We start from the raw sequence: 60,948 nt of genomic DNA, 5'->3' as shown, positions 1-60,948 counted from the left end.
AATGTTAGCTCAGAAATGCTTCATACAAGAACAGCTAGTGGTCGTGTTGTTAATAGACCTAAAAGGCTAGTTGAGGAGTAGCACATTGTGCCATTTATGTGTTAAACAGTTAAAAAAAAAAAAAAAAAAAAAAAAAAAAAAGGTTTAACTAACTGTATGCAACTCAAGCAATGCCAGACAGGAAATAATGCATGTTTATTCAAGCATAAAAAAAAAAAAAAAAAGAAAAAAAGGGAGATGTCATGATATGTTTATGATGATGATGTTGATGCTGTTATATGCACTGACCACCAGGCGGCACTGAAAAATAAATAAGCAAGATGGCTGAATTGACTCCGTGCGTGCTGTGACTGACTCTAACAAATACATAACAAAACAGACCACATGATGTAATATGAGGGCATGTTTGCATTCGGAATTTGGTCGATATGGTGGAAATGTAATTAAATCAAGCAGTCTCGTTCCTGCGCTGTCCGATTATAATCCATTTAGGCCTATACTCTCCTACAACAGCTGCGGCCCGTCTGGTGGAGAGCTGGACTAGACTGACCTCTGGCGGTCATTGCATGCATTGTACACCTGCTGTTTCCCTACGTGTACGTTCTGTACAAATAAATGGTTGCAATTAGGACTGCACGCTATATCGCAAAAAAAAAAGATCGTATCGCGATATTAGGTGATGCAATCTCCGTATCGCACAATATATCACCGAAGCCTTCATCTGACTGAGATCGGCACGTTTTTGTGTGTGTGTTTTTTTTAGCAAACTCAGCCAAAACAAACAACGCATTGAACTTATAAATGTATAAATTCAGTTTAAAAACATTTACTAATTTAGTTTGTCTTGTTTTGGGCCTGATTTTCTTGAAGTCTTTTGACACAGTTTGTGTTTAATGAGAATGAACCATATCGTAAAATGGTTCAGTGAAATATTGCAATATATCACTATCACAATATTGCACAGCTGCATCGCAATTTGAATGGCAGCAAAAAAAACAGATGGCTGCAATTATTTAGGAAGTACAACGGGCTATCTTTCCCCTGTCTTCATACAGTCTTGTTATTCATTTAAAAAAATCCAGAGACCTCCACATACATTATGATGAAATGCATTTTATTCTTATTTTTAGCGGCCCTGCTTACAATGTCCACTGCAGTGCACTGAATCTTGAGTTTAAAATAAACACACACCAAAAAACCTCATTCATTATCACACAGGCGAGGTGTGTGAAGTGTCTTGCCCAAAGACACAACAACAGCCTGTACCATTGGAGGAGGCATCTGTGTATTGTGTATTCAAGTTTAGTCACTCACCACCATAGAAAACGAATACAATAAAGATGGTCCACTTACCTCACCATATGCAAGAGGCGGGCCACACACAGGGGAGACCATGAGCGACTGGGCCCCTGGATATAACAATTTGAAAATATCCTCAAACATGATAATAATGATAATTTCCTTCGGGACAGTAATAAAGTTGAACCTTGAACCTTGAAGCAGTAGCCGATTACAGGCTTATTCATTCTATATAAGTATACTTCAGTAATTTCTTTCATTTTTGAATTAGTCCATGTCAATTACCCACTAGCCTAGTTTTATAGGGTTATGGCTACATTTTCTTAGCCATTCTCATCTTTTTGCCAATTATTGTGGCAAAAAGATGTGAAGATGATTAATGCCAACACCAATACCGCTTATTTTACGATATGGCAGTGGGCCTCTGATCACATCACTAGGTTTACACATCGTCAGAAATAGTCCACCATTTTTCAGGGGTGACGGCGAACTTTGCTTCCAATTATTTCCACCAGTGACGCTCCGTTGAAGCTGACCACTCCCTACCAGGATTTCATCTCCTGGGAAATAATAAAACAAGCTGTGCACGTATTTACCGGTAGATGGCGCTGTTGTGTTTATGTGGTTTATGCTTCCGTTGGTTTATGTGGAAAATATGTGAGTCTGTTCCCACTCTTAAGCGTCAGCAGTCAAGCTTCTAACCTATATGATAACCTATTATCACAGTAGAAACATTTGAAATGATAATAAACAGTAATAAATATCTTTGCGTCTCTTAAGATTAAACACACAGCAAGGTTTTACTGTAACTGTGCACACAGGAATTTATTTATTTTACATTTCTGTAACATTGCCTTTTTACAGTATCAAATCTTGCTTCTTTTAATGTGTGATTTGATGGTTTTATTAGTAGCCTATAAAACTGATGATGATCACAACAACCAGTGTACAGTTTGGTCCAGCACATATTCAAATAAAAGTTCACTTCACATGCACCACATTGTTTAGTGACACCAGGTACCACAAAATGTTCCAGACAATAAAGTCAATCTTTTTCTTGGAACTGTATGATTTTTATGGAATACATTATATGGAGAACATAACATTCATTCTACATTGCCTCAAAAATCAACTTAATTCCACTATTATACAGTATCGTGTGAGAGTCATTAGCAGCTATCACCCTGAGGTTTATCTTTTTCTTCTGTTACAATAAAGTCACATAGGTCTTAGGTATTTGTGAATGAGCGTTTCACTTGGTGCATATGTGAACAACTGTGATGTGAATCAATGGCAATAGCACATGTGACAGTGCGCCGCTGTGTGAGTGTCTCACACACAGTCAGTGATGCAACTGCAACAGCAGACATGGCTAAATCTGCGCAATTTTACAATAACATTCTGGTATTTTAGATTCAACCTTATTAGAAGTGTCCGAATGGACCGACCTTATACAGTCACATGGACATACGTGAAATTGCTTTCTATTATTTTAGTCACTATACAGTTTGTGTAGTGCTGCTTATAATATTATAATATATTATAATATTGTCTTTGATGATGCCACATGGTGCAGCAAACTACATTTGATATATGTCAGAATTTTATTGATGTAACAGAAAAAGGCACAATACTACATACAATTAATCAGAAAATGAAACCCCTAAATAAACAGGTTGTGTCATGATGAGTCCAAAATAACTGACTCGCCTCTCAGGCTTTTCAGACATTACCATTTGTAGAAGATAAAAGTGGCTTCACTTCCGTGTTTTTTAGTATGATAGCTATGAGCACAACATGACTGCTTTACTAAACTAACAATAGCCTAAAGTGGTGGCTCTTCAGTGCGGTAATGATTTAAGTGGTGAAACTATATTCCTTCGCTGTTCCCACAAAGTCCATTTTCACTGAGAGTGATGCTCTCACACTTATGTCTTAAGGCCTCTCTGTCAAGTCTGTCTGTCTGATAGGATTCTGCATTAAGCCACTTCTTTCTTTTACTGAACGATAATGAATGAATAACTGAAACTACTGCATATTATAGTGTTATCAGGTTATATAGCACAGCTTTAAAAGTGCAGTTCTAACTGTATAAATTATTGTTATATATTGTATTCTAAGTGCATATATTAATATTTTAGATATAATTAGTTTAGTGATTCTTTTCTTATATAAAACAAGTTGATTGTTATGCTATAGTTATGCTATAAAAATGAGTAAAAGACAACAGGTTGTGTGTTAAATGGACACAGACAGGACAGACAGAAGACAGAGGGATGAAACTGTGGACAGTCATTAGTTCACTCAAACAAAACAGCGACACTATTCGCAAGTGTAAACAAGTAAAAATCACAATCATCAGTCTGAAGTCCAACAAATTACACATAGATTCTCACAAAAACATAGTCTTTTTAAACTTCTTTATATTATTGATTTAAATCTGGATCTATTTCCGATATTTTCTACACCTAGTAAAACCGAAAAATCTTCACAAAGTGCAAGACGAAGGGAAAGTGCATGGGTCCTGCCACATGAAATCAAACGATAACCATGCAACCACACAACACACGTTCCATAGAAGACTCACACGACAGTACAGTGTTTACAGCTAAATGTTTGGCAACGCAAACCTCAAAGCCCTCGTAAAGCTACAGACAGCAGTGTGGACGTTATCCTTAATAAAGTAGGGCTGTGTTAGGAAAAACTAATAATAATAATAAATCACAATTTCTATAATCACACCTCTTTGGCTGACCAACAGAAAGTCTAAATTTGGTCCTTGGCAATTATATGTTGTTGCTTGTAATATCTGGACGACAAATTGTATCAAGATTGGCAGAAAACATATGCTGCACATTCATCCGGCAGCGTTCATCTGATATATGTAGATTCAGTTACTGCTACAGCTGAGATCATCACTCTGCTGTGTTTCGCATAGTGATCTTTAGCAACAGTACAGTACAGTTCTATAAAGATCAACATTTTTAGCAAGTGTGTAGTCTGAACAGTCTGCAGTGAGTGTAAAGCTGAGCCAGGAGCTACTGTATACTGCTGCCTGTGGCTTGAAGTCACATAACTCCTTCTTCCAGCGAAGGTGCAGCAACGCAAACCCCACCCAAAGTGGCACAAGCTGTAATTTACATCCCCAGCTTTCATGATTGCACGACATATGGCAGTTCCACTTATAAAAGACACAAGCGCACACACCAACTCAAATGTTACAAAACCACCAGGAGTAGAAATCATTGTCACACCAAACAGGAGCACAGCACAATCAGTTGCTTTCTGCATGCAGCGTGTCGATACACTTAAAAAGTCCGGGTTTACTAAGCTCTTGCAGGACGGCCACAGGTCATGTTTTTTGCCTGACAGTGTAATGTCACCAGAGTTAGCGCTGAGAGTTGACATCATTAGAGTGTTTCAGATCTTCTGGCATTGACTGACAGTGAAATCCTGTGGTAAAAGTCCCATGGCTCATGGAATGGTCTGCACAGTAGTGAGTTGGTGGATATTTACAGTAGCCTACCACAAAAGAGAACATAGAGCAAAAAAAAAAAGAAAGAAAAAAAAAAGAAAAAGGGACGGAGAGACACTATCTATGCTTGTCTTTTGACACACCAGCTTGACACAGCTTCACCACCATCACACAGTCTGTACAGTCAGAAAGGATGTGATTGTGTGGTGCCCTCCTGCTGTCCTCTCCGCCTCCTCTTCCTCCGCCTCCCCTTCCTCCGCCCCCTCACTGCGTGGGGGAGCAGTCGTCTAAATCCAGCAGCTCGCGGACCAGTCTCTCTCCGAACTGCGCTCGGCTGTAGCGCTTGGCGGCGTAGGCGTCGGACATCTTGTAGAGGATGTATGCGTTATTGATGGCGATGCTGATGCTCAGCCAGAACACCTGCTGCCATGTTTTATTTGGCTTATGGAAGATAAAGTATCTGAGGGGAGAGAGTCTATTAGTTTTTCACACGGAAAGGTGCACAGTGTAAAACTTTGCATAGAACAAATGTGCATGGTCTAACACTGCAAGCTAATGTGTAATTACTATAAAAAATAAAAAAGATCTGTTTTGCAATAATGGACAATAAAGCCAGATAGCATTCTTGCATGACACAACTGACAGAGCTACCATTCTTGACAGCGTTGTTAGAAGTGCCACTTTCTTAAAGAGATATTTCAGGATTTTTGACATAGGGCCTCATTTCCTAGTTGTCCAGACTGTTGTTGATTTCTGGAGATTTAAAAAAAAAAAATCATGCAATCCTTTTATTTGAAGAGTTTAACAGTGCTAGGCTAGTGCTAGGCTAGTGCTAGGCTAGTGCTAGGCTAGTGCTAGGCTAGTGCATATCTATGGTAACTAGTAGCCTGCATTAAAAACCTCTTCAAACTCATGGAGTAGTCCTCTAAGCGTTGCCATATCTGATTTGTAGAAAGCTCCTGTGTGAATTCCACATGTTGTAATGGCGACCGCAGGTAAACAAACTACTGTAGTTCCGGTAACCTTGCAGATCACTCCTCCGCTGCGTAGCTTACAACCAGGAAGCTGATGCTGCTCAAATATAAGTTCTCTTAAATGCAAAATGGTTACATTAAAAAAATTATTCAGTCAACATGTATATCGGTCGTCTGATGTTAAAAGTGATTTGCCTCAGGTGCACTGTGCTTGGGTCAGACTGTTTTTAATGCAGGCTACTAGTTACCATAGACATGCACTAGCCTAGCACCACTAAACTCTTCAAATATAAGGACTGCACGAATTAAAAAATATATATATATCTCCAGAAATCAACAACACTCTGGATAACTAGGAAATGAGGCTCTATGTCAAAAATCCTGAAATATCCCTTTAAGTAGGTTTGTCATTTCGGATGAGTTCCAGATCTTTTAATGGACTTGTTTAACATCTAACCTGCAGATTTTTTTTTTTGATGCTGCACATACTTGCTGTACTTGTCGTCATATTTGCAGATGTAGCTGAGGTGAGCAGCAAAAGCCTCCACGGCGAGCGGACAAGGGACTTCTCCACTTTTCCTCTTGATAATCATTCCTTACATGGCCACATAAAAATAAGTGCACACTGTAAGTTCTAAGTTCAAAGGCAGGAAACAGGAACAGTCAATTAACATTTTTGCCGCCAAAACATATCAGAAAGAAAATTACATTTAATAAAAGAAAACTCCTTTATTATAACAATTGCAGCAAGTTTTAGCTGTCACTCTACTGATTCCACTTGAAAGTTGATGCCACTAGAGTTTACTTTCCCCGTAGATTTGAGTCATTGCTCGAAGAACAAGATCCTCAAGCAGCACAAAGGTTGTTTACTGTAGTGGTGAATTAAAAGTGAGAGAAAGGTCTGACAATATTAAGACAACTATTTTTATCCCCGCTGTTTAGAAAGACAGATCACTTCTCTCCTTGACTCATGAAGAAGACAGAAAATCAATATGAGATAATGATGTCTGTAAGCCTCCTCTGTGACTGGCTCTCCCAGCTTCAAACAGCTGCAGAGTTAAACTGAACAAATGTGTAGTGGATTATGGCAAAAACAACATTTTGTCTCTTGGGAACATTTGTTAGGGACCCTCTATTGATTTTTGAGTCTGTTCAAATGACTTATCAGGTTGTTTTTTTATCCTAATTTCAGCTTCTTTGGCTTATTTAATGCTTATTCAACAGCAATATTTGAGGAAAATATCTAATATAAATCCAGGTGTGTGCAGAGACATCATCATGTACGCAGGTGATGCTGTCATCTACATACATGGATATGGAGCAATTGTCCTCAGCCAAGGACAGAATAAGTAACTGGCTTAAATCTACTTGCTTAACATTAAATATTAAAAATACAGATGGAATGTATTTCACTGAGTCAAATAAAACTAGATATGCCTAACATCTATATCAATTGTCAAAAAATTAACATAGTGACAGAGATTAAATATCTAGGTTTACATTTGGATCAAACTCTGAGCTTATAATTGCACATTTAAAGGTACACTGCGTAACATTTTGGACTGTACTGTTGCAGCAAAACAAAACATGTTCCTAATGACACAGAAAATGCTGTTACTGCAGGGTGTAATAAAAGAATGGACTTGGATGAGAAGTGAACCTGTTTAAAGCAGTACTAAGTAACTCTTCCTCCAAGAGGCCATAAGCGCAACTGCAGGTGTAGTAGCAAGTTACGATTTTTTAATGTATTAATTGTCTTGGAGAGTAAATACTACGCTGACAGGAAAGGCGAAGGGAGAGAGGGTTACTGTGCATCCAATTATACAACGGAAATATTTTTTTTCACTCAAACTTGGCTGTAAATACTGTTTAAAGTGACGTTAGCCCGCAGCTAGCTTTGCCCGTTAGCATGTTAGCTTCTTCTTCGTGATTACATTAGTGTGTATTGGCTTTCTCCGGACCGGTGGCAGTCAAGTTGCAAACATGGTTTTCTGGCCAGAGACACCAGGGAGAGATGAAAGACCCTCCAATCATCCCATAAACACTTGTATTACCCCCACAGGGACTACGAAACGGATTTATTAAGGTAAATAAGTTACTTAGTACTGCTTTAAATCTCAAATTCTGATGCCTTTCGTCACATCTCCATGCAGACGAGCTGGAGACGTACCCACTCCCAGTAAAGTTTACAGCCATATCTTAGGAGGGGTGAGCCTCATAAATGTTTGTTTGTACATTTATGAGGTATTTTTCAATGATGGAAATATCTGTCATAAAATAAATGCTTGTATTTCAATTTTATTTATTGGGTAAAATTCTACACGGTGTGGCTTTAATGGAATTGCACATAAATTGCACAAATATCTAATTCCATTAAGTATAATATCTCCAGCTTTACACATATCAGGAATAGTAGCAACTGAAGCATCTTTCATGTATTTCGACAAACATCACCTACTGTTTGTCCTGTTGGCCTCAGGTCAATGAGGCCACACTCAAACCACTCAGATCAGTCTATAATCATCACTGCAATAGTCTCAGTAAATATAAAATATTACGTTTTGACTATTTAATTCGATATACAAATGTAAGAACCCTCTCAGAATTATTCATAATACTGCTCTCCCCTCAATGAAAAAAATCATTAAACTTCACTCAGAACAAACAACTCAAATATCCCACTCCACCGCTCACAGAATCTCTGCCTTTGCACAGCCTTTTCATATAAAACCATGAAACAATGGAATCAAGTCCCTGACAGTCTGTCTGAAGATCTGAATCATTTCTCTCGAAACTCAAAGAAATACATCCTCAATAACCAGCTGTGTCAGCATCAGCCCATTTAAATTTTCTAAATGCAATATTGTAGCAAACTATTATGTTTACATTTTAGGTTTTATGATCTCAGCGTTGGACTGTTTGTCTCTCCAAATCCTGCCAATGACAGTTCAAACAGTGGCACAAGTTTGAATGTTCTAGTAAAACTGCTGATACATTCTGGGTGTACCTTGTTTGGTGGGCGAGTAGGCATTAGTGAGGAACCGAAAGTGGCCTTTGTTGTACCAGCTGATCAGAGATATGCTGCCCTTCATCATGACCCGGGACTGGCCGCGCTGCGCAGGTGTGGAGGAGCAGACCAGCATGTTCTGAGGCAGGCCCGTGCAGTCGCTCTTCCTGGTGCTCAGCAGACCACAGCAAAAGATATCTACAAAGGAAATAACATCCACAACAAATGCGGTCATGGCAGGCAACTTGACATTGTGGGGGCTTTTGGGGTGACAGTAGGTGGTGGAGAGGAGGATTGTGTACGCTGACGTTGTGTCCTTGGGCAAGACATTTCATCCTTTCATCAGTGTGTGACTGAGAGTGTGAATGGGTGAGTGGTTCCTTAATGTAAAGCGTTTTGAGTGTCTAATGTAGGTGGATAAGCGCTGTATATTCAGACCATTTACCATTTTGCATCATATGAGACACTTTCAGTTAGTTCTACAGCACTGATTCATTTCAGGGCCACTGACAGAGCGCTGTGTTCAGAAAGACAGAAATATTTTCTGAGCATTTCTGAATTCAACCTTTAAAACCTTTTGGAGATTTCAAGGTAAATTTCCTTTTTACAAAACACTAGTTTTGATTTGCTGCATTCATGAAAAATGCAGAAAGTGCTCCTTTGTGCTATCTTAATTTCATCATTTTATGGGCATATTGCCTTCAAAAGAAAGCATATCTTGCGGATAGTTAGTGATTTCTTATTACACAGTTTTTTCTTGAGCTGAAGCTAACGCCACTTGCAACAATTGCTAACTTTTTAATACCACTTCCAAGCACCACCACGCCCAGATCAAGGATTTTAAACCCTGGTCACAAACGGGTCAAAAATACACCTAAATAAGACAAAACAATGTCTAAACCATCCAGTTTGCAAAGTGAGGAGAGATAGAGTGAAATTTGAAGGTAAAAAATCAGAGCCCTCCCCTCTTGGACCGCCTAGCAACTCCTAGATTGCAAAATGAGGAGAGCAGGAACTAAATTTTCAAAAGTAAATGATTAGTGTCTGAGATCAGTAAAGAGAGGGACTTTAAAAAAAAAAAGATTATTTAATAATACTTATTTTATGTCAAAGTTCAGGCCCAGGCTGTCAATTATACACAATCTATTACATTTGTAAAACTTTTCAACTTACAGACTATCACTTTAATTGCATTGCTGAAGCATGTATTAAATTTTCCCATAATAAACTGCAAAAAGTCTGTATGACTTGACTGAGGAAGGCCAAGTACCAGAGTTTGAGAATCACTGTAAGCTTTTTGCTGACTGGAGGCGAAATAACCGTGCCAATGTCTGATTCTCAATTTTGGTAGGGATTTCTATCTACAGTTTACACCAAGCTGGAAGCGTGCAGCGCAAGGCAATTAACTTCCGTAATTAATCTGACTGACAAATCTGAAACAACAGAGGTTTTTTTTTTTTTTAATTGTCTGAAAGCCTTGAGGAGATGACTAAGAGATTAAACATTTACTCCAAACTTTCTTATTGCACAGCGTTTGTTTTTCCAAAGCTAAACTGAAAGAATGACATCTATTCACCGAGCGCTTCGAGCCACTGCTATAAAACATGACTTACGTAAATGAGACGAAAAAAACTGTTTTACTGTGCGGAAAAAGAGACGACCGTTTGGCTCGGCATCGATTTACTCTTCTGTTTCACTCGCGTACCTTGTTTGCTGAACTCGGAGAAGAGGCTGAGGTTGGTGATGGAGGGTCCGGTGAAGATGATGGTGTTCTTCCCGGAGATGTTTTGGCAGAGCTGCTTCGCCACCAGGCTGTGGAGCTGCGGCTTGTTTTTGAGAGCGGACAAAGCATCTGTGCCCTGGCCCTCCTTCAGATGCACAGAGATCTGCAGAAACACATTCAGCGGTGACATTTGACTTTACAGCACAGTAATGGAGTGGACTCAGGCAGTCTACATAGTGTGCAGTTTTCTTTGCAATTAAAAACGTAAGCACTTATGTATTTTCACGTAGACTAAGGGAGAAAATTAATATCCTTTTGTTTTACTGCAGAACCACTTAACAGACAAGCCATTTGAAACGTGAAAACACAATCAGCGGAAGTATGTCCCTGGTGCACGGTCTCTCCATAGCCTGATTAGCCCGGCTCTACGTCAGACTTGTGGTTATTACACTAAGAGGCGAGTCCACGCATGACGCCTCTGTGTGACTGCAATGCTTTAATGGAATCCCATTGATTCGCTCCATTAACCGCCTTTATTTCATGTTTTTTTTTCTTTCTTTTTTCCCTCGACACAATTAATTTGACATGATGAGACGGGAGAGCAGAGACAGACAGGCTGGTAAAGAGAAAGTGCTTGGCTAATGCTTGAATGGAAGCTTTTAGCTCAGGAGTTGCCATGGTTCAGTGGTTGGCTGAAATCTTTCTAATTAGTGCTGCACGGTATGAAAAAATGCCAACAAAATTATTTCAATATTTTACAAGCAATTTGTTTTTTCAGCTAATTGTGTCTAAACAAGTGCAGTGGGAGGAATAAGTGAGTACACCGTTTGGAATTTGTCACACTTCTGCCTAATTTGGTTATAAAATTATCTTTATTGTTTGAAGGGGCTAGAGGCAAGTTGGCCATTTTATACACTACTGCCACCTCAGGTCAGACGTGTAACTGCACCTTCTATATTAAGCTCGTGCATGTCGGCAATTCGGACCGAAGTAACCACTTTTTGAGTGACAGTGCAGGTTTTCAGAGGCAGTTGTGAATAGGTGTGGGTTCATACTACACCTTGGGACATGGCTGGAACATTTTTTGCTGTTAACAAACATGTACATTTTCACAGAAGAGCGTGGAATAAGTAAGTACACCGCCTGAATCTTGCTGAACTGCAGCAGTTTTGTAAAGAGAAATGATTCAAGATTCATCCTGATCGTTGTGAGCGTCTATTCTGCAGCTACAGAAAAGCAGTTATTGCTGCAAAAGAAGGGTCAGCCAGCTATTTAATACAAGGGTTCACTTACTTATTTCATGCTGTTGTGAATGTCTTAGGTTTTTCTGAAAATATCTAATTAAACTTGTGAATTCATTTTTGATAGCATGTTGTCCAGACCCTGAGGCATCAAAACAGCCCCACACTATGATTCTCCTGCACCATACTTCACAGTGTGGATAGGGTTTTGATGTTGATGTGCTGTTCCATTTGTCCTCCACACATGATGTTGTGTGTTCCTCCCAAACTATTCAACTTTGGTTTGCAAAAGAACACTTTGATGTTCCACAGCACTACTGGGAAAATATTCTGTGGACTGATTAACCCAAAGTTGAATTGTTTGACTTGTGAGGAATTCCAAATGGTGTACTCACTGTAAATCAGAAAAATGACTATAAATTAACTTTTGCACATTCCTATGGTTTCACACATTATTGTTTTAGACAAAAAAGTGTCAGTCTCAGTCAGATGGAATGCTCCAATGATTTTGTGAGATATCTTGGCTACTTACGTTATGGCTATTGCAATAATATCTCTAATTTGTTTGCTCTTACAAATAATATTTTTTTGTTGGCGTAAGTGTATTACAAAGCATGGCAAGGCAACTTTGTTGCCTTGCCACATTTCGTACACAAGACAACTCAATGCTCCTTACAAAAGAAGATATGCGAAATGACGATCAGGTTAAAGTTAAGTTAAGGCAAACACATCAAGACATGGGAAATACACAGTACACAAGGTCACATGGGGGAGCGGAGAAAAGGTCATGAAAGCAGACACAGAAGGATTTGGGCGTGGTTAGGGAGGGTTATTTATAATTAATTAGCTTTTACTGGTCTCAGCATTAGTTCAGCATTTCAGTCTTTATTATTACCAATGTGTGAATACTGTTATGTTCTGCCATCTAGTTTTCTGCATCTCGCTTGTATGTTTACTTAAGAGACACAAGTGTTTCCATGATCTAATTCATTGCAGCATGCGTGTAGGCGGTGTGCTGGAAGACCTGCCTAAATGTGTTCTTTGGTAATACATTTTTCCTACAATTTTTTCTCTTAGGTTTTTTTTTTTTTTTTATATGCTGTGCTCAGGAGAGGTGGCTGCTAATATTTGCCAATACAGCAGCTCCAGCTCTAGAAGGACAAAGCCTCGAGGACATGTCATTGGCAGAGCCTATGAATTAAGAAGTGCAGTGGATGTAGTCTAGTGCAAGAGTTATGGAGTTACGCTGTGTCTTCCCTCGCTAATGACCTCCATTACAGTACGTGCTGGACAGGTCGGGCGGTCCTGCAGCGCTGGCCTTAAGTTAAATGGCTACATTACATAAAGGACGTGGGAGTGCTGGGCTGTTTTAAGGGCAAGGTTATTGGTGAGAATCCCTGAGGAACTAATGCGTTTGATTTAAGTCTGTAAAATGGAGTAACGCTTTTTGCAGACTGGTAGAGCCTCAAACACATGTTTTTATTTCACCTGCACTTCACATATTGACATAGTGACGTGTACTTTTATGATTGTGCTAGTGAGTTTATACCTGGCAGATAAAGCCAGTAGAAGTACACTGTCGAACCCACAGGCTGAACTTCCTCTTCTTTCTTTTCCGCAGCTCTCGCTCTGTGCATGTAGTGATGAACACCGGGTCCTCGTCTATCAGGGGCTCATGGAGGACCTGCAAAAACCGGCAAACATAGCGAACAATGGAATCTCGCAGCAAGTATGAGCATGATGTAACATGGAGGCGCGAGAAGAAAGTCAACACTTATGCGAGTTGGAAAAGGCTGTGTCATCTGCGAAAACCACAAAATCATTTGTGTGTGTACAAAAGTAGAGAAAAGCAATTTCTTCTTTATTATTAGATGTTATAAGCTGGATGCTTGAACACACTATCCAGAGACTTTCCCATTTAACAATACTGCGCATTGCTGAGGCACCTGTATGCAAACAATAATTCATTAAAGCCCTCGTGCATTCATTATTTATGTGCTTTTCATTTCAAGTGAATGTCATCAAATACATTACTCTTTGTTTTATCAAGGATAGAAAAGCATTTGTTGTCTCAAATTGTCATGTCTGTTGCTTATTCTACCTGAATGATGGCATTCTACTGCATGGCCTGTACTATGGTCTGTTCCACATCCCCATAGCTACTCTCCACTTGTAGTGCCATTCTTGTTGATGTTTAAAAAAAAAGAAAAAGCAATGCAATAAAAAGATTAAAATCTGGCGTTTTTCCATGCCGGGCCATTTCATCTGTTCAGCCACAAATATTTGCATTTCAAATAAATTCCACCTCTCAAGTCCCCTCTGTTCTTTCCCTTTATTCTGGTCTGTCTCTAAATTTGGCCAGCAGATGAATATGTTTACATATAAACGATTTATCCCACAAATTAACATGTACCACTAGTATAAACTGATAATCTGTTGAGGCTTTGAAGGACAGGCATCACTCACATCAATGTCAAAGGCAACAGCATTTGGAGAGAAGCTTATTTGGCCCTGATGCATTCTTTCATCTGTGTTTACACCACTGTGCTCCTCTTTAGTCAAAAACACCCTGTATCACGCTTAACTACAGAGACAACATTGGCAGCATTAACAATTTATATAGTGAAGCCACATTTTTGCTGTGAAAATCATAACGATAAATTATTTGCTGAATATTCAAATCACCGTGTCCATGGGTGTTTTATAAATCTAACCCAGTATGTTTACCATTCATTTTCTTAAGATGAAATAGGGTGATAAGGTACAGAGCTCTCGAGGCCTCAAACTCAGTTGCCTCACCCAAAAATAGAGTTGCGTTACTGCCCTACTTGCAAAATTGCTGGCTAAAATGGCATCTGGGATGACGCGCTACATAAAGCATAGTGATTTATCGACCACAGTAGAAGCACAACCTTTAAAGCAGGATTGTTTTTGCAAGTGTTGCTCCGTTTGAGCTGCTCTGTCGTGGACGTGTGCCATACCTGCGTCTGCGAGGGCCTGAAGGTGCAGCTGAACGACTGCTGCAGTGAGTCCAGGAAAGGCTGGATCTTGTACAGTCCCTGGTTGCTCCCTTGGGAAGGCCGGAACGCCACGATGTGAAAGTATTTGAGGATTTTCTCGAAGCGTGACTGGCTCATCTTCAGTGCGATGCTGCGGTTGCTAAAGAAACCAGCGCTCCAGATGCTCAGCACGGACTCACACCTGTGCACACTGGTGGAGATGACAAAGCCCAGGAAAGCCTTCATCTCCTGGGCGGTGACCGGACGCCAGCCCTCATCCGAGCCAAAGCGCTCCTGGAACTTCTTGGCATACATATTGGTCTGGGTGACCATGTTCTGAATGCAATTGTCCGGGACGAATAACTGGAAGAAGTCCAAAGCAGTTGCGGTGTCTGGCATTTTCTGAGCGGGGCCTGTAAGGGGACAAAATAGAGAGACAAAGGATATTATTGTGTGAGCAGAAAGAGGAAAGTGTCTCTAAATCTTAACTGGTCCCACGCCTTGGGTTTGACAGGTTATAAAAAAGTTGGTGACAGAATGAAATTTAAGCTTGTTAAGCTGTCACTGTCAAAGCTGTGTAGGCTGCCTCCAAACTTTTGATGCAGTGATAAACTAAAATAGCTACATCACAAAAACACTGAACATAATAGGCTTGGGGAGCCATTATTGCAAACTCCTGCTACAATTATATTTTTCGACAGTGTGAATTAACAACTCACGTTCAATGTTGTAGACAAGAAAACAAAAGGTATGCAAGATTGTTGTACAAAGCCCTTTAAAAACATTTTTTGCTCTATGTTCTTTTATCGTGCATGCACATCCCACACTGTAGGTCACACACCGAAGCGCTCAGCATTAAAGTGTCACAAGCCCAAGGCAAGCGTTACAGTGTTTACACCCAGTGACAGCCAACACATTGTCACCTCACTGACAAGGCACGGCGTTCAAGCTCACTTTGCCCTCCTGTCACGCTCGCTTTATGACACGTGGTTAGGCAAAATCATGTACTCATGTCAAGCAGTCAGGAGAGTCTGCATCGGCCCGACCTATCTACAAGATATGCAGTTACAATTAGTTATGTTGGTACATGGCACAGTGCCAGCGCCCGGTGACAGGGTCTGGCCGGGCCACACTGGGGCCAGAAGGAGTGTCATGGGGCCGATCTGTGGAGCCACCACCTGCAGGAGGAGCCGTAAGGGGCTCCTCTGGACAGCTTGGACTGCTGCCCCCACAACCCGGCAACAGATGAGCGGAAGGAGATGAAATGGATAATACGTCTCTTGAGAAAGTCACTAGAAATGTGTGGGCTTGTTTGTTTGTTTGTTTATAAAGATAAAGAGTAGAATAGTTGTGGGTTTCCTCCGTGTGCTCCGGTTTTCATAATCAACCCAAGACACATGCACAACAGGCCAATCCACCAGCTAGATACTCCTGGCAATGTACACACACATAAGTACATATTGAAAGATGACTCAACTATACACTTGCTCTGTCCATATTAATGATGTTTTCACTGCTGTAATGTCAGTGAAGGCTATTTATGAAGCATCCTTTAATCTTACTTGATTGATGTCTCTACTTTACTGACATCTATATAACGAAACAATAGTAGACCACATTCTCTCTCTCAACCCACCTTTGTAACGCCAAGAAGAGAAAGAAAGTTTATCTGTTTTGTCACACAATTAGTATGCAAGAGTGCGAGTACTTTTCTTTCAGCCAAAAGCGAGAGTTACGTAAAACCGTTTCATGCTCAATTGAATAATGCAATGCCAGATTACTCTCAAAACAATTAATTAAGTTTATACGATATACACACAATATTTTTTCTGACTTGTCCCCAACTACAACACAACAAATTAAGCCTTGTCACAACAGTTTATGAAACGTAATGATGTACAAGCCTAACGCAAAGGCAACTCCGGGAGGATGAACCAAGCCGAGATGGCGTACAAGACGTCTGTAAAAATGTACCCACACAGTCACTGCTGGAGCGAGTCTGAGGTGCGCTTTTGCATTTTCTATTACATTTAAAGTGCTCTAGCAGCAAAAAAAATCCAGCGCGACTTTCTCAGAGGACACAACTCTTAAATGTACAAGTGTGGAGAAATGACTCAGCTAACCTCGAAAAGTAAATGAGTTAGACTATGTATTTTTCAGCATAATGAATGGAAACATAAATGTGCTGATGGATAAACAGATTCTACACGCTTTAATGCAAACTAGCACGGTAAATCCAGTCAATATTTTGATTACATAATCTGTGACGTGGATCTGCCTCATAATCCTTGATGTGATCCCCAGCCTCTATTACACCAACATGAGAATAAGACAGATGAAAGATTTAACCATGACAATTTGTGTAGAATTGATTTGTTGTTCACACTATATAACTTTTGTTTGGGTCTTCTTGGCTCACAAAGTTTCCAGAACTCTAACACAAAGTTGCCTCTACACTTTCAGGATACATTTTATTGAAAGACGGCACTGGGGCAAGCTTTGTGATTTGGTTCCAGTTTGGTAGTTTGACTTGATGCAAACTGACTGAGGCGGATGATTTATGTACCGGGCACAGTGTCTCAGAGGAGCATCACAGCAGAGTTGACAGGAACACGGACGCGGACAGTGAAGACCCAAGACAGACCAGAAGGTTGAAAACTAGCAACAGAAGCATGTGCAGAATCACAACATGTCATAGCAAAAAACATTCAGGTTTGAAGTATGGCTGAAACAGTAAATAGTAAAAATAACAAATTGCACCGCACTGAGTAGATAAATTCTGGGCAAGTGATCAGGTTGGATAACAGTGAGATTATCCGATGAACAGCACATACAGTGAGTGGACTTCTGGGGACCTCAGTGTTGATATTCTACATTTTAAAAATTGAAACACTGTCTGTGTAAGAAAAAGGCAGAAAGGAGTGACACTGGGCTGGTCAGGATTTGGCCTGGAGCCTCTGCAGGCAGCAGTGGGGATGACAATGATAGAACAGTGAATACAAGCTTTCACTTTTAGCACACATCATTTTCGCAAATGGATGGCACTATGATGAACACACTTTGAGTGAGGAACTGCTCAGTAGGCTTTAAAGTGCTTTGATTACTTAGGAAAAAAATACAACTCTAAGAAAGTTTTTGATGAGCGTTATAACATGGTTATAAGCTCAAAAAAGTAAATTTTGCTTGCCAGATTGAGACAGTCTAATACATTATCTAATAATAACAACACAGAACACAGATAGCAATGCGATCTCATCAAAATTATTTGAGTCTTCACTGGTGCAGCTATAAAATATAAATGTTTAAATATTAACTTGCTTCAGCTCTTACATGTGGATTAAGTGGAAACATCTCAATAATGTAGCCTCTTTTCCATGTCATTAAAGATAAGCTTGAGCTTGTAAATGATGTTTTAAGCCAGATAAAGTGAGAAAAGTTGGATTTCTGCATTAATGTGTCTCTCAACAAGACCTACTGCTTTTACGTGTATTATGGGTGGATTATAGACATAAGTCTTGTGCAAATACACTCATCAAACCAAATGCACAGAGGCAAGGACTACACCGATTAACCTACTATCAGGGACTGATGTACTCTATCAGGTATTCTAGTCTCAGAATCAGAATTGGTTTTATTGCCATGGTTATTATGAACAGGTCACAACTGTTGTTGCATGATCGACCGAAATATTATTTTTCGGTCGATCATGCAACATGAAATTAGAAGATAAATAATAAACTATAAAGACTTAAAACTATACGGCTATAAAACTATAAGGGCATGCGTAAGAACATTGAATTTAAACTATGATAAATACAACAACAAACAGCAGTGTGAGTGTATTTTCAGGTGCATTGAGTGTTAGCACAGCAATATGGACATACCACATATAAGCACAATGAATGATGATCCTTAACAAAACATTTGTTTTTTAAATGTTATTACATATATAGGAGCCCTAAAAGCTCCAAGGTTCAATTCAATCCTAGATAAAAGAAACTGCCAGCCATCTCAGCTGCAGCACAAAGTGGGAGGGAGAAAATTGGCCTGATAATTGTGCTGGGTAAAAAGAGAAAGGCTTTCACATTCAATATGGACAGAGATAAAGCGCTTCAGGTACAGTCTTTGCATCAGGGTAATTCTACACCATCAATTCAACACCTCGCAGCTCTATTGAATGGTCGCATAACCATATCTGGACTTCCAATCAGTAGATTTGCAGAATGGCAACATCTTGCATGTAGCACTCTAAATGCTGCCAAGTCTATCCGTGCAAGTTTGTTTTTGAGCAAACTTTCCCCGGCACGATGGAGCACAGAAGTGAGAAGATTCTATTCCACTTGTGTAATGTGTAAACCTCAAACACCTGTCACTACGCGTTTATATCGCATCATATTTAGTGACAGAATGCCTTGCAATGTAAAGCCTACAGTGTGTGGAAGAAAAAGGTTCTGTTCTGTTAGCATTGGCAATTAAGCAGTATTTTATTCTTACCCTTTTCAAACATAAAGAAGTGGACATTTGCATATGAAACTGTGGTTCATATCATAGCACATAATTGTCAAGTGGCATAAAGATTGAGTTATGCCTATAGTTGAAACAGCATTATGAGAGAACGAACAGGGGCTGGGACCATATCTCCTCTCTGCATATGTTGATCTCTCTCAGGGTGAAGGATGCTACAGTGGATGCTGGATGACAGTGCCACAGTAGAGCAGGAGACCTTAATCCAAACGAGGGCTAACAGGAAGAGCTGCACTCACAGATCTCTCTCTCTCCCTCTCTGACTACTGATGTGCATGAAGCTTTGATCACCAATATTAACACAGGCAAGAAACAAGGCTGCAGTGTTTGTGTGCTTGTTGAGCAGTCACGATTCACACAGTAACCAAGAGCAGTTGTCAATACCTTTTTGCTTCCAGATAATTTGGGGCATGTTACTTGAAGGATAGCTTGAATTGTGCTTGTGAGTAAAAATAAACAAAACATGAAAGAGGCGTCAAGCTGCTCCTCTACATTGAAACGTGCGCACATGCTCTTTCTAACATATTCACCCAGAGCACAGCACCAAGGAGTGAATATCAAAGCACGACCTTAATACATTAATACACTAACAGTGCAGTGTCATGCCACTGTCACTCACTCTGCGGGCACAGACACACACCACGTTGCTTTAAAGCCAGGACAAATGTGTCATTACAGTGACATGTGCACGCAGAGATTATTAAGTTGACCTGGAAACACATAAATGAACTGCTTTATTTCTGTTCACTGCGCACACATAGCCCACAGCCAAAGGCGCACAAATGACCTTATTCATCTCGGAGTCTCACCATATGTCTCTTGGAACAGCGGCACGGTGACATCCTGCAGCGTCTCGGTCCAGCCCTCGTCCTCAGCCTGACTTTGGGACAGCGAGCCCGGAGGACCGCTATGTCCACTCTCTTTCTCGGCCCTTCTCTGTGGATGCTGGTTCTGCCGTGGTGGCTGCTCCTCCTCGCCCACCTCTGCAATGTAGTGGTCTGAGTCCGATTCACCGGACGTGCTGTAGAAGAGGTTGTCGCTGCTGTCGTCCCCAGACTCGCCAAAAACGTCGTCGGATATCTGGAGGCTCTCGTACCGGGAACGGGCCGCTTCCAGGAGAGACAGCGCCTTCCGCCCGCACTCCGCCATCTCTCTCTCCAGTGATGCTCTGCTCCTTATCCCTCAATGTGGTCACGGCACGCGGTTCCAAAAAGTCTTTCCCGATTATGCCGCAACTGCTACACACTAGGTGACCAAAAATGGAGCAGGCTACCCCTCAATTCCAGACGCTCAAAGCACACCGGTCAATGAGACACGGAGAGCGCTGTCCTCTCCAAGGGTACTGAAATATACCCGCCCTCTGCTAAGCCTACAGCGCAGCGCACTGGGCAATATGGTGTGATCAGTAGTTGTAGTAGCATCGGCTTTTCAGAGAGCAGCGAGATTTTCCTCTCTCACGAACAGTAGTGGATGCGGCTGCATCACCTGACTCTGGCCCTGCCCTGTTGTCCAATGAAATGTGATTTTATAAACATAGTCGAGGACGGCGTGCAGACAGAGAGCAAACGTTAAACAGATAGCGGAAATACAGAACCATTTGTAAAAAATATTAAGTTTATAGGCTACGTTTTTATTTGAATAGGCTACATTGTAATAGCCAAACATTTTCACATACAACACGACACATGAAGACAACATGTTGACAATTCTGCAACATGCATAAGATAAAATGAAATAAAAAAGAATGAAATAAAATAAAAATAAAATATTGAGTGAAACCGTACCTTTTTTCTGTCAGCAGGTGCCGCTGTTTGCTACAGGTCTACGATTTTCTTCTTCGTGGGTTGCTCTTGCCATGTTTGCGGAAGTAGCAGAATTTAGCATAAGCTGCGAACTGCTGAAAGGCATTTCAGTAGTATTTTAGTTTGTGCTTCGTAACAATGAATCTCCCCAAAGGACCAGAATCTTTATGCTTCGATAAGGATGTTTTTATGAAGGTACAACACTTTAGATTGTAGATCGTGCATATTGAAAGTACCGGTTGGAAGACGTTTAATCAATTTTTCTAATTAAACGCTGTTAAGCTGAATGATACGAGAGGAACATAGCGTTTAAACGAACTATAATACGGGGAAGGGAATAGATACATGATGAATATTCCTGTTAGATTATGAATTAAATTACAAACCTCTTATCACCTTGTCATTCGCCAAATGCTCCTTGTTATATCTAAATAATGTGCTGTATTACCTATTTCTTTCCATTGCTTATATTGATGTCTGCTTTTTGTGTTTCTAGGATGACTTTGACGTTGACCAGTTTCTGTCAGAATGCAGGAAGCAGGTGTCACTGGAGGAAATGCGGGAGGACTTGGAGTTCTACTATAAGTTACTTAAAACAGCAATGGTGGAGCTCATCAACAAAGACTATGCAGACTTTGTCAATCTTTCCACCAATCTGGTCAGTTGTCATGCACATACTATACAATTAACTGTGCTTACAGATGGGAATTCTTAATAGTATCCAAATCTTTGAGTGTAGTAGTAATAGACGGTCTGATAACTCTGATCACTAAATGAATGCGTAAATTATATATAGCGCTTACAGAAATGCTCAAAGTCGCCTCTCAGTTGTATGCATCATTCACTCACACCCTATACTCTATATTTGAAGCCAACACCAATATTTCAGGCCTTGCATCCTGCTACTAACCAGGCTCAACTTTGCTTATCTTAAAAATAAAGAGGAGATTGGACATAGTCAAGGTTGTAAAAAGGATATTCCCTGCCTTGAAAGCCTGTTTCCTTATTTGCATTACAAATATAGAATCAGGGTCTCTTGACAATGTGAGTTTCATTCAAAAGATCCGATGTGTCATATTTTAACCTACCCTTTTTAATTCTCTTCTCTGTACCAGGTGGGGATGGACAAGGCTCTCAACCAGCTGTCTGTTCCATTAGGACAGCTGCGTGAGGAGGTGATGGTAAGTGTTGTAGTGGTTTCAACTGTAGGTTCATGTGCACGCTTTCTTGGACATTCCTTTTTACTGTATACAATGTGATGTGACTGTATTGTAGAGCTTGAGGTCTTGCGTGAGTGAAGTAATTCAGGCTATAGACAACCAGCTGTCCAAACAAGAAGATCTACAAAACAAAAAGGTTGGACACTGTTAGAAATTCAGTTAGATATATGTGGGATCATTGTTAGATTTACAAATATACATATTTTTTTGATCTTCCATTAGGTTTGTATATTAAGGCTCATTCAGGTGGTGAGGTCAGTGGAGAAGATTGAGAAGATCCTAAATTCACAGAATTCGAAGGAGTCAAACTCTTTGGAAACTAGCAGGTAGGAGTGTAGTTTATTTGTATTGTGTTATTATTATGTAAATAAACTGTAAAATAATTATAATTTTTGTCTGCAGTCCTTTGTTAGCCGGTCAGATCCTGGAGAGAATCGCGACAGAGTTCAACCAGTTGCAATTTCACGCTGTGCAGAGTAAAGGCATGCCCCTCTTGGATAAAGTCAGACCTGTATGTATGGACAGTCTATCATAGTGATTATACTTTTACTTTGGCTGTAGATGAATTGATGTCTGACCAATTGAAAAAAAAAAATTCTGTATAAATCCAGCGGATTGCAGGAATCACGTCGATGCTGCAGCAGTCTCTTGAGGGGCTTCTGATCGAGGGGCTTCAAACATTGAATGTGGATATGGTGCGTCACTGCCTTAGAACATACGCAACAATTGATAAGACCAGAGATGCTGAGGCACTGGTGGGTCAGGTGCTGGTCAAACCCTACATGGATCAGGTAAAGTGTTATTCTACGTTCTATTACTACTATTTCTGTCTTTACTATTATTTAAACTCTTTGTGTTGTCATCTCGCAGGTCATATCAGAAGAAGTGGTGAAGTCCAGCTCCAACGGTCTCCAGCTCATGTATTCTAGATTGTTGGACTTTGTGCCCCATCACTGCAGGTTGCTTAGAGAAGTAACTGGAGGCGCCATATCTAGGTTAGTATTGTTGTTAATGTATACATCATGACTACATGTAACTGCTAATGCTATTTTACTAATGCCCTGATGTCTTGTACTGTCAGTGACAAAGCTGACGCGGTGCCCGGCTATGACTTTCTTGTTAACTCCGTGTGGCCCGAGATGGTCAAAGGCATTGAGGAGCGATTGGCTTACCTTTTCAATCCTGGCAACCCTGACATATTTTATGAGGTACATTTCTTTACTTTTGGGTAACATAAATCCCATCTGATTCATTATTATTATTATTATTATTATTATTATAATTATTATATTCTTTTTAGCGATACAGCGCAAGTATGGATTTTGTTGGAAAATTTGAACGTCAGTGCAGCTCACAGGCCAGTGTGAAGAGGCTGAGAGTCCATCCTTCTTACATTAGTTTCCAAAACAAGTGGAACCTTCCTGTCTACTTTCAGCTACGGTACCTGTCCCTTTTGCTTTTGTTACAAAATGTACACCACATTCGTATCAAAGGGAATATTTTACATGCTGGTCAGGTGCGATTATATATCTAATTTTCTTGATTAGAAATAAAAAATGTAACAAGGTCAGTCCATCGTTTTGAAAAAAGACAAATGTAGGGCTTAAATGCTGAGTTGAAAAAACACAAAAGCCTAAATGTGTGTCAGCACATTAAAAAACATCGATAACTTGAAACTGAACCTTGCTATCAGCCGTATTGATCTGTGTGAAACAGAGAAGAGAAAATCTGTGGCCACATTGCCTACTTATCATCTGTGGCCACCCACACACAGAGGTTATTAAGTACACACAGAGCAGGTTGTATGTTGCAAGGCTGGAGTGAGAGCAGATTGCATTTGTTGCAGTGAAAATGACTGTGGATGTGTCTGAAAATGAATACATTGCCTCTTCCAGGTACAAGGAAATAGCAGGGAGCCTTGAAAATTCAATTAGTGATGGGTTGGAGAAAGCACCAGGTATAAACGCCATTATATCTCAAAAACTGTGCAATGATGCCGTACAATTTACCGTACAAAGTAACACTTATCTGTTTGTCTTTAGCTGGTAGTGCTTACCACCTAAAGGTGTCACAGGTGTTATGGTCATGTCTAGTGAGGTGTTGGTCTGACAACATCTATCTGTCACCGCTTGCACATCGCTTCTGGAAACTCACACTGCAACTTTATTCACGCTATGCAAAGTTTATTGAAGAGGTGAGAAATGTTTACATGTTTAGCATTAAGTTGATAATTTCTACATAATAACTAGGGTCTGTTTGTTCAGGTATTGACTAAACCAGCAGTCCCAGAGGTGCCCAAAGAGCCAACCAGACCTTTACCAAGCTCTGCCTCCTCTACCTCGAGTCGGACATCTCTGGATGACGGGGGCAGTGAAAGTGGTAGTCCCACTTCCTTGTCCACCAAGAAGCTGGTCTACATTGCAGCTGATGTTCAAAAGCTGCAAGAGCAGGTGTGTTTAAAATGTACTACTACAAAACGTATTTTGTAAAAAGGGAAAAAATCATTCAACCGTATCAGAATAAACTATTTATTGCTCATTATTGTTTTTTCTTTTTTTTTCTCTAGATTCCACAATTATCTGAGATGGTCAGACAAAAACTGGAAGCACTCAATTTTACAAAATTGTCCATAGTGGAGGGTGAGTCATTTTACAGTAATAATAAAATGTAAAAATAATGTATGAACATTTTCACATATCTTTAACAAGTATTATAATATTTCAATTTGTAAATTGAAATGTTTGTGTATATTTCTGCATTTCTGAATGTGTATAAAATAGCCAAATGCATCTGAGGACAGTTGGTGGTCGTCAGTCAGTGAATGTGATGAGTTGTGTGCGGTTTCTATTTTCCACATTGTTTTACTGGATACTTTTGTACGTCTTTGCCGTAGTTTTGTGGGGATTGGTGGTGATTTTTTTTTACTGCAAAGAGTCTATAATGGTCCTGAAGAAAGCAGCTTTTTATAAGTTAGCAGCTAGCAGCTAAACCCATTTGAGACCTACAAATTTCTTCTTCTGAAATACTGAAGAGGCACCAAGAGCCCCCACACCTGCAGCACAGTGGAGGCATCATAAGAGGAGCTACAGGAAGCAAAACAGGGACAAACGAGGAGGTATCCGGGCGAGACTCACAGCTAAGCCACACATGCCTGCTATTGTTCTGGCTAATGGACGTTCCCTGGAGAATGAAACAGATTAACTGCCAAAGGGAGCTGCGCAGGTGGAAGAGGAAGGAGGAGCTGACCAGTGCAGGACACCCTGCGTTGAAACGGGAACAAACCCAGGAGGCGCTGCACCGTTTCAGAGGATCAAAGGCAGCCAGGTTTCCTCCGGGTGCTACGGGTTCCTCGACCTCCAAAAACATGCTGGTCAGGTTGACCCACAGTGGCGGCGCGGCTCAGTCGCAACAGCTCAGGACTAACACCTGAACACTATTTCGTTGTACGCTTGTGCAGTGACAAATAAAGCACTTGCTTGTTTGATTATTTAAACAGTAAAATCTCATTTTCAGATGCTCTTGCGGATTCGAAGGCCTGTCTCTCCAGTAGCATTCCCTGTCTCAACACTCGTATGACACAACACCTCACAGAACGATGCTGCCGCTTTTTGAAAAGTGCCTCTGAGGTCCCTCGGCTCTACCGCAGAACAAACAAGGTCAGGTACTTTGAAACATTGTAGCACCTTGCTGGTCGGAGTGTAGTGGCTCGGAAATAACCTGTAAAGTATTTGCGATATTGCTTGTCAGATTTATAAGAAATGTTCATGTCTATTCAGGACCTTCCCGTTCGCGCATCTGCATACATGGACAATGCCTTGCGCCCTTTACACCAGTTACTGACCGACTCAACAGGATTGGTTAGTCCGTCAACAGCTCAGCAGTGGTTAAGTGTTACACTGTGTGACTGTACACAGAGGTAAGAAGAGACGACCCACTGACCGTGATCCTAGGAAATCTGCTAGTATTACAGAATATTGTCCTAATTTTTTAGGTACTATGAAACCATCTCAGAGGTGCTGAGCTCAGTGAAAAAGATGGAGGAGAGCCTGAAGCGGCTAAAGCAAGCCAGAAAAGGAACAAGTGCAGCTGCCACAACAGGAGCCAATGGTGGACCCACAGACGACAGCAAGATCCGCCTTCAGCTGGCCCTGGATGTCGAATACCTCGGGGAGCAGGTAGATGATGCTAAGTATTCAAATTCAGACCATTTGTATTCTGTACTTTAATAATCATTCATATAGTTTATATTGTACCCCATTTTAACACATTAATTATGTTTTCAATCTCTTGTTCCAGATTGAAAAGATGGGTCTACAGACGAGTGACATCACGATGTTCTCTGCTCTCCTTGAGCTTGTAAAAGAAGCCAGAGATCTTGCTGAACAGAGCTAGTTGCCAGTTATTTGGGCTTCTTACAGTAAATCAGGATCCCACAGACTCGGACCATTTTGTTTGTTTTGTTAAACGTCCGGCATAAACTCACTAGGTCATCTCTCTGCCAAGCATTTTACATAAACATATTGTGTAGTATTTATTGACCGACGTTGACACATATTTGGGCACAATATCAGCTGAGCTTTGGTTCTGGAAACATTTAATGAAGCCTTTTAGTGCCTGATTCTTGTTGGCAAACTCTTTTAACTTTCATGTTTTTGTTTAGGGTATTAAAAAACTTTTTTTTAATGGAAATTGTCACATAATATGAAATGTGACGGTGATTCCTGTTTATTAAAACATGACACTGCAGACTTTTGTGAAACGTGTGAATGTTGGCGGTTTTCTTTCATACAGTGAAGGATTTATTTCAAATGAATATATTGTAAAAGATTAAATTAAATATGTAAAATGAGAATAAATGTTGTGTTTAAGTCAATCTTTTTCATTAAGTCAATTTTTAAATTAGTCATAGTATAATACTGTCTATCATTACATTTGTACATACAGTAACATATAACATGAATTTCCGTTTCCCGGTTTGTGAGTTAATTTATGTGAAATTGTAATTCTCTGGAAAGTAGTTTATTTTAGAAAGCGCACATTATTAGCAATAAACACTTAAAAGTTTACAATGCATTGATTACTAGTAGAAAACTAGACACAGATAATGGAGCACAACTGTCACTCTCACACATACACAAAAACATAGTATGGCATTTATAAATACTGAAGAAGTTACTATCACAATGTTGACGTTTCAGCTCTTTTGTGGTGCTGTACATTGTAAAAATAGTGCTTTGAGTCCTTCTTGGGAAGTCTTGTTCATTTTAAAGGGTAGGGTTGGTGACCTTGCCCAGCATCAGTATCGCACCAGAGTCTCCCTCAATGACCGAGAAGAAGAAAGGCCTATTGATGGACAGTTTTAGTGGAATCCCGCCTTCCTGGGTCTTGCCTTGAACCTCAGTGCCTTCTTCGGACATCTCAAACACCACTTTGTTGAGGGCCTGACACACATACCAGGTAAATTACTTCCACATACTATTTTTCACATTTGTGTATAGTAATGGTGCTTACCTTATCTACAGTGAAGGGTTTGGTGTTGCTGAGTTGATTGAACTCGGCCTCAGCACCCAAAAGTCTTGCTTCCACTTCTGGATCCATGTTGGTCAGCACTTCATGCAGACTATTCACGGATGACATGGAAAACTTTGGCAGTGACAGCTCCAGGAGACTGGGTGAAAAAGCAAACTTTTTTCTAGTCATTGTTTTTTTTACCTCCTAAAAAGGTATTCATACTGTATATACTGTTAAACATAAGAAATATCCTTTAGATTGGACATGACTGAATACTAAAAATCTCACCCCTCCTGAAGTTTTTCATTCCAGGAAGACATGACTTCGCTTCTCAAATTGGACTCGATATTTTGGAGAGTGGTGCCTTCATGGGGCAGGACCAGTAACATGTAGGATCTCTTGCTCAGAGACAGCTTGACCACTGTGCAGCGTCGACCCTAAGAGGTAATGGAGAAATGTGACTTTAGATCTCGAGGAACACCTCGTTTTACTTTAGTTTTTAAACATTTACCTTATCGTTTAGGTAGTGGTAGGGACCTGTGTGTGTCATCAGTGGAGCCATTACTGTGGTTGTCTCATTCACGTAAAACTCTTGCTCTGATGTTTTCTCTGGCTGTAGGACTGTTCTCCAGTTACCTGCGACGTCACAAAAGGATTTCAGCACATTACATTTAAAGTCTTTTTTTTTTATTTCACGTTTTCAATCATCCTAAAACACATGACTTACCTTGGAAATTGAAGGAGCTGAGAAACAGCAGGTTGCTGCTTGTGTTTAATTCAGTGAAGATGCTCTTTATTTTTCCTCCTGATGTCTTTTCTACAAAGCTGTTGACCTGCTGCTCGGCCTCCTGTGTGTTGGAGAAGTCCAGACTGCGGATGAAGGAGTCGTCTGAGAAGTCCTGTGTGCCCTGGACAAAGTCCCCTGAGAGCTGAGTGCCTGGTCCAGTGAACGCCCACACCTGAGTCAGGATCTCATCTTTAGGCCCATCATCCACCAGAGAGTTGATGCTCTGCAGAGTCTGCAGCACTTTGTGTCCATCCACCAGAGACACACAGTCGTCATGGTCAGTGTCTTTGCTCAGACCTAACAGGAACTGAGAGAGAAGCAGAAGTAAACTTTAGGCAGCAAGATCACTATAAAGAAGCATTGTTACTGTGAAACATTAGTCAAACATTGCTACTTTGTTGTATCTTTTGAAATGTAGATAAAGCAGATATGCAACATTTCATTGAGGTGATAGTTCAAATGAGAGGCAAAGACCTGGTAGATCCTGGCTGTTTTCCTGGATGCTCCGAGATACAGTGTGACGAGGGACCCGTATGTGTTGACTGGAGAGATGAGTGTGTTGCTGCTCTGCTGTTTGCCACTAAGTGCTTGGTACATCCTCAGGCCCAGCGAGTTTAACAGCTCTGCTAAAACCGCCGTCCTCGCTGTGATGTTCTGTCTCTGAGTGTCCACTTGGGACATGTCCCTGCTGTCTGGAGTCAGCACGTTCATATCCATGGGTGACACTGCAATCGTCTGCAAGGGCTTGGTGGTTTGGGTCTGCAGGCTTTCACAGCTGACATTTTCCAGAGAAAACAGGCTGAAAGGGTGAACGTAGACTCTGTTGGCTCTGCTTCCAGCAAAGATGCAGCAGCAGAAAAGGAGGGGGATGAATCTCAGCATTTTGCCTCTTCTTTGGTTCTGTAAAGAGAAAGTACATACAAGGATGTAGCTTGAATGAAGATGAGTTTTCTCTCAGTGCAATACAAGCAGTTTGTCATTGATAAATGATCTTGTCTTTGTGTGGCTCGTCGTAGTCGTTTTGCAGGTCAGTGACTGTGAGCGGGCAGTGACCTTAGCAACAGAGGTCAAACAGCTAATGAGAGACATCTGCTGGATTAGTCAAATTACAGATATGGAGGTCAGTGTTCCCATTGGCTGTTACTCACAAGCCTAAAATGAAAGAGGAGATGAAGGAAACACTGTTTTGACTCGAAATTTCCAGTAATCTATAAGATGGAGGACAGTGTTACGTAAAAACATTTATCTTGTGAGTTTAACGAACAGTGGTGGACTGCTGGACCTTTGGAAGACGTGAGCAAACATGGGACTTTCCTGTATTTTGGCACGTACCAGAGGACGTGGCCTTGGTGTTTGATCAATAAGATACATACATACTTACATAAAATCAAATGACCTATATTAAGATAAGCTGTAAATGCGAAGTCTTAATGTTTATCAATAGTGACAAAAATAGAAGTAGCAGTAATAGCATTATTCTCGTAGTTCTGCAACGATCATGTTCATGCATTGTGGTAGTAGTAGCAGCAATAAATACTGGACTAGAAGTCGCATTCAATACTATATTATGTTGTACTGTTGTAATAATATTTTTGGGTAATAAAAAAACAGACTCAGATATGAGATGAATTTCATAACACAAATGTTATATATGTTTTAATGAGACCTTAATATAATATAGCAGAAGATGCATGCACTCTCATTAGGTAAATCTCACAAGTGGTCCAGAAAAATTCATTTAGTGACATAAATTCAAGTTATCTTACCTTATGTGCTCTTGGCCTCTTCTCAAGGGCTGAATGAGGACCTCACTGATCTGAACCCACTTTTAAAGCTTACTTGACTTTTCGGTTACTGATTAACCAAAAGTACCTCTGGTTTGGGGCTCATGCCGCAGTGACTCATAGGCTGCTTTGTACTCCCCAACTTCCAATCAATGCATCCGGGTGAAAGCCTAAAGAGACCACTCAATGCCTGTCCCCCTGTTGACATGAAGGCCGTGACGGTGGTGACCTGACAGCTCTGTGAAAAATGTGGGGGAGAGGGGTGACTCATGTGATGGAAGGGAGGTGTGCAAATATTGACTTATGTGTTTTCTAAATCTTATTTAGTGGAATCATGTTTTAGCTTCTCCTGGGCTGTACAAAGGTAAACAGCAAAAGCAAAAACCTACACATAACAACATGACCTCTGTGGTCCTTAATATTTGTGTTAATTCTACAGCTGGTACAATATTAGACACTATTTATGTAGATACTAACTTGGAAGGTCAGAGGTTTTAAAAAAGTAGAATATAATATTTATAGTCTCTTTACGGAGAAATGTGTCTTGGACCAAAAGGGCAAGTGCAAATAAAAACATAGAAACACACAATGAAACACACATTAACTGTGTCAGAGTTCATGTAAACCAAAACCTCAAATGACCATGATTTTACTAGATCACAGATTCAGTTCATTATGGTCAGTCTAGGATCATGGCCTTAGATGCAGAAAGTGTTTTTCCACCAATGAAAGAAACTGAGATGTCACTGGTGGCACATGTATGCATACGTTTTAATGGTTCTACACAAACATAGTAAAACAAATAGTTCTTTCATTCTTTTTGATGCACATTTTTAATATAACCCTGAGCCACACAATACACAATCAATAATATTGTATCCATTAAATTTAATTCATAACAATAAGGACCAAATGATCAAATTAAAAGATCAGTGTCTAGTTGTGATTGGCAGTGATGGGTATTTGTAATTATTGAAGAGAAGGTTCAAGAGTTTTTTCTTTCCTTGTCTTGGGATCTGCAGAATGTTTGTGATCTTAATATTGATTGTATAGTCACTGGAATAGGACAAAATAACTTATGTGTAATATATCTTCTTGACTATAGTAAATACTGCTCATGTACAAAAGGGGGTAGGCGCTAACAAGCTAAAGCTTCTGCCTACTCCTTTTGAGCAACATATCCACGTTTTTTATTGCTTACTGTGCTTAACTCTGTTCCTATGTAGAACTTTGTGGAACTCAGATTCTCATATAAAAAAGAAGAATGAATGAATGAATGAACACTCAATGGTTCTGAGCTCCAGCCCGGTATTTACATAACAGTATATCATTATAATGTTTCAAGCATTTTATTAATTATGTGCGAGTACCACTGATTAGGAGATGCAGCATTTAACTTTTCCTATTTTAAGTCTGTTTATGGGACTGGATACAATCACTTTGAGATCACTTATTGTGTAAAATTGGAATTTTCCATTACGATCATGACTGAAAAAGATACCAGGAACATAAGAAGTTTTCTTTGTTGCTCCTCATGACACAATACTGTACAGTGAGTAATCAGGACATCCTGCTTGTCCTGAGACCAGAGCAAACAGGAGAAATGTGCTCTTTATGGACTTCGACGCAGGTTTATTAGGCAATGCAGCTCGGCTTTGTTTACCCGTGTTAATTAAACATCAGTACTTTTCACTACAGCGCACCTGACCCAACACAGCTCCTCTCAGTGTTATTGTATATACTTCATGTGTCAATAAATTCAAGGGGCCATGTTTGAAGGATCCACTGTCCTGAACACACTGAGTAAGCCTTTCATGCATATGTTTATGTGACAATATATCAACACTGCATCCCTCTGGGGTTATTGGCCTGTTCGATTCAGATGGTTGCTGATTTTTATTAAGCCACTATAAATGGTTTGGGTTTACTTAATACTGTAAGTCATTTTTAAATGCGACCATTCCTACAAACTACAGAAACCATCGTGACATTGTGAAAATGCATGTCAATATATACAGCACCTGTCAAATGTATTGGCATTTCTGTATTTTTAACATTATTTACAATGTGTGATTCTTATTGAAGACATTAAACTATGAATGAACACATGAGATTGTGTCGGAAACAAGAAAGGATGAAATAACTATGTTTTATATTGTAAATTATTTTTTGGCATTTTCTCAATGAGCTTCATAAGGAAATAATCTGAAATAGTTTTCAATGGTCCTGTGAAGTCAAAGCTATTTCTGGTTGCTATTTTGAAGAATTTGTGTCAACCCAACCATTGCCTTCAGTGAGAATCTACAAATGGTTGAGAAATAAAAGAAAAACAATGAATAAAAAATAGTGTTTCCAGGTACTGTAGCCTGAATGTTAACTCGCAGTATAGTAGCCATTGGTTATAAATCAACTTCATCTTCCCAAAAGCATTCTCAACTTATCTTCCTCTGCAAACACTCATTTTAGTGGCACCACATGTGTGTTTCTCACATATAATGTTTTATTGTATTTTTATAATGGTGGCACGGATGGTATATAAGCTGTCTTTTTCTGCAGTGGTGACAAGTTGTGGAGAAAGCAGCTCCAACATGTTGACTCTTCTGCTTCTCTGTGCTGTGATACGCTCACATGGGGAAGAAGGTAAGTTTCCTTATGAAATTTTCACATCCTATTAATTTTTGCAATGTATCTCATGCTGTTTCAAATCCTATGTTTTTCAGCCACTACTACAGGTAAGACAATTTTTCACATTTTGTTGAGTCTATTACTTTTTTGCAGATTTATTCATGTTCATTTATTCTCTCATTTTATGTTTTCAGATAGGACTCGAGGTAAGACAAATGTTCACTTTTTATCAATGCTAATGCTACTGTTCATGGTCATGATGTTTCATATTATTATGAAATTATACTTCTAGATTGGTGGGAAACTACAGGTAAGTGTTTTTTTTTTTACTGTTACTTTACTTGATGAGCAGTATTTGCATTGAACTTTCTTGCCATCCTCTTCATCAGAGCAGGGCAGACACATTTACATGAATTAGTGTCATATAAACCTCACAATGAGAGAATCATTGTCTGTTGTTTTGTTGCCAACAGCTAACACAGTTCCTACAACTAATTCATTTTCTTTCTTATATTATGTTATTAGATTGGACTACAGGTAAGACAAATTTTCACTTTTCTTTAATGCTAATGTCACAATTTGTCGACTGTATCATGTTGTTTTATGTAATGTTATATTTCTAGGTTGTACATAGTGAAAATGGACAGGTAAGTCCATTTTCACTATGTACATCGACAACCATTATTTGCATTGAACGTTCTTGCCATCCTCTCCATCAGACCAGCCTTCATGTCGTTACAATTGTGGGTCTTACATGGGAAGCTGCTCCTGCTCCAGCTCTTGTGAATACCGAGGCAACTGTTGTGACGACTACTACCGTAAGCGTGGTCTCTGATATTCGTAAATATGAAGATAATGTTATAACATTCAGTATAACCTGTTTTTCTTATTTTAGGGTACTGTCCAACAACAGGAACAACAACAGCAGAAACAACAGCACAAACCACTACAGGCAGGCTTTGCACCTTTATAGACACATTTACATGAATCAGTGTCAATAATTTTCTGTTGTTTTTTTAGTTGCCAGCTACTACAGTTCCTTCAACTAATTCATTTTCTTTCTTCTATTATGTTTTTAGATTGGAATCCAGGTAAGACAAATGTTCTCTTTTCTTTAATGCTAGTGTCACAATTTGTCGTCTGTATCATGTTGTTTCATATAATGTTATATTTCTAGGTTGGGGAACGACAGGTAAGTCCGTTTTCACTAGGTACATCGACAACCATTATTTGCTTTGAACGTTCTTGCCATCCTCTCCATCAGACCAGCCTTCATGTCGTTACTACTGTGGGTGGGATATGGGAAGCTGCTCCTGTAGAGACTCTTGTCAATACTATGGCAGCTGTTGCAGGGACTTCTACCGTAAGCGTAGTCTCTGATATTTGTAAATATGAAGAAAATATTACAACATTCAGTATAACCTGTTTTTCTTATTTTAGGGTACTGTCCAACAACAGGACAAACAACAACAGAAACAACAGCAGGAGAAACACCACCACAAACCACTACAGGCAGGCTTTGCACCTTTATAAAGATACATTTACATGAATTAGTGTTATATAAACCTCATAACGAGAGAATCATTTTCTGTTGTTTTGTTGCCAGGTTGGGGAACAACAAGTAAGTCCCTTTTTCATTAGGTACATTAACAACTCTTATTTGCTTTGAACTTTCTTGCCATCCTCTCCATCAGACCAGCCTTCATGTCGTTACAATTGTGGGTCTTACATGGGAAGCTGCTCCTGCTCCAGCTCTTGTGAATACCGAGGCAACTGCTGTAACGACTACTACTGTAAGCGCGGTCCCTGATAATTGTAAATATGAAGACAATGTTATAGCATTCAGTATAACCTGTTTTTCTTATTTTAGGGTACTGTCCAACAACAGCAACAACAAAAGAACCAACAACAGCAAGACAAACAACAGCAGGAGAAACAACCCCACAAACCACTACAGGCAGGCTTTGCACCTTTATAGACACATTTAACATGAATTAGTGTCATATAAACCTCATAATGAGAGAATCATTTTCTGTTGTTTTGTTGCCAGCTAACACAGTTCCTAGACAATGTAGAATGCAACTACCCGATATTAACTATATGAGGAAGCAATGATATTACGGCAAAAGTTTTAAAAATGATATACTCTGACTTGTACCCTCTTCAAAGATGCACATTTTCCAAATCAGAAATCTCCCATGTTGCAACTCCCCATTACCAGATTAGTTTAGAAAGTTCTAAAGCATAACATTATCTGAATATAATAATTTAATCTCAAATAATTGGAGGAAATGACTCACTGTGATCTCTCGTTCAGGTTCATGTCGGTACAACTGTGGTTACCACCTGGGAGTTTGCTCCTGCACCAGTTCTTGTAGATACTATGGAAACTGCTGCTACGATTTCAACTGTAAGTGAGCTTTGTAATTGCAAATGCAAACTTTTTAATGGAAATATCAATGTCATATCATACATGGGGTGTTTAGTCTTTTCAAACCTTGCTCCTAAAGATTTTGTTTGAATTGATTTAGATTTAGTTAATATTTATATACTGTATTATGTTTTTGACTAAATAACCTTTATTATCATTTAGCTTACTGCGACAGTTCCACCCCAGAAATAATGTACATCTTTGAGTGCAAATGTGCAGCATTGTAATTATAATTGTAATCTTTGTTTTACCAACCTAGATTACTGTTCATACACTACAACGTGGCATCCAGAAACTACAGGTACTACAATGTAAAATACAACCATCCGATATTAAATATATTCTTAGCCACATAGCATAACTGCCTAAGTCATTTTGTATTGTTAAAATGGCAAAAAGAGAAAAACAATGTGTTTCCTATAAAACGTCTTTTTACATGTTTTCCAAAATCAAAACAAAAATGAGTTAGGGAATTATGCTATGTGGCTAACGATATGTGAAATATTATGCCTAAAGTGTGAAATTATGTGCCCTTGACCTATAACCTCTTTAAAGACACAAAGTTTCCATTAAAATCTAGAATCTCCCACGTTGTAACTCTCCATCATCCTTTATCTTTTGAAGCCGCTTCATGCTACGGCAATTGTGGTTCTTACATGGGAAGCTGCTCCTGCTCCAGCTCTTGTGAATACCGAGGCAACTGCTGTAGAGACTACTACTGTAAGTGTGGTCTCTGATATTGGTAAATATGAAGAAAAAGTTATTACATGCAGTATAACCTGTTATTCTTATTTTAGGGTACTGTCCAACAACAGGAGCAACACACCAAACCACACCACAAACCACTACAGGCAGGCTTTGCACCTTTATAGACACATTTACATGAATTAGTGTCATATACACCTCATAATGAGCAAATCATTGTGTGTTGTTTTGTTGCCAGCTATTACAGTTCGGACAACTAATTCAGTTTCTTTCTTGTATTATGTTTTTAGATTGGACTACAGGTAAGACAAGTGTTCACTTTTCTTTTATGCTAATGCCACAATTTGTCATCTGTATCATGTAGTTTCATATAATGTTATATTTCTATGTTGGGGAACGACACGTAAGTCCATTTTCACTTGGTCCAAGACAATGTACAATACAACTACCTGATATTAAATATATGTGGAAGCAATGATATTAGGGCAAACGTTGTATAAATTATAAACTCTTGACTTCAAAGATGCACATTTTCCATTAAAAACAGAATCTCCTACGTTGTAACTCTCCATCGTCCTTTATCTTTTGAAGCCGCTTCGTGCTACGGCAATTGTGGTTCTCACATGGGAAGCTGCTCCTGCTCCAGCTCTTGTGAATACCGAGGCAACTGCTGTAGAGACTACTACTGTAAGTGTGTCACGAGCAAATGCAAGATTGATCAGGATAACGGGTGAGATTTCTTTCAGTTTTTATGAATTCTGTTCTGCCTTCTTCTCTCTGTCATTCAGCTTACTGCGATCATACTTCTACCACCTCATACCCCCACGTCACAGGTACTGAAATGATCCCTGTACAGTCAAATGATACACATATTTGCAATGAAATGGATCTCTGTGCTTGTTACCCACCAGGAGGAAACTGTGGAGGCTCTCTGTTCGGCACTGGTTCCTTCACAAGCCCGAACTACCCTGGCTACTATCATGACAATACCCACTGTGTCTGGCAGCTCCGTGCATCGTCGAACCAAAACCTTTATCTTACGTTCACCTACCTGCAGTAAGTCCTCATATTGTGTATTCAACTGAGAAAGCATCACATTAAGACTTTAACGCAGCAGCATATACAGTGTAACGTGTCAAATGCTCTCTTCAGGCTGGAAAACTGCTGCCCGTGTGACTACATAGCAGTGTACGATGGCCCATCTGTGGGCTCCAGACTTTTGGGGAAAGTTTGTAACGAGAACTACAACAACAGCACTCAGAGTTCTTTCCACTCCTCGTCCAACTACTTGACTGTGGTTTTCCGCACCGATGGTTCAGTGGTCGGACGAGGCTTCAATGCTGAGTTTACTAGCTCCCTAACTCCTAACTTAGGTACCAATGGTCTTTCTGGCACTTCATAGATTATAATTATGGAGGATATGTAGCGTGTGTTACAATGTGATGGCTCAAGTAATCAAGTAAGTAATAATGTAATAACAAAATTTACTTTATGATTAATAAAACTACAAGTTTGGCAATTTGACATGTACTATATAGAGGGTAAGCGGATAATGTCAAAGCATGGCAACAGTATTCAAATTAGTGTTAATGCTGAGTTTGAGAAGAAGTTTGTTTTGACACATCACATCATAATCAAGCTGAAAATGCTCTCCATTACACCTTTATTGACTTACGAATTAGGTTATCTGCTTATTGCTTTTGAAATTGGCCAAAATGAGTATTGTTTATTATTGTTACTGGGCGCTTTTACACTAGTCGCTCCAACATGTCTCTGCAGGTCGAGTAGACTGCTCCTCAGACAACATGAACATTGTGATCTCTCGGAGCTACCTAAACTCGCTTGGCATTGACGCCAACAATCTGTACATTAATGACCAATACTGCAGGCCTGACATCTCCTATTACAACGTGGTCTTCAACTTCCCTATCAACACCTGTGGCACTGTCCGTAAGGTAAGAAAAGTGATTGATATTTGAAATTTCATTGCTTATTCATTCAATAACTTTCTAATGTTTGTTTAAAGTTTGACCATGACAGAATTGTGTACACCAACGCTCTCCGGTCCTATTCCACGGACCATGGGGAGATCACGCGCCAGTCTCTGTTCCGGTTAAACGTGAGCTGTTGGATGGAGCAGGACTCTGTTTCTCAGATCATTTATGAAGTCAGGCATAATGACAACGTTAGCATCTCTGGATCGGGCAGATACAACACCTCTATGGCCTTCTACACATCAGGCAGCTTCTACTACCAGGTACACATTTAGGGTTACATATTCTCTTTAGTTTCTGAATTGGTGGTTTTAGGATTATGTGTAACACTTGTCTTACATTTGATATAAACCAGCTGTTTTTTTTTTTTTTTTACCTGTAATCATTATGAACATAATAAAAATGCCATTATTAACTATAGGTGTCACTTAATTCTACAGGTTCTGATGATACTGTATCTTTTCACTCCTATACAATTTAACATTGTACTATACCCTTTACCCAGCTACTAATCATACATCTCTCTACTACAAACTGGTCGGTCAATAGAGTGACCCTATTTCAATGAATCATGTTAACGTCTTGCTTTTCTGCTAGGTTACCCAAGTGCCTTATCAGGTGAGACTCAACCAGGACCTGTATGTCCAAGTGAGCCTGAGACGTGGAGACAGCAGCCTGGTTCTCTTTCTCGATACTTGTGTGGCCTCACCCTCGCCCCATGATTTCCAAACCAGATCCTATGACTTGATCCGTAACGGGTGAGGAAATAATGAAAGGAATATATGTGACGGCATGTGTATTTAAAAAAAAAAAGGTTGGCATTCAAAATGTGTAGCTCCAATGTACAGTCATGAGGGAAACTGCTCTTTGTGATATAGATTTTCTGTAATGTTTTATTGCCACTAACATCATCCAGTGTGTTAAACGTACTGAAAATATCTAATGATCTATGGTTACAGCTTTGTTTTAATTACACCTGGTCTATCAATCCCTCATCCACAGGTGCCGAGTAGATTCCACTTTTTACACCTACTCCTCCGGCACCAGTCCCTACGCACGATTCAGATTTAAGGCCTTCCAGTTTCTGCGCGCCACTGAGCACGTGTACATCCAGTGTAAGGTGCTGATCTGCCCCGCCTCTGACTACAACTCCCGCTGTAGACGCGGCTGCAACAGGCGAAAGGCCAGAGACTTGGGATCTGAGCATGAGAGTGAAACTGTGGTGCTGGGGCCTATCCAGCTGCTGGGTGAGCAGCGCTTTTACTGCTCTCACAAGTTTGAGGTTCATTTAAACTTTGATCAGGCTTATGTTTTTTTTCTACAGAGCCAGAGAAAACAGGGGCAGAAGAGGCTCAGCAGGAGACCGAGGCTCAGCAGGAGACCAAGGATTAGCTTGGGGCTAACCCTTGAACATCATTTAATCATCTAATCATCACACTTATTTTCTCATTACTTAACTACCTGATTAAAAGCATTATTAAAAGACAAACATGTGTTTTGTTTTATTTCAGCCGGTTGAACATATTACTATTGATGAAGTTTTTCCAGACTAATGTATATGGAGTTGAACTGCTGACTTTCTAGAGTCCTTAGGTTTTGTTTCCAGTTTCTATTTTAAAATAATTAAGAACAGCCAATGAGTTAAAAAAAAACACTTTACTTATAAATTAAGTTAGTCAGTTCCACAAAAAAGGTTTCTAATCCCAGAGGGAAAGAGGATTGCCAAAAGGCATCAACATTCATTATTATCTAGTCGACTACAACACAATGTGCGAACATAAGGCAGTCAGTATGAGATGTCTCAATCATAGGCATCGAGACGAATATCTGGTCCAATATAGTACAGTTTTAAAGACACCCTGTGAATTAGCAATCTCACTGCAACATAATTTGGATGCTTTGACACATAACAACTATCAAACCAATACAATACTGAGTAAATATTCAGAAAAATTCAGGGTTCCACAAATTCTGGCGCGAGTGACCACAGGCGAAGACATGGCAACCCTGACGCTACGTGGCAATTCTGAAGGTTTTCACAGGAGACACAATACAAGGTGCTTCTGTCTCAGCTACTAAGAGGACAACATACAATTTCAACATATAGGTGAAAGAGGTATCCAACATTATGATATTAAAAAATAAAATATTCTAAAAAGTGAAAAATATGTTTAAGCGGTTTAAGTTTAGCAGCATTAAAAACCAAAAGAATGGCAAAACTACCATGTCAGGTTAGAGAGAACAGACATTTGCTATCCATAAATAGCCTTTTATCACCAAAACAATGGACGTTTTGTGCTTGAAACAAGGACAGATTAAAAGTGATGTTCTATAGGCACTGTAACAAAAACATTAACTGTGCATTAAGCACTGAAATAATTTCAAAAAGGCTTAAAGTCAAGATTCTCAGTCATCCGGATGAAATCACATGCTACACTGTGTTCAAATGTCTTATCAACTTTAACCAAAGCTGAAGTAAAGATCACCTTAGACACTTTCATAAGTATTAGAACAATATGTCCTACTTCTGTACCAGTAACCTCAAAAATTGACTTGGGTGTGACCTTTAGTGAATGCTGCATTTTTCTACAACAGATTAAACTATGACAAAGAAAATCCCAGCAATGGTAATGAGATGTCTATAGCGCCACACCAAAGTAAATTCTCGAGCTAAAAACACTGTTCCTTCTTAAAAGGTGCATTAGGAAGAATTTGTTCTCAATCAATACAATGTTGACAAACAATAAGTTAGAAGCTTGAACTTTAAATGTGAGTAAGTTAGTTATGCATGGATAAATACATTTAATAAATGCAAGTTTGAATATAGTATTCTCAGGAAACAGATCCACAAATGCAACACGTTGCACCTTGAATGAAACACTCCAATGGTGATTGTAAAATACACAGTGTGTGTATTGGAAAAGCACAATGTGAAAAGGCTAAGCTACATCAAGGCCAAGTTAAAGACCAATAAATAAAAATGAATAAACAACTGCGGAGTCTGAACAGTTTGTCTTCTACTGCTTGTGCTGTCCTCGAGCAAAGTGGCAGGCAAAGTCGTATTTGCTCCTGCACCTGTGGCCACAGATGTTGCACTGGAAAGGGTTCTCATAGCCATGACAGCCCATGTGGATAGTGTAAAGAATGTTGTCTGGAAAGTAGATGTCACAGTGCTGGCAGTGATGCAGCACATGTGGGTCCTGCAGGGGAGCAGACAGGCCAGGAGCTGGAGTACTGGGTTGGCTGTTGGAAATGCTGGGGGTACTGTTGTGCCCGCTGTGCTCACTACAGGGTACTCCTCCTGGACTGCAGTTGCTGTGAGGAGGGGCACGAGGCTCTGGAGTAATTGGTGAAGAAGATGAAGCATGTGCCATACTCGCAGTTACAACCACTGGAGCTGTTGCAGGATGAGGCTGCTGGACGAGAAAAGGTTTCTCATCCACAACAGACTCTGCTCCAGGAGACAGAGGCCCCTGTGACTGGGCCTCGGATGGAAGGCTGGCCAGTTGTCCGGCCAAAGTAGACAGCTGGTTCAGTGGATTTTCCATGACCATGTCATGATGGTGGTGATTCTGGTTCACAGATAACCCTTGCTCAACTGGCCGACTCTGGCTGTCATAAGCCTCCTGCCGAAGATGTGGCAGCTCATGCGAATAGTCACTAACATTATCAGCTTTATGTACAACCATAGAAGGTGGGCTGAAGTTGATGAGCAGCCGGCGACCATAGCCTAGTGAACTGGCCTTCTTTTGTAAGACGCTCAACATCTTCTTGTGAGAGAGGGAGCGAGCCCCTTTCATTGGCAGAAGTTTGTGTCGCCTGCGTCGATGATGAGACAAGTTACTGCGATCACTGCAACGAAAGGAGCACAGCTCACACTTGTACGGCTTCTCTCCTGTGTGTGACCTCATGTGGGCTTCTAAGTGCCGCTCATAGGCTGAGGCAAAAGGGCAAAGATGGCAACGGTGAGGTTTCTCTCCTGTTTCAAAGAGACAAAATGTCAAGATTGACTGAATATACGGGTCTATCGCTGTTCAAACATCATTTTAACATACCTGTGTGGATTCGAATATGCTCAATTAGGCGTGCTGTGCCTCTTGTGGCATAGTTACAGTAGCGACACTTTAACTTGCCATCGTAGGTCCTCTCAAATCCATCCACCAAGATCCCTGAGCTATCCTCTAAAGACATATCCACAGAGGCATGTTCCAAGCCATTCTGAGTGCAGTCTGAAAAAAATATATGATGAACTGTTTATATTAATTATGAAACATAACATTTGTCTGAACTATATTAGAAATACAATTCCCAATTCACGTTGTCAACACAATGTTGCAGTGTTTGCGGTCAGACACTGCTTATATTGGGAATAGTAAGTTTAGAGACCATAGTTACCAGCTGGTAGCTCGTCTGCCTCCTTGACGCCACTCACTGAGCCCGAAATCATGTTGACGTGCTGAGTCTGTTGACTGAGGTACTCCTGGAAATCTTTCACAAAGTCCAGTGTGTCTGGCTTTTCCTCCCCCATTGATGCAGACTGATGCGAACCTAAACGAGTGACATTCGTTTGAGGCATAAGCATGAATAACATCTTTCATAAGCACAGTGTAAATACAAACACAAGAAGCAAAACACTTGCAGCATCAGTTTGTACTCACCGTTTGTAAAAACTAAAGAGATGATGAGATGTTTCTACGTTGCGCAGACACACTTGTAATCAACCAAATTCCCAATATCAAAGTGATTGAAAATCAATACGTGCAATGCGAAGTCTTTTCGCTGGCTCTCACACACCTTCTCTTCATCTTCAGGTTGTTACCAACGCTACCAAAGCTAGGCTAGTAGCTAATGCTAGCTTATTCTGGACAAAGCAACTTCAAAATCCACACGGCCCTGGGGCTAGCCAACTGAACATTGATACCTTTAAACGGAAACCAAAGACATAATAAAATAAAGCAATTCCCCAAACCTTTCAAGCTTTTACACAGGCCTAAATCAAAACAAAATATCCCGTTAAGTTGGGGTTAAAGTTCGTACGAGTGCATCGGCACAAATGTTCCTCCTCTAAACATTGGTTCCTACAATAAGGTTCCTACATTATATCACTGTCAGATTATTTTATGACATTACCGCTTTATCGCATCTTCAACAACATTATTCCAAACAATGATGCTCTTGTTTTCTATATCTAAATTTACTTTAAGAAGTATATACTCTTCCTCACCCAACGCCGGCGGTCTCTTTTTCCTCCGAGCTCAGGTCCTGGGAGCTTGAAGGTTCTGTGCAGTATCTTTTCTGTTATCTGTGCAGTACATAGATATAATAGTATTAACTTTTACTTTTTACGTCAATTAGAATAAAAAAAAAAAATTAACTAAAAAATGCTAAATGCCAGAAGAATGAGAGAGAGATATTTTTAGAAATGTTTTTGTTATTTTTTTACAAAGTGAGAAGTAAAATTACTATACCTAAACAATTTGGAAAAGCCCAGATGACGATGTCATGACCTTGGAACCACAAGTCTGTTCATCCTTGGGTGCAATTTCAAGACACTTGAAGATTCCAGGTACATTGGTTCAACAATTATATGCAGTGCTTAATTTATAAATTTGTATTTTCAGGAACACTTTTGGTCTGATGTGATAGATTGGGGGAACAGGCCAAAACATTTGCCGGAACACTCTCATTAAACACCATTATATCAGATACATTTTTTTCCGGATCCTCCTAAATATTTCCCTGCCAATAAACTGCCAATACTGGTGACAAAGTGGCTTAAGGAAAACAAAGTTTTGAAGTGGCCATCACAAAGTCCTGATCTCAATCCAGTTGAAAAATGTTTAGGCAGAGCTGTCAGGCATGTGCACCCAAGGTGGCTACAAAGGTGGCTCAGTTGCACCAGTTCTGTTTGGAGGAATGGACCAAAACTCCTGCCAACTATTTTGAGAAGCTTGTGGAAGGACATCCTAAACGTTTGACCCAAAATATACAGTTTAAAGACAATTCTACCAAAAATTAATGCAATGTATGTAAACTTTTGGCTTTGTACAAGTAGTATAACCATGTAGAAAATTCTATCATTCACTTCTGGCATTTAGCAAATAGATTTTTTTTTTTTACAAAATTCTAATTGACCTTAAAAAGTTCAAGTTAATTCTGGTTTCATGTCAGATAGTGAGAAAAAAAAAATGCAAATGTGTTTTTTTATAAAGTGTATGTAAACATCTGGTTCCCACTGTATATAGTTTATATTGTACCTAATCTTAACATATACAGATATGTTAAGATAAATGTATGATTATTTCATTTCTTGTTTCAGATTGAAAAGATGGGTCTACAGAGAGGTTTTCTGCCGTAGCCTCTCCTCCAGTTTGGGGGTCACTGCCCCGAGTGCCCCAACGACCACGGGACGCCTTCACCCACCAGGCCTTCTCCAACTCTTCTCTGAGCCCCTGGTATTTCTCTAGTTTCTCATGCTTTTATCCTGATGTTGCAATCACTTGGTATTGCTATGTCAACCACAACAGCTTTCCTCTGCTCTTTGTCCACCACCGCAATGGTGGACAAATTGGTTCGCCATTACCATTCTGTCCATCTGTATCTGGAAGCCAGGATTCAAACAATCTTTCGTTGATAAGATTCTACACAGCAAGAGTCTACCACCAGAGCCACTGTCACTCCCTTACATGGTTCCATCCCATAGTATCTCGACTTCAAGCATTACTGTACAATCAGAAGCCCTACTCTGAACACGATTTGCTGGCACATGAAAATGTGTCTTTTCCCTGCACCTTGATGTAAATCTTTAATTTTTAACACTTGCCACAAATGATGTTAACTGATAGCTTCTCCTAATATCTCGGACAAGCACTCTTGCAATTACATGTAAGTGGCAAATGAGGCACAACAATTGCCTTACTTTCATGAACCTATTGACTCATTCATGTTTTATCATAATCAATAATTTAACAGTAGGCACTTGGTGAGATCACATCACCCCATTTGTGTCAGAGTTGTAGGAAAGCCACTGAAGAGTGGATGACAAATGGCCAGGTTGAGTGAGGCCCCTGTATCCGTTTACCAAATTACGACTGGTACTATCAGCAGCCAGGAGTTACTGCAGTAACCAACTACTCCTGAACTTCTACTGTAACAAGCAATGCAACCTGTTTTTTTAATGACACGGGGTACTTATTGTGCAAAAAAGACACAACTTATTTCTATACAATAATCAAACCGGAATTGTGCAGCGAGGGACTAGAGTTGATAACCTAAACATGTCAAATTTAGATTAAATGTAAAAATGGTGCTGCAATTAAATTAAAGCTTATACTGTAATGGAAAAAAAATATTAATTTATGTTTCACGGTGGCAATCTTATACACACACCTTTAAATCACTTTGTACATCAAACTATTATTTGTCTTACTTATGCCAGGTTTTTTTTTTAAACGGAGCTTAGTGGTAAATAATGAAATGTTTTAGTTTCTATTTCCTTCCCCATCCCCATATGAGCTTTATTATTTTGTTTTATAGAACCATGACGCAATTCGAACACTAGATGGCGCCAACACACCACTGCTAAATCACATTGATCTATTCTTGTCTCATACAGTCGCGTTATTACAGTGCTCTACTCGAATTTACAATATGCCAAGATAGGATGCAGGCTGGTATTTATTCTTTTGATTTTTTTTTTACCTTGAAGTGGCAACAGTCTCTACACCTCCACACTGTCCCAGACGTCAGTGTAAACCAGCCCTGACCTGTCCCTCCCTTGGGACGTCCTGTAAGAGACAAACAGGACACATGACAGTCGACCTCATCATTTGAACCATGACCACAGGAGCAGCCAATTACACCACCTCCTAACAGCCTGTCCACACTAATGTTATTTTATTGCAATTTAATTATGCTCAGGTTTCCACTGGAGCCAGATCCTGTTGAATAATTTACCCCCAGACACAATGATTTGTCACCGGTAAAAGACAAAGTGCGCCTTTCCCTGCGCCTCCCATTCATTTCAATGGTTGTAGTGTAATTGCAATCGTATAAATCTTTGAGCAATAATCGTATGTTCTATTTATCTTGTTATCTGAAATTTTGACTTTATTGCCTTTGAAATACCACGCTCCCAACTGGTCAAATATAATTTTACATTAATGACGTGTGAGGTGTTTAGCTGTTTGGTAAAGGGCAGAGTATTAATTAAACTTACACCGTAGTTGCACTTACTTGAGCTGCCATTTAGACTGTACATTGATGTATAGGATATTGTCTACTGTGCTTTTTATTTGTTGAACTTAGATATGCAAATCTATTTCTAATTTAATATGTCCACAAAGAACATAAAACAACATGAGTTTGAAGTTTCTGATTTCAGTAAAAAAAAATTGGACATAGGCTAATCCCATTATAATGTAATTTACACTCAAAACAGCCAGACCCAGATTGTGACTGTTTGAATGTGCGTATAGGCCGGGCCCATGGACAACACCTGTCTTGAAGAAGGTTGCAGTGTCACCCACTTGCTCTGGCTCACATCTGAAAAGGGCATGGATGAAAAGGTTCCCTTGTCCTCTTAAGCGCTTGATTTGCTGCCTGTTTGTAGTTTAACACCACACACAAGACAATTCATTTGCTCCTCCTTTGGGAAGGAAACGAGGATTTAATTTAAGGCAGGTTTTTAAGCACTTTCTAAAAGACCCTGGTGTCATTTGTTGGCTGCATTAGAGATTACCCTTCTAAAAAGCCCTTTTAATCCCACACAAGTGCAGCCATAGTAACAGCAGCAGGCTCTTGGAGGGATAAAGGTGAAGGGGGGCTTGGAGGAGATTTATTCTTCTTCTCTTGACAGTGTTTCTTTCGGAGGTCTGTCGCTCCACGTGGTGCAGGCACTGAAAGGTGGAGGTGGGATAAAGGAGGTATATATTAAGCTTTTCTTTCCTCTCACCACTTAATTTCCTTGCAGGCGCACCTTGTGCCAATGTAATGAATGTAATTGCTGCCTTTGATGAGAATGCTATTATCTGGATCACACTTTACATTGGCAAACAAGACTGGCCCTCCCTCTGTCTCCTCCTCCCATTTAACTCAGCAATGAGACCCCCCAATTATGCAGGGAACAAGTGCCTTTTCATAAAGCCAGCGTGTTGCTCTTGATTGGTGAGGCTTGGAGACGGCTCCACACGGACAAAGGATAGATTAGATGTGATATAGGCACCACCAAAAAACCCATTTCCTTGATTAATTTCCTGCGTGCGTCGTTCAAAGAGCCCACTCTTTCTCTCTTGACTGAATCCTATCTCTCCCTTAAAGACAAACTTTCATCATTTGATAGATGTGGAAACTCAACGGACAGTCAGACATTTTATTGACCTATGTTTGACTACGGCCTGAGCTGGAGGAGCAGAGAGAGAAATGTTTCACTTCAGCACAGAGAGGAAAGTCTTATTTGTCTTTTCAAAAAACTCCAAATCTCTGCTGTCAAAGTGTACACCTGTCTTCTGATGGGATCTCCTCATTCATCACAGTGGAGAGTGCTTAACACCTATGTGATATTACTGATATGATGGGGCTTTATGAGGTGATGCACAATAAACCCCCTGTCACCTCCGGAAGTCAGCGGCTTCTCCATGACTGCCTTATTACCGCATTAAAGCGCCGCTCAAATCCCAACACGCGCTGCCGTATCCGTTCTCAAACCCTGTCCCATATTGCACTGCACTGAAATACTGCGGCCAATCACACCCACTGTCACAAGTGACAAATTATACTATTACTCTTCAAAGATTGTCACCCTTGAAATGTATTCATAGCCATTTCTTCTTTATTGGTGAGTGATTATTCCTCTAAGCAAGCAAGTCTATGGTGATAAATTGGTAATCAATTCATTTGACTAGAGTGCTTTAAGAATGGCTGCCAGGGATCTGCAGCATTGGCCATTCACCTGCGCATACATATATCTCCTGCTTAGTCCTGGTGCCATTGGCGCTTGATAGATGCCTACTGTCTGCCCACCTGACTCTTAAAGCTTCAGGTTGCCATCCGGACCGGGTCGCCACAGAGAACGAATTGGACAATATTTTTGACTGAAGTGGCATTTTAGCTGTATTTATTTGACGGCGTGCCTACCAAAACCACGGGCCACAAATAAAGAGGATGGTATAATAGCTTTTGACTGGCCCCGGCTAGCTTCCCCCCGACTTGAAATGAAGTGTCCAGTTATGAGTTATTGTGGCCAAACGTCATTTGTACAGCCTGAAAAGTGGGGGCATTTTTCTAGCTTGTCGTTATCTGGCTATAGCTCATTGTTCTGAATGATGCCTCCAAACCTACAGTTGGCCTAATACGAGCATTTCAGTGGCGCACAGGAGAGGCCCGCTAATGGATTGGCCTGTCCATAGCAGATAATATAGTGCATCAGCGGAGGTATCCTTAACATCAGTGGGATCCTGTCACACAGTGAGGATCTACTGTGTGTCACTGTGCTGTACAGGCCACATCACAGCTAGTGGTGTGTCTATAGTGTAGCAAAGGACATCGTCAGCAGTTGTATGTGTACACTAAATCTGGGTATTATGTAACCATATACGCTATTGGATTTCTTTTAATTGACATTGTGGACATTTTGCAGGAGATTAATTTCATGCCATGAGGATTCTGTATGGTTTACGGTATTGTATAAGAAGTTACTAAAAAACTATACACAAGATGATTCACATTTTCCTTTTCATGACATGTTGAAATGTTTTTACAGTATGAAAAATGTTGTATTATTGCTAAGAGACAGGAAGCTTCATACTCCTCAAATATATGCATCAATGCTTTCAAAGTGATACGTGTAAATACAAATTAAACATTGTATTTTTGGGAAGGTTTAATAAACGGGTGGATATTAGCCCAAAGCTACAATCCGGAGTGGCGCATTTACATGTATTGCATAAAGTGAACTACTAAGATCGATGCACGAACCCAGGAATCTAGGTTCTAAAGGAGGAATGGGGAGATAAAAATAGATCGCAAGACGTTTGAAACGGTCAACCATTCTGTTGAGCAACTACAATCTGTCTCCAAGAGCACTGCAGTGGGTAGAATCATGTCTCAGTGACCGTGTCCAGGGCATTCAAGTCAAAAGTAAGCTTTCAACATCAAAGGCTAATGACATGGGTGTCCCACAAGGCTCTGTTGTTGGACCATTGCTGTACGCACTTTACATAAATGATCTCCCTTCAGTGTTTGGTGAGGTGGACATACAGATGTACGGACGATACTGTAGTTTACGTGCATGGAAGTGATGCGACCAGTGTAGCTAATAAACTAACCAGTGTTATGGGAAACATCTCAAATTGGCTTTCCTCTGCCTCACTCACACTGAATGTAAATAAAACAGTAGCAATGTATTTTACCAAAACTCAAAAACTGAAGTCCTCCTTCCCATGCATTTATGTAAGCCAGAGTCAAATAAAAGTAGTGGAGGAATACACCGACTCATGATGCTGCAAAAATGTACTTAGAGGCAATGATAAAGCTCTAAAAAATCTCTATATAATCAAGATGTTAAAGTGTTAGACAAAAGGCCACTGAGATACCATCATTGTCTGATTCTTGGAAAATAGAGCATGTTAAATCATTTAATTATGTACGGCAATATGCGATTAGTTTTTAAAAATTTGAATAATACTGTGCCTCCACCGCTGAGAACATTTGCCCAGCTCAGATGATAGGAGCTCCAGTCCCACCAGTCGCAATGACTGCAGAGTGAGGCCTAAGACATCAAAGAATCAAACAAACTCCCACAGAGTCTGAAACTTTCCTTAGACCTGAAGGTCTTCTCTCACAAAACAGGGAAAGTGCTGTTGGAAAACCAGTCATGTCAGCATAAATAACTGTGAATGTAAATATGACCTTTAGTGATATTTTATTGCCGTACTTTTAGCATGATTATATGTGGACTGATGGCTGTAACGGGTGACTGGTTGAATTAATGCATTAATAGAGTGGTTAAATACATTTTATATTGCACATTTTGTATTGTAATTCACCTGCTCAGGGGATTGCAGATGGAAACTTTTGCACATTGTCCCTGTTGGAGTAAACTAATAAACCAAACCAAACCAAACCAAACCAAACCAAACCAAACCAAACCAAACCAAACCACTGTTTATGAAAAGAGCCGGCATTTATTTTTCATTTCCATAATGTTTCCCTAATCAGTTTACTCCCTTGATTCCCTACAGTCCTTTGATCCTTATGTTATTCTTCTGTTCAGTCCACAAAACTCAAAAATGCACAGGTGACTTTGTGGATTCAATAAAACACATACAAGTCAGCTTCAAGTCAGGTGAAATTGCCTGCAGAACATTCACAAAAGGTCAAATGTCCTCAAAATGAAGTCCATAACAGGAAAAAAAATAACGTCCCTGAAATGCACAAATCCCCAAAACATGCCAAAATGTAAAGCTAAAGTCGTGCCTCTAACTCTACTGGACCAGCAGCAGTCCCATGTCCCTGAGGCATTGTTAGCCAGACGATGATGATGGCCGCCTCCTCCGCCATAATGGGAGGCTTGACTGACCTGTGACCCCTGTATCGATCCGTGGGGCCGTGTCCAGCTGGGCCTCCCGAAAGCCAGTCATCTGAAGAGGTGTTTAAAGGCTACTGCGACCGGCTTCCCATCTATGCTGCTTGGCGCTCATTAATTACATCATTTACCTGTGACAGTGACAAACCTGCCCGGCCACGCCACGCTTTATTAGGGTCACTGTATGGAGACCGGGCCAAGGCGGATCAAAAGTGTGTTTAGCTGTGTGTAATGGCCAGTGAAACAGCCCATCTCATACACCACGGGCTTATGAGTATAGATGCACACCCGCAACGTGACTGCCCTGCTTATCCTGATTGATATGATTTTGCTCAAGGAGGAAGAAGTTACCGCATTACTTGTAAAACACAGGCGGAGACAACATTTTGTGACATGTTTTTGGACGGAATATAAAAATGTACAGATTTAGGGCCGGCGTCCTTTTACGATCTTTTGAGTTTATTGCCATTTGCTGACTCAGTGTTGTCTGAAACTGGATGTTTGTGGCCTCTTTCACTCCACAACTTCCGTTACCCGACTTTGCTGCCAAATGCATTTTTGAAACAGTATTCTATTGAACTTTGAGAACATTTGACAACACACACACGAGTCAATTAAAAACATCAACAACAAAAAAACAAATCCAGAGGCAGGTTGTCCAGAAGTGGTTCCCATATAATTATTTTTTTTTTTTTTTAAAAGGGGCCATTGAGTGACAGAGGCTGCAAAGGTTTACATATCGGTGTCATCTGTCCAGGCAATAAGAACAGTAATGCTGTTTTTAATGGGGGGGAAAATATACACAGTCTAGGCGTTGTTGTTATATTGTATATTTTAAAGCATTTGTCCTTTTGACTAAAGCACAAATGCAAGCGCTCTTGACCATGTTTTTGTGAGGATCCGCTGATTTTCTTTTACTGCAGAGAGTCCATGATGGTCCTAAAGAAAGCAAACTAAACAGCTAGCTAGAGGCACCAAGATCCCTCAACACCTGAAGCACAGTGAAGGCGTCACAAGAGTCACTACAGGAAACAAAAAAGGAACAAAAGAGGAGGTATCCGGACAGGACTCACAGCTTAGCCACACATGCCTTCTATTGTTCTGGCTAATGGACGTTCACTGGAGAATAAAACAGATTAACTGCTAAGCTCTTCCAGAAGATGGTGAATAACTGTTGTGGATCGGAGGGAGCTGCGCAGGATGAAGAGGAAAGAGGAGGTGGAGCTGACCAGTGCAGGACACCACGCTCTGAAACAGTGACAAACCCAGTAGGCGTTGCACCGGAACCGGAGGATCAGAAGAGACTGAAGGCAGTGAGCTATTTTTTTTTTCGGGTGCTACGTTTTCCAAAAACATTCTGGTCAGGTTGACCCACAGTGGTGGCGCGGCTCTGTCGTAGCGGCTCAGGACTAACACCAGAACACAATTTCATTGTCCGGTTGCACTTCCTGCAAAAAGCAATGTCCAGATTGTCAGCTCAAGGGAGACGTTTTGAGGTATAGGTTAGAGAAACTATTACAACAGGATCGGTGCAAAAAGTAGTAATCTGAGCATATAAACAACCAACATGACAACATTTTGAAAACTCTTGCTACAATGTGCACATTATGGAAAGAAGAAAAACATCACAGGGTCAATATCTGCATGGATTATTTAATATGGCCTCAGAGTCACATTGTAGAAGCAATACCGACCTGTTGTATCTCCTTTCTTAGCCTTGAGGAAGGATGGACATTTCCTCACTGTAACCGCAGGGATACACAATGAAAGACAACTAGTCCCTGCAGTGGTATGGAAAATCTCTAAAGCACCATTTTCTTAGGATTATAGCCATACGCCGTTCTTGTTGGTTTGCATGACCATTCATTTGTGCAGATGTCCCTGAATGTGTACGAACCCAAAGCCCATACCCTTCCCCCTTTCACTGTCTCCCCTCCACTCTGTATGGGCCTCTGCACAATAAAAGAGCATTGGTTTCCTTATGCCATACCTTTCTCACTGCACTCTGCTGTTTCAATCTTGACTCAATCGAGAAGGCCTGACCCTCTAGACATAAAGAATTGGCTTTAAGGCTTTGGAAATGGGGCCAAATCTGCTGCAGGTCACACTGGGGGAAAATAAGCAGCAAATGTAAGTAAGCATGAAATAGTTATTCATAAATAATCCGGATGACAGCGGCCTCTCTAATGGTGCCAAGAGGCTGTAAAAGGCTATGTCGCCGATTCCTGCCCTATTAAAGTGAAATAGAAAAGCCAAATACATAACGGAAAAGTTGGATACGCGGCTCGGCGGAGGGGAGATTGAGGGTGCGTTTGGAGCGTTAGCGGCGTATAGTTCAGGTGGAGTGATTGCTCGATGCTGGAGTCAAGGTCTCTCCGGTGCGTAAAACAAATGCACCCTTTTCACATCAGATCAATCGCTCAATAAACCGGCCTCTTTCCTCTGCATGTGCGCAGGTAGGCCGCGCTCATCTGTCGCCCTGATGTCCGTTTGATTTGCACTTATGTTTTTACAAATAATCAATGGCACGTTCGGGCCAATACAAAGGGCCTACACAGCGGTGCACATGCTCAGAGTGACCAGACGGGGAAGCAAGAGGCAAACAAGCCTTACAGCCTGCAAAAAATGTGGGAAAGATTAACTTAGTGATCAATTTAAAATGTATTGTGTAAAAAAACAACCTCTTGTGTGAGAATTACAATTTCTGCCAAGCTACAAGACAACAGATTAATTAATAGAGCAAATTACGAATTCAAGGTAAAACATATCAAAAAGTATGTATTTACAGCAATGCACAGAAAGATGAGACACTTTCTCTCTATTGTGTCATATACTTGTCACGATCCCACCCATTTCATTGTGTTTTTATTTTGTTGTAAATATAAGGCAAACTAGTCATGCTTTCTTGTTATCTGAAAGCAACTTCAGAACCACGCAATAAGACATTCGGTTTCAGTTTTTGTAAAGATTAGTAGGATGCAGCATATGGCATACTGGCCTATCAGGGCTATACTTTTCTCCAGTTTGAGTGGGAGAGAGACAGAGTAGCGGGGAGGGGCCTGATTTGGAGTCCCCTTGAGTCACAATCGGTTATTTATTGCTATTAAATGGTTAATTTTGCTGCGTGCCCTGAGGACTGCGGTCGGCGTCGAGATGTGAGTAAGATAGACTTGTCATGAGCTGAATGCACTGAATTCTTGATGTATGAAGAGGCCATTTTAGGAGATCCATTAGGGGGCCGCGTGGGTCCCAGGGTTACTTTTGATTAACGAAGGGGGACTAAGCTCAACCATTTTTATTTACACCTTGCAGTCAAGAAGCATGATAATTCTATTAATAATATTTGGAATAGTCAGTAAGTGTTTCTCCTGTGTGCGCCCCTGTTTTGGATGCTCCTGCCTGTTAAAGGGACGCTCAGGTTTCCTCTCATTACACTGGGCCTGACAGCTGCTGGGAGAGGCCTGCACTAATCAGCCCACAGTAATAGCACTCTTTACCACACGGCGATACAAGAGAGGGGGGAAAGAGAGCAAACAAACACCAATTACTGCCTGTCAGCCAGAGCATGGGAGAGGGAGGGGAAGACGTGTTTGGGTGCCCGCTATGGTTCTTATATAGCAACACACACAAACAAACGGGGTCAGACTGGGGTGTCCACATAAGTCAACAAATAATCAGGAGAGGGTCAACCTTCTCTGTATGTTTATGCTACTTCAGGATACAGGGGAAAATACTGTACTGTCAATGGCAGTGTATTCTGAGCGATCGAAAAGCAGGAAAAGGCATCGAGGCAAAAAGTCACTCCCTAAAAGTTGTCCCGTAAAGAATCAGGATGTCAGAATTATTTAGGAAAGTGAGGAATAGGTTTGGACCACAATTAACACTTTAAGATGATCGAGCTTTATTTTTTATCAGTTCGACAACAGAATACGGAAAAAAATAGGTACAGGTGAATGTTTTTTTGTCATCTGGTTGCATGTGCAAACTGAATCAGTCCAAGGAGGAGTGATACTGCATCCAATTGCATTTAGGTATCAGTGAAATTATAGTCTGTGAAGTGAGTCGTTTTTAGACAGTGTTCAGAAAATAGACTCAACAGCAGGAGCATTTTTTTTGTTGCCACTACATTTGAAATTTGCCCTTTTCTCTCGCTGAGTAGTTTTCTTTACACAGTAACATACTACTGAAAATGGACAATTTGCATCAATGACTTGCACTGACCGCACGTGATTGATAACTTATCGACAGTGGCGCATACGTCTCTACAAATGCAATAGTTCTATACTTAAGCTTAGAAAGATAACCCTGAAACCAAAAGGCTATTAAAGTGTCATTAGCTCTGAATGGGTATTTATGCACTAGCCAGTTAATTGATCTATCAGTAATCAATAGAGGCTGATTTCTAACTGAGAATCTCAATCCATCTCCACAAAAGTCAAGACATGAGGTCGACTCTCATTTCTAATAGTCTTTGTCCAAATCTATAATCCACCATTTTGTACCTGGGAGTTTCTTGATTTGGTACAAGGCTAAGGTAACACTTTCTCATCTCTAGGGGCCACTATCTTGATACTATAGTGGCTTCTCAATTATGCAGTGGTGCTGAGAGATCAGCTGTCCCCATGGATGTAGACAAGATAACACGGTGACACAAGGTGTGCATTTCGCCGAGGCCCAGGGTCAAGGCTGCGCAGTGCAAGCCAAGCTCTTTAACCTTCTCTGTGTTTTCTGAAGCTGCTGTTTGGGCGACGACAATATTAGGAAGTAAGTGATCCCATAGGACATGCTGTACAAGAGAAGATCAGCGCTGTGCCAATGATGGTTAGCAGCGGGGTTGTAAAGTAATGGTGATGGAAAGGATAGCAGGAGCAACTAGTTCATAGTAACTGAAGCACATCTCTACTCATCTATAATCATACCAAAAGCACAGATATGTAAGGCAAAATTATTTGTGATTGATTGATAACAGTGTACTGAGTTAGATGGACATCCAGGTCAGTGTGATCCCCTTAAAAACAAAGTCTGCCATCTTAGCATGGGTTAAGCTGCCTGGTTCTTATGCAGCAAACATGACACACGTGTGTTGTGTGGCAGTTGCACCATCACAGAAATGCTGCTAGTTATCTGAGCCTGTTTCTACAAATGTGCACTTTTAGTGAAATTTTTAATTGAGCATTCTCTCCCCATACGGATGGATAGTGACGCCAGGCCATATGGCGAGGTATGGCATGTCCATTTCAGGACTAGGCTTTGAAATCACCTAAATGTGGCCGATGGGTTGACACAGCTATAAAGACAGCTGGATCCAGTGCCTAATTTGATCCCCCGTTTGGGGGAACGCATTCCCCCAATTCAATTTTTTTCAGGGTAAAGGATTCGGGAAATATTTTGGGGGATCCGGCAAAAAATGTATCTGATATAATGGTGTCTAATGAGAGTGTTCCGGAAAATGTTTTGGCCTGTTCCCCAAAAGTGTTCCTGAAAATACTAATTTACAAATTAAGCACTGGCTGGATCGTTCATAATTTGCCATGTTTGAATAGCTATAAGTTTGCTAAGTGTGACATCACACACAATAAGAAGATACGCCCGGGTCCAAACTGTTGAGAGTTCCACCGATAAACTGTTGTGGTCTGGTCCAGCTCCTCCTCCCTTCTCCTCTTTCCATCTCCCCCTCCCCTTGTGTGTTTACCTTATTTGTCAGTTCCTGGGCAGTTCCCTCGTTACTCACCTGCTGTGCTCCACACCTGTATCCCATTACGCAATCAACTCTCCACCAGGCCTCCACTCCAATGCCAGATTGTGATGTCTTTCATGCGGTGATCTTCTATCCGGCTTTTATTAATTTTTTGATTATTTTGTTATACTTTTTTTCTTGAGACTAACCTGCCTTTTTTTCGTGTCCTGTTCAGTTTTAGAGCCAGTTCCTGCATCACTGCCATCCATCCTCGATCTGTGTCTCCTGCTGAAATAACAGATAAAAGGCCAAAAACTGTTATAGAGTTCAGGAATGTGATGTCATATCGCTAAGCATTATGGGATTAGTAGCAATTGTGAACTAATAGAGATTTTAAAAGTTAACAAACTGAAGTTATTGTTCACATTAAAACACTTGGACACCACAATGTGTTATGTATTTACCAACAGTAACTCAGCAGCTAACGGAGTTGTTCCACTGCTATTTTCTACACTTTTTATACTTTTTAGCTAATGTTAGTCACTGGAAATGTATGCTAACAGCTGCAAAGATGAAGGATCTCCATTGTAACGGTGGAATTTCCCTAACTCTATACACCTAATTCGAACAATATATCTCACCATTTCTCCAGGTAAAATGAAGATTATTTTCACATTTAAAATAAGCCTTCATTGTGTATGCAAAAAAAAAAAGATCATTAATGCCAGAAAAGCATTATATTATTACTAATGATTATCCAGAATAAATGTAATATTTCTTTGTCATCAGATGTTTAAAAATAGTCTTGTAGTCTGCTCTGTAGAAGCTTAAAATCAGTCAGTTTGGAAGTAGTTGGGGAAAGAAGCCTCAATGCTAACTATCTTAGCCACTTTGGCATAGGGACCTCCGGTGGTCCCTTACCGGCGATTAGGAGCTATGTGCCATCCCATTAGCCACTGCGCCAATCCCCCCTCCCCCGAGTGATTCATGTGCAACCACTGTTGATTGACAGGTGCACATTTAATAATAAAAATAATGAAAAAAATATAAGATTCTGCCCAAGCCAAACTTTATAAAAGTGACAAAATACATGTTGTCGTCACCACAGCTCAGTCACAAGTCAGTGTGTTAAAGAGCCGCCTCAGTAAATAGTTTAAATGAAGGCAGTTTGTGCTTTTTTTTCATTTAGTAGAAACTTAAGCCGCATGGCTAATTTGCAACTGTAGCTTCATGAAACAGCTGTTGAGATGAAATAACACAAAAGGAAATATATGGCTCATTTGGATTGTTTTCTCCTTAAATGTCATTGTTTGGACACTATGTTGTTGGACACTGTACAGTAGGTGCGAGCATGCGCTTTTGTTTGGCCTGCACTCCACCAATAACTTTAAAGAAGAACAGCAGCAGTTGGTGATGTCCCTTCCCTCAACTCTGTTAACTGCTGAGTCACAGCTGGTAAATCAGTCTTACTCACTGTAGTGTCCAGATGTTTCAATGTGTACATTATCTCCAGTATTTTACCTTTTTAAAATCTCCATTAGTTTATTATTGCTGCAAATCCCATGGTGCCTAGCGATATGACATCACGATCCAGAACTCTATGGGGAAAAAACATAACACAGACAACAGAATTCTGACAATATTATCATTTTTGATTGCAATCTTTCACCGTCTAATATGGTGCTGTCTGAATCCAAGCAACCCTTGGATTTTTAGGTCTAATACTTTCCATTAACCGGCTCCATGACTAAGGAGGTATGAAATAAACGGCTTCCTTCTTTAAACTACATCCTCTGCTTGAATGGCGCGCCCCGGCCACATTTAGATATTGTTAAGTGGCTTTGAATAGCTTCCTTGATTTCACAGTTCCAAATGACCCGCGATAATCAGGTCATTAAAATGGGCTCATTCTCCACATCTGACACACTTCCACAGCCTGCCCCATTTGAATAACAGATCACAGCTGGAGTGCCTCTGTCTGCGGTAAAGAATGGGACGGGAGGGGGGAAAAAAATTCTTCCGCCTTTTATACCTGGGTGAACCTGCATTGTGGGGCGTGGACGGAAAGGTATAAAAGGGCCCTGTCTAAAGTGTCAGTGCCAGTGTCAGAGTAGCCAGTTTTCTTAATACATCCCTTAGGAGCGGATAAGTCCATCAATCTGTTAAATTGGGAAACCATTAGCTGCCCTGGTTTATGCGTTTCAAGCTGTTAACTAGAGGCTGATTGATTGTTGTTCCTTTGATGGGATATGCTGATCTAATCTCGCAGTGTGCGCGTTTGCAATAAATTACGTACAATTCATTTCCCCCATTTAGTGTGTGTGTGTGTGTGTGTGTGTGTGTGTGTGTGTGTGTGTGTGTGTGTGTGTGTGTGTGTGTGTGTGTGGGGAGGGTGGGGGGGTTCCCACCTCCAGGCATGCCTACGCTGTGCAGGCAAAAGAGCAGGAAACCTATTTTACGGCGCCATTTAGGCAGCAAGCTTTCAGCAATCCCCAGCCTTTCTATCTCACCCCCTCCTCCCCCACTCCCTTTCCCTCTTCTACCCCTCTCCGGGAAAAAATCGAAGCATAATCAAGGTGTATGTTTTGAAAATTTATTGTTATAATTTTGCCCCATAATCTCCTCCATTCTCCGGCGCGCGCCATAACATAGATCATCATCTAAAGGGAGAAAATGGATAGCAGTTTAAAATTTATCGGTCTTTGATTCTCAATTATACGTGTTTATGACTTCATCTGTCTTCTGCGACTTCAACCTTTTCCATTACGCTGGAATATTATTTGTACGGAATCCATTAAATTCACAAGGCAGGGGGAGCCCGTAATGGTGGTGCTGCTGCCGTGGCGATTTGCAGAGGGAAAAGTTTTTTTGAAAGGGTTGGCTTTAGGAAAAACGCGCCTGTTATGACACTATAAATTGCTTTATTGATGGTGTGCTCTGGCGCCTGTGTATTTGGCCATTTGTTACCCGCCCCATATCTATATCTCAGCGATGACACTGATGAGAACTTTTCTGTTGGCCTCTTCAGATTACCCAGTTGTAATGACACATTTCAGGGCACCACTTTGGACTTACACACACGCAGGGTATTGAAGCGGGCTCTAGCCAAGCTGCTCTTAATAAAGAAAGAAGGATACATCTCTCACACAGCTGAGTTTCATCTCTTCCACCAAAAAGAACTGAAATGTTGATAGAATGAGCTCAGATTTACTCATTCACCCAAGCTATGAGACAATATGTCTGACACTGAAAAGGCTTGATGCAGCCTGAAAGCTATTAATGACTCATTCACATAAAAAGAGAAGGCAGACACTTTCAGTGTACTTATCAATGCTCACAATAGTGTAATGCAAGAGGAAGAATAGGTTCTGAAGGGAATTATCTGCTCATGGTGTAAGATAGGTCAAAAATTTTCCATTGAGATAAGTCTATATACATCACATGGACACTTACATGAAGCCTATGTCAACATATTACAGTGTTGAGGAGAATGCTTTAAAATTGTATTTAGTTACTGAATACTTGCCTTAAAATGTATTTTGTAATATATTCCGTTGCTTTGTCTAATCAGTATTCTGAATACTTTGAATACTTTTAGAATACTTTCACATTGATGGTCATTATATTTATGTATAAATATGGCGTATAATTACAAAAATGACTGATTGTTGGAACAACCCTTAATTAGGAACTGTAAAACTCTCTTGGCAAATGTACAGGAGCAGCAGATACAGCACCATATGACACATGTGCAGTGTTTGTATGAACTGTGGCATAAGGCGTTTTAAATCTTTACATTATTTTAGGAGGAAAAACAGGTCAGAGCTAAAATCTAATGATTGAGTACTGGGATGTATTACCTTGATATTTAGAAATGAAAGTATAACTTAACCATACTCAAAATGAGTATTCTAAATACGTATTCTAAATCCATGTATTTAGTTACTCCCAAACACGGATTACAAAACCATGAGACACACAGGCCAAATGTACATTGAATGAGCCAATATTTGTTTGTTTTTTTGCTAACGTTTTGGTAAATTTGGAATTGTTGTATTGTATTGTTGTATTGTGTAGTTGAATAGTTTTGGTCTAAACTCATCCCTAACTTTCCTAGCTCATTTTTTAACATCCTAATTGTTCATGGTAATGAGTTTATGAGCACTAGCTTTTGGGAGAAGGCTGTCACAGGAATGTAAACAACAACAACTGGCTTGCTACTTCACGATTGCTGAAAATCATTGGATGCACAGCACACCACAAAGCCCCTTTTTCACTAATGTCTGCATTTACAAAATTCTGAAGGACAAAACACATTTAGCTCTGGATAAAAAAGTACAGGGCCTTTAAGCAGACCGTCTTGGCATAGGCATGCATTGTTCTCACAAATGTTTTGCTTTAGCTCAAGAAGATGGATAAAATTAGGGGCTAAAAAGAGTTTTAATTTTATTTATACTATTTTAAATTCTCACTAAATTAGATTCTCACCTAGACCCTATAATTTTGCATCAAATATATTCATATATACATGAATTTACCAGCACTGAAAGTGTTGTTACTACATTATTGAGCGTCCGTTTCCTGTTT

The 60,948-nt window shown here is 40.3% G+C and overlaps 4 protein-coding genes across 4 annotated transcripts; 1 reads left to right on the top strand and 3 right to left on the bottom strand.

Moving 5' to 3' along the window:
* Positions 1-4,187: 4,187 nt before the first annotated feature.
* Positions 4,188-20,710, bottom strand: pgbd5 (piggyBac transposable element derived 5). Its single transcript, XM_079559559.1, has 7 exons — positions 20,052-20,710; positions 14,701-15,131; positions 13,269-13,403; positions 10,461-10,641; positions 8,756-8,953; positions 6,238-6,343; positions 4,188-5,234 (listed from the first exon to the last, which is right to left on the bottom strand). Exons 1-7 carry the CDS (start codon positions 20,389-20,391, stop codon positions 5,039-5,041), a joined length of 1,587 nt encoding a protein of 528 aa, XP_079415685.1. The 5' UTR covers positions 20,392-20,710; the 3' UTR covers positions 4,188-5,038.
* A 387-nt stretch (positions 20,711-21,097) lies between these two features.
* Positions 21,098-26,984, top strand: cog2 (component of oligomeric golgi complex 2). The gene is made up of 18 exons (XM_079559573.1): positions 21,098-21,239; positions 21,541-21,702; positions 22,160-22,225; positions 22,320-22,400; positions 22,487-22,590; positions 22,667-22,775; positions 22,876-23,055; positions 23,135-23,259; positions 23,346-23,472; positions 23,565-23,704; positions 24,160-24,221; positions 24,307-24,458; positions 24,529-24,714; positions 24,831-24,903; positions 25,778-25,920; positions 26,041-26,180; positions 26,256-26,439; positions 26,561-26,984. Exons 1-18 carry the CDS (start codon positions 21,183-21,185, stop codon positions 26,654-26,656), a joined length of 2,187 nt encoding a protein of 728 aa, XP_079415699.1. The 5' UTR covers positions 21,098-21,182; the 3' UTR covers positions 26,657-26,984.
* Positions 26,985-27,301: 317 nt separating this feature from the next.
* agt (angiotensinogen) lies at positions 27,302-30,482 on the bottom strand. The gene is made up of 7 exons (XM_079559562.1): positions 30,329-30,482; positions 29,037-29,462; positions 28,503-28,869; positions 28,287-28,411; positions 28,064-28,212; positions 27,776-27,932; positions 27,302-27,705 (listed from the first exon to the last, which is right to left on the bottom strand). The coding sequence occupies exons 2-7, from the start codon at positions 29,442-29,444 to the stop codon at positions 27,529-27,531; spliced, it is 1,383 nt and encodes a 460-aa protein (XP_079415688.1). The 5' UTR covers positions 29,445-29,462; positions 30,329-30,482; the 3' UTR covers positions 27,302-27,528.
* A 9,308-nt stretch (positions 30,483-39,790) lies between these two features.
* On the bottom strand, positions 39,791-43,130 carry ikzf5 (IKAROS family zinc finger 5). The gene is made up of 4 exons (XM_079559570.1): positions 42,760-43,130; positions 42,497-42,649; positions 42,157-42,330; positions 39,791-42,080 (listed from the first exon to the last, which is right to left on the bottom strand). Exons 2-4 carry the CDS (start codon positions 42,627-42,629, stop codon positions 41,119-41,121), a joined length of 1,269 nt encoding a protein of 422 aa, XP_079415696.1. The 5' UTR covers positions 42,630-42,649; positions 42,760-43,130; the 3' UTR covers positions 39,791-41,118.
* Positions 43,131-60,948: the final 17,818 nt, after the last annotated feature.

Source organism: Gobius niger, assembly GCF_951799975.1.
Source record: "Gobius niger genome assembly, chromosome: 7".
Taxonomy (NCBI): Eukaryota; Metazoa; Chordata; class Actinopteri; order Gobiiformes; family Gobiidae; genus Gobius; species Gobius niger.
Note: the sequence above shows the minus strand (reverse complement) of the source record. Positions and strands in the feature narration are given on the sequence as shown.

Bases quoted from the DNA above. Each gene is read 5' to 3' on its own strand.
- agt (XM_079559562.1), bottom strand. From the start codon at position 29,444: ATGCTGAGATTCATCCCCCTCCTTTTCTGCTGCTGCATCTTTGCTGGA. The intron at 28,213-28,286 runs GTAAATGTTTAA...ATTACCTCTTAG, and splicing joins ACCACTACCTAAACGATAAG to GGTCGACGCTGCACAGTGGT. The intron at 27,933-28,063 runs GTGAGATTTTTA...TTTTTCACCCAG, and splicing joins AATGAAAAACTTCAGGAGGG to TCTCCTGGAGCTGTCACTGC.
- ikzf5 (XM_079559570.1), bottom strand. From the start codon at position 42,629: ATGGGGGAGGAAAAGCCAGACACACTGGACTTTGTGAAAGATTTCCAG. The intron at 42,331-42,496 runs GTAACTATGGTC...TATTTTTTTCAG, and splicing joins GGCAGACGAGCTACCAGCTG to ACTGCACTCAGAATGGCTTG. The intron at 42,081-42,156 runs GTATGTTAAAAT...TCTTTGAAACAG, and splicing joins GCATATTCGAATCCACACAG to GAGAGAAACCTCACCGTTGC.
- pgbd5 (XM_079559559.1), bottom strand. From the start codon at position 20,391: ATGGCGGAGTGCGGGCGGAAGGCGCTGTCTCTCCTGGAAGCGGCCCGT. The intron at 6,344-8,755 runs GTACACCCAGAA...TGGCCATGTAAG, and splicing joins CTACTCGCCCACCAAACAAG to GAATGATTATCAAGAGGAAA. The intron at 5,235-6,237 runs GTATGTGCAGCA...CTCTCCCCTCAG, and splicing joins TATGACGACAAGTACAGCAA to ATACTTTATCTTCCATAAGC.
- cog2 (XM_079559573.1), top strand. From the start codon at position 21,183: ATGAATCTCCCCAAAGGACCAGAATCTTTATGCTTCGATAAGGATGTT. The intron at 22,226-22,319 runs GTAAGTGTTGTA...ACTGTATTGTAG, and splicing joins AGCTGCGTGAGGAGGTGATG to AGCTTGAGGTCTTGCGTGAG. The intron at 23,705-24,159 runs GTACCTGTCCCT...TGCCTCTTCCAG, and splicing joins CCTGTCTACTTTCAGCTACG to GTACAAGGAAATAGCAGGGA.